Raw genomic sequence first — 72,089 nt, 5'->3', positions numbered from 1 at the left:
GTCTTTTAAATTATACTATGGGAAAAAATATTTACTAAAAACAATACATACATACATACTGCCTTTTATATATACCTCAGTAGTTACAGCTACTAGTCTCTTTATTTCTCCATATGGATTGGAGTTGTTATGAAGTGTAATTTCACCCTAAAGGATTTCTTGTAGTATTTCCTGTTTGTTAAAATCAAGTTTTTAGGTTTTGTTTGTTTGTTTGCTTGTTTTTGTTTTGTTTGTGGTTGATTTTTCTTATCTGGGAATTCCTTCGTTCTTCATTTTTAAAGCATGTTTTGCTGGATATGTCTTGGTTAATAGTCTTTATTGTTTATTACTTTAAATATACTATCCCACTGCCTTCTGGCCTCTAATTTCTGATGGCTGTAGATATTTTTGAAAGGTTTTTTTTTTCTTTTTTTTATTGGTTGTTCAAAATATTACAAATCTCTTGACATATCATATTTCATACATTAGATTCAAGTGGATTATGAACTCCCATTTTTACCCCAAATACAGATTGCAGAATCACATCGGTTACACATCCACATTTTTACATAATGCCCTATTAGTAACTGTTGTATTCTGCTACCTTTCCTATTCTCTACTATCCCCCCTCCCCTCCCCTCCCATCTTCTCTCTCTACCCCATCTACTGTAATTCATTTCCCTCCTCGTTTATTTTCCCCTTCCCCTCATAACCTCTTATATGTAATTTTGTATAACATTGAGGGTCTCCCTCCATTTCCATGCAATTTGCCTTTTCTCTCCCTTTCCCTCCCACCTCATGTCTCTGTTTAATGTTAATCTTTTCTTCCTGCTCTTTCTCCCTGCTCTGTTCTTAGTTGCTCTCCTTATATCAAAGAAGACATTTGGCATTTATTTTTTTAGGGATTGGCTAGCTTCACTTAGCATAATCTGCTCTAATGCCATCCATTTCCCTGCAGATTCCATGATTTTGTCATTTTTTAGTGCTGCGTAATACTCCATGGTGTATAAATGCCACATTTTTTTTATCCATTCATCTATTGAAGGGCATCCGGATTGGTTCCACAGTCTAGCAATTGTGAATTGTGCTGCTATGAACATCGATGTGGCAGTATCTCTGTAGTACGCTCTTTTAAGGTCTTCAGGGAATAGTCCGAGAAGGGCAATGGCTGGGTCAAATGGTGGTTCCATTCCCAGCTTTCCCAGGAATCTCCATACCGCTTTCCAAATTGGCCGCACCAATTTGCAGTCCCACCAACAATGTACAAGAGTACCCTTTTCCCCACATCTTCGCCAGCACTTGTTTTTATTTGACTTCAGAATGGCTGCCAATCTTACTGGATTGAGATGGTATCTTAGGGTGGTTTTGATTTGCATTTCTCTGACTGCTAGAGATGGTGAGCATTTTTTCATGTACTTGTTGATTGATTGTATGTCCTCCTCTGAGAAGTGTCTGTTCAAGTCCTTGGCCCAATTGTTGATTGGGTTATTTGTTATCTTATTGTCTAATTTTTTGAGTTCTTTGTATATTCTGGATATTAGGGCTCTATCTGAAGTGTGAGGAGTAAATATTTGTTCCCAGGATGTAGGCTCCCTATTTACCTCTCTTATTGTTTCTCTTGCTGAGAAAAAACTTTTCAGTTTAAGTAAGTCCCATTTGTTGATTCTTGTTATTAACTCTTGTGCTATGGGTGTCCTATTAAGGAATTTGGAGCCTTACCCCACAATATGTAGATCAGAGCCAACTTTTTCTTCTAACAGACTCAGAGTCTCTGATTTGATATCTAGCTCCTTGATCCACTTTGAGTTAACTTTTGTGCATGGCGAGAGGAGGGGATTCAGTTTCATTTTGTTGCATATGGATTTCCAGTTTTCCCAACACCATTTGTTGAAGATGCTATTCTTCCTCCACTGCATGATTTTAGCTCCTTTATCAAATATAAGATCGTTGCAGCTTTGTGGATTAGTCTCTGTGTCCTCTATTCTGTACCATTGGTCCACCCACCTGTTTTGGTACCAGTACCATGCTGTTTTTATTACTATTGCTCTGTAATATAGTTTGAAATCTGGTATCGCTATACCACCTGATTCACATTTCCTGCTTAGAATTGCTTTTGCTATTCTGGGTCTTTTATTTTTCCATATGAATTTCATGATTGCTTTATCTATTTCTACAAGAAATGCCTTTGGGATTTTGATTGGCATTGCATTAAACCTATAGAGAGCTTTTGGTAATATCGCCATTTTGATGATGTTAGTTCTGCCTATCCATGAACAGGGTATATTTCTGCATCTTCTAAGATCTTCTTCTACTTCTCTTTTTAGGGTTCTGCAGTTTTCATTGTATAAATCTTTCACCTCTTTTGTTAGGTTGATTCCCAAGTATTTTATTTTTTTTTGAGGATATTGTGAATGGAGTGTTTTTCCTCATTTCCGTTTCAGAAGTTTTGTCGCTGATATACAGGAATGCCTTTGATTTATGCGTGTTGATTTTATATCCTGCCACTTTGCTGAATTCATTTATTAGTTCTAGTAGTTTTTTTGTAGACCCTTTTGGGTCTTCTAGGTATAGAATCATGTCATCCGCAAACAGTGATAATTTGAGTTCTTCTTTTCCTATTTTTATGCCTTTAATTTCTTTCGTCTGTCTAATTGCTCTGGCCAGTGTTTCGAGAACTATATTGAATAGAAGTGGAGATAGAGGGCATCCCTGTCTTGTTCCAGATTTTAGAGGGAATGCCTTCAATTTTTCTCCATTCAGAATGATGCTAGCCTGAGGCTTAGCATAGATAGCTTTTACAATGTCGAGGAAAGTTCCTGTTATCCCTAGTTTTTCTAATGTTTTGAACATAAAGGGATGCTGTACTTTGTTGAATGCTTTTTCTGCGTCTATTGAGATGATCATATGGTTCTTATCTTTAAGTCTATTTATGTGGTGAATAACATTTATTGACTTCCGTATATTGAACCATCCTTGCATCCCAGGGATGAATCCTACTTGATCATGGTGCACAATTTTTTTTTGATGTGCCTTTGTATCCGATTCACCAGAATTTTATTGAGGATTTTTGCATTTAAGTTCATCAGAGATATTGGTGTGTAGTTTTCTTTCTTTGAAGTGTCTTTGTCTGGTTTTGGAATCAGGGTGATGTTGGCTTCATAGAATGAATTTGGCAGAGCTCCCTCTTTTTCTATTTCCTGAAATAACTTGAAAAGTATTGGTATTAATTCTTCTTTAAGGGTTTTGTAAAACTCCGCTGTATACCCATCCGGTCCTGGGCTTTTCTTGGTTGGTAGTCTTTTGATTTCTTCTTCTATTTCATCCATTGAAATTAGTCTGTTCAAATTGTGTGAATCCTCCTGACTCAGTCTGGGCAAATCATGTGACTTAAGAAATTTATCGATGTCTTCACTATCTTCTATTTTATTGGAATATAGTTTTTCAAAATAATTTCTAATTGTCTTCTGTATTTCTATAGCATCTGTTGTGATATTGCCTTTTTCATCCCGTATGTTAGTAATTTGAGTTCTCTCTCTTCTTCTCTTCGTTAGCATGGCTAAGGGTCTGTCAATCTTATTTATTTTTTTGAAGAACCAACTTTTAGTTTTGTTAATTTTTTCGATGGTTTCTTTTGTTTCAATATTGTTAATTTCCGCTCTGATTTTAATTATTTCTTGCCTTCTGCTACATTTGCTATTGTTTTGCTCTTCCTTTTCTAGGGCTATGAGATGAAGTGTGAGCTCATTTATTTGTTGGTTTTTCCTTTTTTTGAGGAATGACCTCCAGGCGATGAATTTCCCTCTTAAAACTGCTTTCATTGTGTCCCATAGATTCCTATATGTTGTGTCTGTATTTTCATTTATCTCTAAGATTTTTTTTTATTTCCTCCTTTATGTCTTCTGTAACCCATTGATCATTCAGTAACATATTGTTCATTTTCCATGTGATGTAGGATTTTTCCTTCCTTCTTTTATCATTGATTTCCAGTTTCATTCCATTATGATCTGATAAAATGCATGGTATTATCTCCACCCCTTTATATTTACTGAGGGTTGCCCTATGGCATAATATATGGTCTATTTTTGAGAAAAATCCATGTGCTGCTGAGAAAAAAGTATATCCACTTGATGATTGTTGATATATTCTATATATGTCAGTTAAGTCTAGGTTATTGATTGTGATATTGAGTTCTATAGTTTCTTTATTCAACTTTTGTTTGGAGGATCTGTCCAATGGTGAGAGAGGTGTGTTGAAGTCACCCATAATTATTGTGTTGTGGTCTATTTGATTCTTGCACTTGAGGAGAATTTGTTTTATGAACGTCGCAGCACCATTATTTGGTGCATAATATTGATAATTGTTATGTCGTGTTGGTGAATGGTTCCTTTTAACAGTATATAATGTCCTTCCTTATCCCTTTGTATTAACTTAGTCTTGAAGTCGATTTTATTTGATATGAGGATGGCCACCCCTGCTTGCTTCCGAGGACTGAGTACGTGGTATATTTTTTCCCACCCTTTCACCTTCAGCCTGTGTATGTCTTTTCCAATCAGATGTGTCTCCTGGAGGCAACATATTGTTGGATTTGTTTTTTAAATCCATGTTACCAGCCTATGTCGCTTTATTGGAGAGTTTAAGCCATTAACGTTTAGAGTTACTATTAATATATGGTTTGTACTGTCAGCCATGTTTGATTATTTATCCTTTTTTTTTTAATTTAGTTTGTTTCTCCATGATTAGCTTTCCCCCCTGCCCTCTGTCTTTACTGAGGCACTTCCCACTGATGGTTTTGGTTGTTGTTTTTCATTTCTTCCTCGTGTAGGGCTTTGCTCAAGATGCTTTGCAATGCTGGTTTTCTGGCTGCAAATTCTTTTAGCGTTTGTTTATCATGAAAGATTTTTATTTCATTGTCGTACCTGAAGCTTAATTTTGCTGGATACAGAATTCTTGGTTGGCATCCATTGTCTTTCAGTGTTTGAAATACGTTATTCCGGGATCTTCTCGCTTTCAGCGTCTGTGATGAAAAATCCGTTGTTAACCTTATTGGTTTACCCCTGAATGTAATCTGCCTCCTTTCTCTTGTAGTTTTTAATATTTTCTCTTTGTTCTGTATATTGGCTATCTTCATAACAATGTGTCTTGGCATTGGTCTACTGTGATTTTGTGTGCTCGGTGTTGTGTATGCATCTACAATTTGTATATCCTTTTCCTTTTTGATTTCTGGAAAGTTTTCTGTAATTATTTCATTCAGAAGGTTACTCATTCCCTTGGTTCGAATCTCTGTACCTTCCTCTATCCCGATGACTCGTAGGTTTGGTTTTTTTAAGTTGTCCCATATCTCTTGGATGTTTTTCTCGTGATTTTTTACCAGCCTTTCTGAGTTGGCTAGACTCTTTTCAAGATGATATATTTTGTCTTCATTGTCTGACGTTCAGGCTTCTACTTGCTCCACTCTGTTAGTGATACTCTCAATTGAGTTTTTAATTTGGTTTATCGTTTCCTTCATCTCTAGAATTATTGTTTGATTTTTTTATAATCTCTATCTCCTGATAAAGATGCTTTACTTCTTCTTTTATCTGTTTATGTAATTCATTTTCAATATGTTCTTTCACTGTTTGGATTTGCTGTCTCGTATCCTCTTTAAGGTTCCATTCCATCTGTCTAAGGTGTTCCTTGAGTTCTTTATATGACCATTTTTCTGGTGACTCTAGGTCCTCCTGCATATTTAGGCTGTCCTTCATTGTTTGTACTCCCTTTCTTCCTTGCTTTTTTATGCTGCTCATGTTACTTCTTGTTCTGTTTGATTGCTGGGTTACTGTTTACTCTTTTAAATTTATTTGATGCTTGGGAGGAAAGATATTAGAAGGGAAGGGAAGAAGTCACTAAAGAGAATGAGGGTAGGCAGGTAGAATTCAAGGAATGGGGAATAAGAAAAATGAAAAGACAAAAGAAAAAAAATAAAAAATAAGGGAAGAAAGAAAAAATTTTAAAAAAAGAAAATAATGATAATAAAAAATGAAAATTAAAAATTTTTTTAAAGAAAATAATAAGAATAAAATAAAAAATTAAAAACATTTAAAAAAGTTAAAGAACAATAACAACAAAAAAATGAAAATGAAAGGAAAAAAAAAATTAAAAATAATAATAACAATAGTAATAATAAATGCAGTCATAGAGATTGATTAACTTCTCTTCCAGTAGGTGGAGCTGTGCCCAATGGATCAAGCTTCTCCTCTCAATAGGTGGGAACCAGTCACTGTGCAGCAGCTCTTCCTCCCAGACTGGGCAGGTCTCCAATCCTGAGTGTCTAGGGCCTTCTCTTGTGTTTCCTTGAGCCAGGCCCAGCTCCCCTGTGAGGCTCACCACAATACTGGCTACACGCCAGGTCTGCTGGTCCTGGGAGCCCTGTTTTCATTAGCGCCTGGGCACACTCTCCCTGTTTGCCTCCCTCAGACCCTAAGTTTGTAGAGCTTGGGGCTGAGAACCCCAGCGAATTTGCTTACCTTCCGGTAGCCACGCCCCCGGTATCTGGTGCAAGAGACCTCAGTTGTCAGCACTGGTGGGAGCGGTAGCCGGGAGTTCCGCGCCACGAGTCCCAAGCCACTCCTGATTCCCGCGGTCTGGCTATCGCGCTCACGGGAGAGCTGGGAGGGGCCCTTAAGGTTTCCCCGCTGTGTGGAGAGGGATGGCTAGGGGATTACACACCTGTCGTCGCTGGTTTCAGTGAAGTTCTCTCCTCCGCCCATGACGTCAGTTCTCTGCCATGGTGGTATCCCATGTAAATGGTGACCGTTCGTTCCCTTTGCCAGGTGACACTCAGGGTGGGTCCTGAGTGTCTCTCTCCCAAGCCCCGTTTCAATCCTGTGGCCACTGCCTATGAAGGCTCGGTTGGCTTTTACCTCTGTTCTATAGCTGAAAGAGCTTCGATCAGTCGAAAACAGGGATGGTGACATCAGCTCTCCAAGATGGTGGCCGCTGGCTTCCTCTGTGGTCTGACCGGTGTGGAGAACCGAATTAGACCACTTCCTTCCCCCGTCTTAAACCCAGAATTCAGCTCTGAGTACAGTAAATGCACAGCTGGCAGGAGCCCGCAGAATCAGCAGCGCTGTATCTTTGCGTTGCTATCTCCTCGTTTCCCAGCGAGCGCTGGAGTCTCTAGCCGTGGGGCGATTTGCTGAATAAGCAGCGTGACCCTCTGTGCGGACAAATCTCTCGCGTTTGAGCCCCAGTAGCTGATCCTCATGCGATGGAAATCCTTCCTCTAGGTTTCAGAGCACCCCAACAAGCTAGCTTTTAGCCATTCTATCTCATCAATCTCCTGCTCAGTGATGCAGTACACCGGAATGATGCACTCCCTTCGCCGCCATCTTCCCTCTTTTTGAAAGGTCTTAAGTATAATCTGTACATGGTGAGCTGCACAGATCTCTGAGTATAAGGTATGGTGAGTTTTGATCTATGTGTATATCCATGTAACCTCCAACCAGATTGAAATGTATAAACTTTACATCCCTCCATAAAGTTCACTCATTCTTTTTTAAAAAAATATTTTTTAGATGTTGATAAATCTTTATTTTATTTGTTTATTTATATATGGTGCTGAGATTGAACCCAGTGCCCCCCACATGCTGGGCAAGCACTCAGCCACTGAGCCACAACCCCAGCCCTCACTCATTCTTTCTGTAAATGATGCTGCTCTTATCCCTGGGACAATTACTATTCTGATTTCTATCACTGTAAAGTACTTTTTTCCACTCCTGAAATCTATGAAGGTGGAATTACACATTATGAACTTTTACATATTTGATTTTTTTTTTGCTTAGCATGTTTTTAATATTTATTCACATTGTGGCATGTATTAATAACATGTTCTTTTTGGTTGCCAAGAAGTGTTTCACTGTAAGAATATCTCACAAACCATTTATCCATTTTCCTCTTTGTCCATTTGGATTCTTTCCATATTGGGGCTATTATGAATAGGATGTATGCAAATTCTTGTATAATGATTTTTGTGTGTGGATATATTTTTTGTTTTTCTTGGGTACGTATCTGGGAGTAGAATTGAAAGATCATTGAGATATCATGTGTTTAACTTCATGAGACAGTTTTACAAACTAGCTGTACTATTTTTTGCTTCTATTAACAATGGAATGAGAGTTTCCATTGTTTTACATCTTGCATTTAATGCCTGAAATGTGGCATTATATTGTAATTCTAATTTTAATTTTCTTGATATGCTTTTGTGAATACACACACATATACACATATATTATTTAATGGAATATCTGTTTAAGTCCTTAGCCCATTTTAAAAATTGTTGTTTGCTAAGAGCCACAGCCAATTAATATGATGCATGGCATTTTTGATTGAAAGGTGATGCCAGCTAGCCATTGAGATGATATGATTATGTTAAAAATTACATTCATATGGATACCGGACTCCTGCTGTTTACCTCGGCCTGCTGCGGGACTCCTGGAGAGTTCCCATTGGTTGGGAAAGTGCAGTAGGAGGGAATTCCGGGGGAGGAACTTGCTCTGGGGTTCCAGGAGGAGACCGGTGGAACGGTGTGGGTGGATCGGGAATCTTCCCGGGCGCGTACGTGGTATTGGCGGTTATTTCAAAAATAAAGTTTGTTCCTGTTTGAGTGGCTCGTGATCTTGTACCCAGCCAGACTGCAGCAGTTGTTATTGTTATTATTCTTGTTGTTGTTGTTCTTTGGTACTAGGATTTTAACCCACGGTGTTTTAGCGCTTAGCAATATTCTCAGCCCATTTTAATTTTAATTTTGAGAAAGGGTCTTACTAAACTGTTTAGGTTATTTCTAAGTTGTTGAAGCTGGCCTTGAACTTTTGCTCCTACTGACTCAGCCTCCTGTGTTGCTGGAATTGCAGGTGTGCATCACCATACCTGACTGGTTTTTGTTTGCTTGCTTTGTTTTTAAAATTGGGTTGAAGGAGCTTATATATTCCAAGTACAAAAACTTTTTTAATCAGATGTATCACAAATGTTTCTTTCCCAGTCTGTAGTTTTACCTATTTGTATTCTTAATGATTTATTTTAATGTGTAGAAACTGCAAATTTTACTATTATTATTACTATTAGGGTTTTTTTTTTGTATTGTGCTCTCATGCAAGAATTTTTTTTCCTAACCCATGGCTGCAAATGTACTCTCCCATTTTTTCACTCTAGAAATGATATGAATTAACTACTTAGGTCTATGATCCACAATGAATTACTTTTGTGTATTATGTTTCGGTGCATCAGGAGTCAAGGTTGACTTTTATTTAATGGTTCATGGAGTATCATTTTTTGAAAACACTGCTTTCTCTGTAGGATTGCATCAGTTACTTTATTGAAAATCAATCAGAACATAAGTGTGGGCTGAATCCTGGATTCTCTATTATGTTCCATTACTCAATTTGTCCTTCCATATACTAATAGCACCACTTAATAACTTTCCCAGTCCACTTTATTTTTTATTTTGAGACAGGGTCTCACTAAATCGTTTAGGGTCTTGCTAAGTTGCTGAAGCTGGCCTTGAACTTCTGATCCTACTGTCTCAGCCTCCTGTGTTGCTGAGATTATAGGTGTACATCACCATATCTGACTGTTTTTTGTTTGTTTGTTTTGTTTATAAAATTGGGTTGAAGGAGCTGATTATCACAGCTCTATAGGATGTTTTAAAATTACATAATATAAGTCTTCCAACTTTGTTCCTGTTTTTCAAGTTTATTTTGGTTCTTCTAGTTACTTTGTATTTCCCTACACAATTTAAAATCAGTTTGTTAATTCCTAATCTCCCTCCAAAAGAAGAAGAAGAAGAAGAAGAAGAAGAAGAAGAAGAAGAAGAAGAAGAAGAAGAAGAAGAAGAAGAAGAAGAAGAGAAGAAGAAGAAGAAGAAGAAGAAGAAGAAGAAGAAGAAGAAGAAGAAGAAGAAGAAGAAGAAGAAGAAAAATAAAAGAAGAAAGCCTGATGATTTTTTTTTATTGGCATTGCATTAGCTCTGTAAATCATTTTTAACTTATTTGAATAGATTTTCAAATTAATATGGCAGCTCCATTAGGCAAGTAAATGATTTGGTTAATTTCTTTATCAATGCTCAACTCTGCAATTCATGAACCAAATATATCCCTGAGTATATTAAGTCATATGCATTAGATTATTTACTTGTCAGCAAATTCATACTTCTGGAGATTTTTCTTGGTCTTCAAATTTTTATGTCAGCAAAGCAAAATATACAGCTGTCTTTGTAAATGTGAAATAATTATAGAATTAGTTAACACTTATTAAGATGGTCCCAATTTCAGACACTATGTTAAGGTTCCATAGGCATTTTCTGAATATTTTCAACAATCTCTAGAATGCAAATGCTATATTATTCCCATTAAATGGATGAGGAGACTGACTTTGAGAGGATCATATGGCTATTTAGGAGTGAATCAGAAGTCAGCCTAGCTCTTTCTAGAATCAAAATTTTTTCTTCCTTTTTTCTTTTCTTTTTTCCCCCCAAATTATCCTTGGCTAATGTCACAGGCCAAAAATTATCTTTATTTGTAATGGAGCAGGATGTCACATTATTTTAGATTCTCAAAATTAAATGCTTTGAATTCAATTCAGAGAAGTATGAAAAGTGGTAGAACATAGAGTTTGGATATGTTATTCTTTCATTTTTTCTTTCTCTCTCATTCACCAACATACACCCCCCACCACAAACACACACACACACACACACACACATCCTCTGCTATGCACACTGAGGTTGTTTTGTGTTTCACTTAGTTCAAGACTTTAAGCCATTGGATAAGCCAACAGCTTTTAAGAGTTGTTCATAGGTTATAATGTCTAAGTGGTGGTTGGAAGCATAATTTAATTCCCATTTCTGCTGCAACAAACTCATAGAATATCTTTTAATTTTTAATTTTTATTTTTATGTGGTACTGGGGATTGGACCCAGGGTTTCTATTCCATTGAGTTACATCCCCAGACCTTTTTATTATTTTTTCTTTTTTTTAATTAATTTATTTTTTAGTTATACATGGCAGTAGAAAGTACTTTGACATATCATACATACATGGAATTTAACTGCCCATTGTTGTGGTTGTACATGATGTGGAGTTACACTGATTGTGTACTGATATATGAACATAGGACAGCTATGTCTAATTCATTCTACTGTCTGTCCCACTTTTGCATTGACTCTGTATAGTGCTTTTGGTAGTATGGCCATTTTGACAATATTAATTCTGCCTATCCAAGAACATAGGAGAATTTCCCATCTTCTAAGGTCTTTTTCAGTTTCTCTCCTTAGTGTTCTGTAGTTTTCATTGTAGAGGTTTTTCATCTCTTTTGTTAGATTGATTCCCAAATGTTTTATTTTCCTTGAGGTGATTGTGAATGGGATAGTTTTCCTAATTTCTCCTTCTGTTGATTCATCATTGATGTATTAGAACACAATTAATTTCTGGATGTTAATTTTATATCCTGTTACTTTGCTAAATTCATTTATGGGTTCTAAAAGTTTTCTAGTGGAGTTCTTTGGGTCTTCTAAATATTGAATCATGTTGTCAGCAAATAGGGATAGTTTGAGTTTTTCTTCTCCTATATGTAGCCCTTTAATTTCTTTCTTCTATCTAATTGCTCTGTCTAGAAGACTATTTTGTATAGAAGTAGTAAAAGAGGGAATCCCTGTCTTACTCCAGTTTTTAGAAGGAATGCTTTCAATTTTCCTCCATTTAGAATGATGTTGCCTTGGGTTTAACAAATATAGCTTTTACAATATTAAGGTGTGTTCCTACCATCCCTAGTTTTTGCTAGTGTTTTGAACATGAATGGACGCTGTATTTTGCCAAATGCTTTTTCCACATCTATTGAGATAATAATGTGATTCTTGTCTTTAAGTCTATTGATTTGATGAATTATGTTTTTTGATTTCCATATGTTGAACCAACCCTGCATCCCTGGGATGAACATCACTTGATCATAGTGTAGTACTTTTTAAATATGTTTTTGTATGTGATTTGCCAGTATTTTATTAAGAATTTTTGTATCTATGTTCATCAAGGATATTGGTCTGAAATTTTCTTTCTTTGATGTGTCTTTGCCAGGTTTTAATATCAAAAGGGGATACTAGCTTTAGGAATGAGTTTGGAAGGGTTCTCTCCTTTTCTGTTTCATATAATAATTTCAAGAGGATTGGTGTTAATCGTTCTTTGAAGGTCTGGGAGAACTCAACTGAGAATCTGTCTAGTCCTGGGCTTTTTTTTTTCTTTTGGTAGGCTTTTGATGGCATCTTCAATTTCATAGCTTGAAATTGATCTGTTTAAATTTTCTATGTCCTCCTGTTTCAATCTGGTTAGGTCATAAAGTCTAGAAATTTGTCAATGTCTTCAAGATTTTCTATTTTATTAGAGTATAAATTTTCAAAATAGTTTCTGATTATTGTCTGTATTTCAGTAGTGTCCATTGTGATATTTTCTTGTGATATTTGATTGTGAATTTTAGTAATTTGAGTTTACTTCCTCTTTTTCTTTGTTAGTTTGACTAAGGGTTTATCAATTATATATATTTTTTCAAAGATCCAAATTTTTGTTTTGTCAAGTTTTTTGGATTGTTTCTTTTGTTTAAATTTCATTGATTTCAGCTCTGATTTTAATTATTTCCTGTCTTCTACTGCTTTTGATGTTACTTGTTCTTCATTTTATGGGGCTTTGAGATGTAATTTTAGGTTGCTCACTTGTTGACTTTCTGTTCTTTTAATGAATGAGCTCAATGTAATGAACTTTCCTCCTAGCACTGCCTTTATAGTGTCCCAGAGATTTTGATATGTTGTATCCCTATTCTCATTTACCTCTTAATATTATTTTTTTATTTTGCCCCTAATTTCTTCTACTATCCACTCATTACTTAATAACATATTATGTAGTCTCCAGGTGTAAGAGATAGCTTTATTTTGTTTTGTATCATTGATATCTAATTTCATTCTATTGTGATCTGATAAGATGCAGGATATTATCTCTATTCTTTTGTATTTGCTTCAAGTTGCTTTGTGCCCCAAGATATGGTCTATGTTAGAGAAGGATCCATATGCTGCTGAGAAGAAAGTGTATTCAGTCATTGATGGATGAATATATATATATATATATATATATATATATATATATATATATCTGTTAAGTCTAATTTATTAATTGTATTTTGGGGTTTTATAGCTTCTTTATTTAGTTTTTGTTTGAAGACTCTATCAAGTGGTGAGAGAGTTGTGTTAAAGTCACCCAGTATTATTGTGTTGTGGTGTATTTACTTCTTGAAGTTGAGAAGGGTTTGTTTGATGTACGTAGATGCTCTATTGTTTGGGGTGTAAATATTTTCAATTGTTATATCTTGTTGATGTGTAATTCCCTTAAGAAGTATGAAATGTCCTTCTTTGTCCCTTCTGATTAACTTTGGCTTGAAGTCCACTTTTTCTGATATGAAGCTGGAAATAATGTAAATAATGTTGTTTTTTTCCCCACTTTTGCTTTCAGTCTGTGGATATCTTTGTGTATGAGGTGAATCTCTTGGAAACATCATATTGTTTAGTCTTGTTTTTTTAATCCAATCTGCCAGGCTGTGTCTTTTGATTGATGAGTTTAGGCCATTTACATTCAATGTTTTTATTGAAATATGATTGATATGATTTTTATTTCCTGTCATTTTGGTTTATTCCTGGTTTTTAATTTGAACTAGTTTCTCCATTGATTGACTATTTCTCTAGTGTAGCTCTTCCCTTTGCTGTTTTTCACTTTTATTTTTCATTTCTTTTTAATGAAATATCTTATTAAATATGTTCTAGTAGTATAGGTTTTCTAGTTATAAATTATTTTAACTTTTGTTTATCATGGAAGATTTTTATTTCCTCACCAATTTTGAAGGTTAATTATTCTGGGTATAGTATTCTTAGCTGGCATTCGTTTTCACTCAGAGCTTGGTATATATTATTCCAAGACCTCCTAGCTTTGAGGGTCTGGGCTGAGAGATCAGCTGAGATCCAGATTTGTTTCCCTCTAAATGTTACCTGTTATTTTTTTTTTCTCTGGCAGCCTTTAAAATTCTATCCTCTGAAAAAGGCAATATCACAACAGATGCTACAGAAATACAGAAGACAATTAAAAATTGTTTTGAAAACCTATATTCCAATAAAATAGAAGATAGTGAAGACATCGATAAATTTCTTAAGACATATGATTTGCCCAGACTGAGTCAGGAGGATACACACAATTTGAACAGACCAATATCAATGGATGAAATTGAAGAAGCAATCAAAAGACTACCAACCAAGAAAAGCCCAGGACTGGAGGGCATACAGCAGAGTTCTACAAAACCTTTAAAGAAGAATTGAAACCAATACTTTTCAAGTTATTTCAGGAAATAGAAAAAGAGGGAGCTCTTCCAAATTCATTCTATGAGGCCAACATCACGTTGATTCCGAAACCAGACAAAGACACCTCAAAGAAAGAAAACTACAGGCCAATATCCCTGATGAACCTAGATGCAAAAATCCTCAATAAAACTCTGGCGAATCAGATACAAAGGCACATCAAAAAAATTGTGCACCATGATCAAGTAGGATTCATCCCTGGGATGCAAGGTTGGTTCAATATACGGAAATCAATAAATGTTTTTCACCACATCAATAGACTTAAAGATAAGAACCATATGATCATCTCAATAGATGCAGAAAAAGCATTTGACAAAATACAGCATCCCTTTATGTTCAAAACATTAGAAAAACTAGGGATAACAGGAAATTACCTTGACATTGTAAAAGCTATCTATGCTAAGCCTCAGGCTACCATAATTCTGAATGGAGAAAAATTGAAGGCATTCCCTCTAAAATCTGGAACAAGACAGGGATGCCCTCTATCTCCACTTCTATTCAATATAGTTCTCGAAACACTGGCCAGAGCAATTAGACAGATGAAAGAAATTAAAGGCATAAAAATTGGAAAAGATGAACTTAAATTATCACTATTTGCAGATGACATGATTCTACACCTAGAAGACCCAAAAGGGTCTACAAAAAAACTACTAGAACTAATAAATAAATTCAGCAAAGTGGCAGGATATAAAATCAACACGCATAAATCAAAGGCATTCCTGTATATCAGCGACAAAACTTCTGAAACGGAAATGAGGAAAAACACTCCATTCACAATATCCTCAAAAAAAGTAAAATACTTGGGAATCAACCTAATAAAAGAGGTGAAAGATTTATACAATGAAAACTACAGAACCCTAAAGAGAGAAGTAGAAGAAGATCTTAGAAGATGGAAAAATATACCCTGTTCATGGATAGGCAGAACTAACATCATCAAAATGGCGATATTACCAAAAGTTCTCAATAGGTTTAATGCAATGCCAATCAAAATCCCAAAGGCATTACTTGTAGAAATAGATAAAGCAATCATGAAATTCATATGGAAAAATAAAAGACCCAGAATAGCAAAAGCAATTCTAAACAGGAAGTGTGAATCAGGCGGTATAGCGATACCAGATTTCAAACTACATTACAGAGCAATAGTAACAAAAACAGCATGGTACTGGTACCAAAACAGGCGGGTGGACCAATAGTACAGAATAGAGGACACAGAGACCAATCCACAAAGTTACAACTATCTTATATTTGATAAAGGGGCTAAAAGCATACAATGGAGGAAGGATAGCATCTTCAACAAATGGTGTTGGGAAAACTGGAAATCCATATGCAACAAAATGAAACTGAACCCCCTCCTCTCACCATGCACAAAAGTTAACTCAAAATGGATCAAGGACCTTGATATCAAATCAGAGACTCTGCGTCTGATAGAAGAAAAAGTTGGCTCCGATCTACATATTGTGGGGTCAGGCTCCAAATTCCTTAATAGGACACCCATAGCACAAGAGTTAATAGCAAGAATCAACAAATGGGACTTATTTAATTTAAACTAAAAAGTTTTTTCACAGCAAGAGAAACAATAAGAGAGGTAAATAGGGAGCCTACATCATGGGAACAAATATTTACTCCTCTCACTTCAGATAGAGCCCTAATATCCAGAATATACAAAGAACTCAAAAAATTAGACAATAAGATAACAAATAACCCAATCAACAAATGGGCCAAGGACCTGAACAGAAACTTCTCAGAGGAGGACATACAATCAATCAACAAGTACATGAAAAAATGCTCACCATCTCTAGCAGTCAGAGAAATGCAAATCAAAACCACCCTAAGATACCATCTCACTCCAGTAAGATTGGCAGCCATTATGAAGTCAAACAACAAGTGCTGGCGAGGATGTGGGGAAAAGGGTACTCTTGTACATTGCTGGTGGGACTGCAAACTGGTGCGGCCAATTTGGAAAGCAGTATGGAGATTCCTGGGAAAGCTGGGAATGGAACCACCATTTGACCCAGTCATTGCCCTTCTCGGACTATTCCCTGAAGACCTTAAAAGAGCGTATTACAGGGATACTGCCACATTGATGTTCATAGCAGCACAATTCACAATAGCTAGACTGTGGAACCAACCCAGATGCCCTTCAATGGATGAATGGATTAAAAAAATGTGGAATCTATACACCATGGAGTATTACGCAGCACTAAAAATGACAAAATCATGGAATTTGCAGGGAAATGGATGGCACTAGAGCAGATTATGCTTAGTGAAGCTAGCCAATCCCTAAAAAACAAATACCAAATGTCTTCTTTGATATAATGAGAGCAACTAAGAATAGAGCAGGGAGGATGAGTAGGAAGAAAAGATTAACATTAAACAGAGACATGAGGTGGGAGAGAAAGGGAGAGAAAAGGGGAATTGCATGAAAACGGAGGGAGACCCTCATTGTTATACAAAATTACATATAAGAGGTTATGAGGGGAAGGGGAAAATAAACGAGGAGGGAAATGAATTACAGTAGATGGGGTAGAGAGAGAAGATGGGAGGGGAGGGGAGGGGAGATAGTAGAGGATAGGAAAGGTAGCAGAATACAACAGTTACTAGTATGGCATTATGTAAAAATGTGGATGTGTAACCCATGTGATTCTGCAATCTGTATTTGGGGTAAAAATGGGAGTTCATAACTCACTTGAAGCTAATGTATGCTAATGTATGAAATATGATATGTCAAGAGCTTTGTAAGGTTTTGAACAACCAATAAAAAAAAATTTAAAAAAAAATTCTATCCTCATTCTGTATGTTAGGCATTTTCATAATAATGTGCCTTGGTATGGGTCTGTTATAACTTTGTATATTTGAGGTCCTATATGCCTCCTGTATTTAATTTTCCATTTCATTCTTTAAGTTTGGGAAACTTTTTGACACTATTTCATTTAAAAGATTGTCCATTCATTTGGTTTATATCTCTGAGCCTTCATCTATACTGATAAGTCTTAAATTTGGTCTTTTCAGGTTATCTAATATTTCTTGGAAGTTCTATTCATGGGCTCTTAAAATCTTTTCTCCACAATCAACTTTGTTTTCAAGATTATATATTTTATCCTCATTGCCTGAAACTCTCTGTTGGTGATGCTTCCAATTGAATTTTTAATTTGGTTTATAGATTCCTTCATTTTGAGGAATTATGCTCATTTTCCCCCTGGAGTCTTTATTTCTCCATTAAAGTGGTCTTTGGCTTCCTGTATTTGCTCTCTTATATCATCCTTTACTTTGCAGATCAATTTAACTATGTATATTCTAAACTCCTTCTCTGACATTTCTTTCACTGTGGTGTAGATGGATTCTGTTACTGGAATATCTTGGTTTGTTTGGGCAATTTTTCTCTTGCTTTTTCACGTTGTTTGTGTATCTATTCATCTAACGCATGAATCTGAAGCAGTAGAGTTTCTACCTTGTGGGCTTATCATGTCCCTGAGGGTTTCTAGTACATGACTTGATGAGAAGCTGCCTCTTTACTTTCTTGGTTTCATACCACGGAACAGCCAGGAAAGCAACCTCCTCTATTTCCACCATCTTTATTATAAAATATAGAGTCAGATTTCTTGAGCAGTAGCTGCACAATCCTCAAAGATGAGCCCTTGGACTCCCTTATGGTCTCATGAAAAGATCATTAGTTCCACCCTTGGCTCCAGGCTGAGAGTTCTGGGATGGGCAAAGCATAGTCTTCTCTTCTTCATAATCCACAGAGGTGGTTTTTTTTGGGGGGGGGTATGACTGTATTGTCTACAGATCAGAATCCTTTTCTCAGAACACCAGAAATCAGCCAACTGATAAAATTGCCCTCTTGCTAGAGGTAATTTCCTTTGTGTAAAGGTGAGGCCTGGAGTTACGGTTCCATTTTTATGGTAGCCCTTATTTCTAAAAGTCTGAAGTCTTTGGGTAAGAATGAATGAATAAATATCAAATAGCCACTGCCAATACAGATTATAGTTACTTAGGAATTTCTAGGTTTCCACTTACCTTAATCAGCCACAGTGTCTCCCACAGGATAGAATGTGTGTTTAACATTTAGATTTTTTTTCACAGTGTATGTCAGCTTTTAAAGTATAGAGCTTTATGGAGTGTGAATTTTCATTGATGTAAAATAAATATTGAATATATTTCCCACAATTTCAAATAAATTCTGGGTTTCCTCCTTGCTTAAACATAATTTCATTCCTGGAAGATAGATAATAGACAAATGTATTTTCCTTTTTGTAAAAAATGAAAATATTTTACAAGAGTCTTATACAATACTCTGAAATAAAATGAAGGTATAAAACTATGATAAAGTATTGCTGCATGATGCAGTAAATCACCTGTTTTCAACTTCTATAGAATCCACATTGTTAGGCACCAGAGGTAAAAATCAGTCTCCCAGCTAGAGAGGAAACAGGAGAAGAAAAGTGGGGGCTTCTCATGAAAATCAAAGGGAGACCAGTAGAGTAGAGGAAAGGGACCTCAGGAAGAAAGGTAGAGGAAATACTGGGGAAAGGTATTGGCCAAATTATATTCTTATGTTGTATGCATGTATGAATATATAACAATGAATACCATTATAATGCATAATTATAATGCAGCAATAAAAATATGGAAAAATTAGTGTCCCAGGAAATGTACACCATGAGTGGATATTTGATGATATTAAAAAATATTGGTAATTAAATTTATATGTGATAATGGTATTATGGTTATTTTTTAAAAGAATCTTTATCTCTTAGAGATGCATATTAAATGCTCATGGACAAAATGATATCCTGTCTGGGGTTTGCTTTAAAAAATGAAACCAACCAGGGGGAGTAGTGAGAAGTGAGGGGTATAAATGAAGCAACACTGGCCACAAGTTTGCAGCTGTGGAAGCTGGATGGCAGTATGTGGGACATTATTATACTATTCTCTCATAATTGTAGGTTTCTTAAATCTTCCATAATAAAGAAGTTAAGTTCTTCTCAGCAAAGAAGACAATTAGCAACATGAGGAGAGAGCCTACAGATTGGAAGAAAATCTTTATCACAGGTACCTCTGATAAAGCATTAATTTCTAGGATATATAAAGAACTCAAAAAACTTAACACCAAAAAACCAAATAATCCAATCAATAAATGGCCTAAGGAACTGAACATACACTTCACAGAAGAAGAAATACAATCGATCAACAAATATATAAAAAAATATTTACCATCTCTAGCAATTAGAGAAATGCAAATCAAAACTACTCTAAGATTCCATCTTACTTCTGTCGAAATGGCAATCGTCAAGAATACAGGCAACAATAAATGTTGGCGAGGATGTGGTGAAAAAGTTACACTCATACATTACTGGTGGGACTGCAAATTGGTGCAACCATTATGAAAAACAGTATGGACATTCCTCAGAAATTTGAGAATAGAACCATCTTTGACCCAGCTACAAAACCAAAGGCCGTTGTCTAATATGCAATTGCTAATTCACAATTAGACAGGGGGCACTAGGGTAGAATAGCGTTACATTAGATAGGTAGAGGGAAGTGATGGGAGGGGAGGAGAGGGGATGTGGGAATATGAAAGATAGTAGAATGAAATAGAACTTGTTACTCTATGTATATATGTGACTACATGACCAATACGATTCTGCAACTTGTACAGAAAAATGAGAAATTGTATTCCATCTATGTATATCAAAGTGCATAAATGCATTCTATTGTCATGTATAACTAATGAAAACAAATTAAAAAATTAAGGTAACCTTGCTAATTTCTGTTAAAGATGGAGAAATAAAGCTGAACCCTTAGGTACTTGAAAGATAGTTCTTAAAATATACATGCAACCAAGAATGGCTAAATTATGTAGAGTTGGGGAAGAGGTTAAATTCTGATAACCTTATTCCATATTTTCAAATAGTGTATCATCACATTGAATCATACTGACAGGAGCAGCTTCCACCAAGCAGCAAGTCATGTTTGTCAATTACATACAAGACTGATGTCTGGGAGCTTCACACTGATTATCTCATTGTTATGTCTCTACACAATACATAAGTAAACTAAGGCTAATTAAGTTGACTACTGTCCTAGTAAGTAGAGGGCTATGGTTTAAAACCAGAGAGTGTGACTATTCCATTCACTCATTCAACAAATATTTAGTGAGAGTCTACCATGTTCTTAGCACTGGGGTAGCAAATTACAGAGAATAGAAGAAGGGACATTCTTACTAGCATGAGCCTCTGTTCCAATGGGAGAAAATGGATAAAGCCAGCAAGATATATTATAATAAGTATATTCCGGGAAGAGTAATAAGAGCTGTGAAGGAAAATAAAGCAAAGAGGATAGGGAGTAAGAAGTGGTTAGAAAGACCTGAATAACATGGTGACATTTTAATAGAGACCCAAAAGAGGTGATGTAGGGAAGTTTGAGCAACAGAAAGATCAAGGGCAAAAGCCCTGTGGCAGGGGCACGCCTGATGGTTCAAGTATCAGGACAGAGGACTCTGTGGCTGGGGCCAAGAGCATAGACATAGCAGTAGAGACCAGGCCTGGAAGGCCAGAGGATATGATGCTTCCAAGACCACATGAGGATTTACCTAAAGATCATGCAGGAAACCATATTGATTACAGGCTGCAAGAGTTAGAGCACAAGTCTGGACCATTAAAAAGCTCTTCTAAGACTCGGGGGAATGATGTTGGCTTAGACCAGGGCTGTGCTTGAGAGGAGATCAGATTTGGAAAATATTTTAAGGTAGAGCGGATGGGATTTTCCTTAACAGCTTATATTCTGAAACATTATGGCACTCAAAACGTTTCTTTGCATTTATAATTAAAACTTAAATAAAGATGTTCTCTTTTTCTGTAAGATGAATCAAGGCACACTGTATCTGCTGGAGGACCCCCTCTGCCTGATGGGGAGCCTCAGTCTGGGCAGACCCTAGTGGTGGGAAGTGTACCAGACTTAGGTCAGGATGTGGTTTAGCACTGAATGCTGCATTTCAGAAAACCCCCAAGTTTTGAGGAGTCTGGGACCCTTGACCATCTTACTCAGACATGTGGCTCATGTTTAATTATCATCACTCTCCACTCTTGAGCTTAGTACACATCATTCAATGCCTCAGAGCCTCAGTTTCCTCATCTCTAAATGGGTATGCTAATCTATTTGCTGGGCTGTTCTGACACTGTCAAGGTACTAGTCATAGACTTGCTTTATAAACTGTGAAACAGCACTCTGGGGCTTACAGTCCTTGGGCCCTGGCCTCCTGGGATCACCCTTCTTTCTGGGTGCTGGAAGATGAGGAGGAGGAGGAGGAGAGGAGAAGGAGGATGGGCCGTGCCACCCATGGCAGGGGCCTGGCCTTTACAGCACACCCCTTCATGTCCAGAACTCTCAAGGCTCTGGCACTTGAGGAGACCCGCCCCCCAGGGGAGGAGTTTTGAGCATTTTGAGGAGGAAGAGACTTGAGTGGGGCTGGCTCTGGGACATCAGAGGGCTCTAGACTAGGGAGGAAGTGGGAGGCAGCACCCACCGCCTTCTCTATTAGCTGTGATGCTTAGGGCCCACAATACTTTGTGTAGCACACAAAAGAGTTTTCAAAGTTTCTAAAATTATATGGAGAAAAAAGGAATATAATCCACTGTGTTACCAGTGCAGTCATAAAACATAATTTATTCTAATTGGTTCATTTATTCTTTCTTGTGGGTGAGGAGGCCCTCCAAAGCAAAAGGGCCTAAAGCCCAGGAAAACCACCGTGCAGGCCTGGAGGGAGACAGTGAAGCAGTGCTTAGACAACAGCATCTACACCCATTTGTGGCTGAATTCTCTCAGCTAATTCAGTTTATTTATTTGCATTTGCTTGGTATGGGACTTTCCCTCCATTAATCCAGAGACATTTCTCTTGGATAAGAGCCACTTCGTTTCAAGCAATGAGAAAGAAGTTGTGGCTTGGTTGACCACATGCTTATCATCATCATTTTTGCCCTCTACCTTTTTATTTTTATACAGTCTCATTCCACACAGCCTGACCAGGACCACTCCTACTTCTTGCCATGGGTTGTGATAAGTAAACTTTTTATCTTACAGAATTTAAACTCCCAGTTTGAGAATTAACATAGTACATCTATATGTGTGTGATGGTTAGTGGGTCGAGTAATTTTGTTTACCCTAATATGTTTACTAAGAAGTTTTTGGAAAATTATCTGAAATTGAACTAATATGACTGCTGTAATTTGGATCTGAAGTGTCCTGAAAGACCCCTATGCTAATGGCTTGGTCAATAGCCTGTGGCACAACTGGGAAGTGGTAGCACCTTTAGGAGGTGGGGCCTAGTGGAAGGAAGTTAGGTCATTGGGGGCATGCCCTTTGGGAAACAGGGACCTCAGCTCCTTTTTCTCTCTTTGCTTTCCAGTGCCAGGAGCTCTACTGCCACATGCTCCTGTGATCACATACTGTACTCCCACAGGCCCAAAGGCAAAGAGGTCAGTCATCCATGAACTGACACTTAGGAATCATGAAGCAAAATAAACCTTTCCTCCTTTATTTATCTCAGGTATTTTGCCAAAGTGATGGAAAGCTAACACAATGACCTTTAGTAGTTTTTATCCTTAAAAGTTTCATTAAAATGTTTAGCAACTTGTCCCAAATTTTATCAGTAGTTTTCAAATTTGAGACTGTGTTCTAAAGACTTCTCCTCCAACCCCAATACATGTGTACACACACGCACATGTGTACACACACACACACACACACAAACACACACACACACACAAGTTTCTCTTCAGAGATTCCTCTGGAGCCCACTGGGAGGTGTGTAAGAAGATATCATAAGCAGAAGGAAATTCCGGATCTGCCCTTTCTATATCTAGTAACTGCAGTTCACTTGTGGGTATGACACAAAGTCTGTCTGAACAATAGATTTTGTGACTAAATATTATTTATAAACCAGCCTCTGTAACTCAAAGTTATAAATCTTTTCTCATAATTCTTGAAAACTAACGTAACTTAAATTAAGGTGTGTGTGTGTGTGTGTAAGCAATTTAAAGGCAATCTTAATTTATATCTTAAGTACTGAACTTTAAAATATGACATTTAAAACTCTTCTTATCCTGTATCTTGTTGAATATCAACTTTGGATGTTGCTGGTTAGAAAAGTCCCATCCCCCGAGATGTGCTCTGAGATCTCAAATAGTTGGGAATCATAGAGAAATTCTATTTCTGACATTAAGATAAATATTTCTATGAAGTATTTCCATTGACAAGGAGGACAGAAGTGGGAGTTACAGTTCTAACTCCTAGAGGACCTATGAAAAATAGTTTGCTGGATCTATCTAGTTAATTTCTGGTACAGACGAGTCAACCTCATAAACATTTTCTTGGCAAAGACCCTCATAAAGGACAACCCACTTGTAAACTGGGGATGGGAGAGGATTTGAGTGTGAGCATCTGGAATAAGGAAACATTTTTCCATTAAAAAGAAAACAAAAAGGCTTCCTGGGGTGGATTTCCAATACTGTACATTTCCTCTTGGTAATGAGCACCTGCATGGTTCACACATTCCACAACCCATCTAAGAAACTCAGCTTCGGAGTTGCCTCTTTCTCTGAGAACTTCAGTCCACCTCAGAACCTGCCCCTGATTTGACTTCTCTGCTCCTGGCAGAACTTGAAGCCAGACATGGCATTTCGATCCTTCTCTGACTGCTCTCACTTTCCATGACTCCAGTGTTTCTCGGTTTCACCACTTCTGACATTTTGGGGCAGACCATTCTTTGTTGTAAGAGATGGTCCTTGCACTAGAAGATATTTGGCAGCATCTCTGGTCTCTAGCCACTAGATGCTATTAGCACTACATGCCCCCCGATAATCATAATTAGAAATGTCCCCAGACATTGTCAAATGTTCCCCTGGGAGGGAGAATCAAAACTGTCCCCAATTAGCCACTGTTCTAACTCATGGGGATCCCAAGACTCTGAGAATACCAGAGTGGCCACCACTGGACATGATTTTCAAAGAAATCTTAGACCCATCTGACTCAAGTTGATGCTCTCAACCCTTATTATATGTTAGAATCACTTGGGATATTGACAAAGAACCAAAGGGACAAACTTCCCAGGATATTTGATTTGTAGATAGGATAGACAACCTCTAAACCAGTATGTCTGTCAATTTTAATACTTGCATAAATAAAAAGAGAAACCCAACAACCACCCAATCATTTTATTTTAAATTGGGAATATCCAGGTAGCTTCAGAGCAAGAAAAAAAAAATTTTTTCACATGTCCATAGGTTGTAGAACACAGGCCATCAGAGACATTTTCCATTTGCCTTCTGTTGTTCTGCTAGCATCACAAAGCAGTTGGGAAGCTGGATGCCTCTGGAATCCTGGGCTTTTGACATTTGGACTGAAGGTGCATCCCAGTTCTCTTAGTGTTGTAACTCACAGAGACGCTCTGGTTGAAAGTACCATCAGTTAGGGAACTTCACAGGGAAGAGGTGGAGGAAGACGAAATTCCCTGAATGCCATGTGTGGGGCTGGCAGGGAAGGAAGAGCAAGACTTAGGGGGATTATGAAGGGAGGCCTTCTGATAGTGTTTTTAGCAGATGAAAGCTGTTCAGACTGCTACCTCTTTCCTTCACTTGTGCATCAGCAACACTGGGAACAAAACCAGACAAAGTGGGATCTTAAGATCTCATGCCCTAAGATTCAGGGCAGTTTAGCCATAAGATACATATATTCTGAAAGCTGCGGATCCCACTTCTGCCCAGTCAGGAAAGATTGGCAAGGATTCTCAACCAGTCATCCATCTTCTGAAAGGTGAGGAGATACATTAGACAATGTTCACCTTTCACAAAATCTTGGACAACTCACTCAACTTCCCTGAGATTTTCTCTATCTGAAAAGTGGGCATCATGGTATCTACCTCAGGCAGTCATTATTAGAATAAAACTAGATCACGTGTATGAAAACGTTTTGTGAACTGTAAAGCCCAACGAGGCAAGGTTATCTTTCCAGGGGCTTTCCACCTTGAACAGTCTGCTGGACCAGGAGCAGTGTGCTTTCTCAGGATTGGCTTCTGGAGCATGTGCGGTGTAATAGATGTGTGCAGCCATTGACTTAACTTGTCAAGCGTCTGTCCTCAAGCGGGCAATTAGGGAAATACATTTGCACTAAAAATGTAGAGCGATGTATTTTTCATGACTAAGCTTAGAATTGTATTTTAGGCTATTATATAGAAAAAACCAGGAAATTAATTGGTGCCCCTCTAAAACACAGAAGAGCAAGAGATTAATCTGATAAATGGTTTCCATTAAAAAAATTCCATTTGGTTTCCCAAATTTATCTTGTCTCCTGAGGTTTCTAAATGCCACAATGCCCTTCCCCTGTGCTTACTATGGGATTCTCCTGCTTCTAACATCCCTAGATTTGGAGAATATTAGTATTTATGCAAAGACAGAAATACAACTTAACTAGAAAACTAATCCTTTAACTCTCTAGTTCATGCATATTAACTGAAACCACTTTTGTCTTTCAGTGTAAGTTTTGGTTGATACTCAGAATGTAATATTTGTAGATACTGAAGGTAAGGCTTTTGGTGACGCCATTTCATACAAGTACCGCAGCTGAAACCATCCAAATCAGTCCATTGTCACGGTTCCGAGTTATTAGTGCTCACCTCGTAATAAGGAGTCCCCTCAAGGACACAGTAAACAGGCAGAGAGAAGACTGTTTCGGGGGAAGTCAGTGCTATTCTGGGGAGCGGACTGACTGGTAGAGAAGAAATCAGTGTTTCCAAACCTTCACTCAGATGTCTTTGCGATCATATGGCTAGCAGAGAAAATTGGGTGGATTTCACCCCAGTTTTAAAAAACCACACACACTTGGATGCCATTTTTCCTAAAGAACACACCAAACCAACAGCAAATCCGGAACCAAGCATGCCGTTACATTATAACACTAAGTTCATATTTCTCTTGTTTGTCCTCAGATTGTTTTGCCTTGAAGTCTGGCTCAGGATCTGGGTGGTGGATTTCAATGAGAAGAAAGTAGAGGAGACCTCCAATGACAGAACCAATCAGAGGGCCCACGACAGGAATCCACCAGAAGTTATTTCCAGCTCTGAAATCAAACAAGAAATGAGTGACATATTCTCAGCCTTCCTCTGATATTACCACCTAGTTATTCTCTAATCAGCTAGTGTTTCTCTTGCTCATAGATCTCTTTTAACGCAGCAAAAGTTCTTAAGAGTATTCACTGAGCTGGGGCTGGGGCTCAGCAGTAGCGTACTTGCCTGGCATGTGTGAGGCACTGGGTTTGATTCTCAGCACTGCATATAAATACATAAAATAAAGGTCTATCTATAACTAAAATAAGATAAAGAGTATTCACTGTAGCATGGAAACCATCATCCTATATTTCCCAGTATACCTGATTTTAGGCCATCTGGGAAAGTTCAGGTCAATTATTCAAGAATTTCCTTTCCCTGACCCTGGAATAATTAAATCTGGGAATTATGAATGGAAAGGGAATGCTCAGAATGTGGAGATTCCTGGGTAGCACTAGTCCATGACAGCAATCAAAATAAATAATAAATGAATGAATATTTCAGAAGTCTAAGGGTATGGTCATGCATGCCTGAAACCTTAGCTACTCAGGAGGCTGAGGCAGGAAGATTACAAGTTTGAGGCCAGTCTCAGCAATTTAGGAAGACACTCTTTCTCAAAAAACAACAATAAAATGAAAAGGGTTGGGATATAACTCAGTAGTAAAGTGCCCCTGGGATCAATTCCCAGAAACGAAAAATAATTTAAAGCCTATTTGTGAATTACCTATTGAATACCATTTAAATCAGTGCTATTTTTTTAATATTATAGTTCAGAGGTATGCTTTGACAGGTTTTTGTGCCATTACTCTCCTTTCCATCTAGAAATCCTCAGTATGCCTTGTGAAGTATGTACTTAGTAAAGGATGGGGAAAAGGTGGCCTTGAGAATTGTCATTACCTTTTTTGGAGAGAGAAAATCCATTTAAATGACTCCATAGAAAAGACCAAAAATGCTCAGAAGAAAAAAAAATAGTGCTATACTGTTAAGGACATATACATTTAAGATAAGACCATTCATTGTTTTCAAGCAAGAAAAATGATAAATATAAAAAATCAGAATAATGCCATGGAAGTGGCCAGGGAGCCAGAGGAGATTTCACCACGTTCTGGGTGGATCCCAACATCCTGATTTGAAATAATGGAGAGAATTTTGAATCTAAGACTAATAATCCCTATTTCCTAAATTTGGAGCTAAGAGGATTCATGGCTTTTCTTTTCATTTTTATATGATGCCCCATGTGACTTTTTGTTATAGCAAACCTTGATTAGAAAAAATTAAGGAAATAAGTAGAAAACATGAGTCCCATCCTAGACTCCAGATCTCATTCTAACCTCAGGACAGTCCAGAAAATCTTTGGGCAAGTCACTCCTCTGTCAACTCTGACGCCTTCATCTGCACACTCCCTTCCACCTGAAGCATCCAGGGAGAGTCAAACATCTTAATCACCAATGCAGGCTTGGGAAGAGCACTGAGACTGAGTAGGGCAGCCACCAGATGTCACTCTTGCTGCGTGGGAGAGAGGATGCTGCCCTGCCCACTCTCCAGGCGCCCTTTCCCACAGTCTCAAATCTGGATAGGCTTTTCTATGAGAGGTGTGGGGGGTGGCTGCTTCTCCCATTTGGCTTTAAAGAACTGGAAGCCTTCTCTGGAGGTCAGCATGTGAAGGGAGAGTAAGCTGCATGAGTTGGTGCATCATTTCCTATGTAGTGAATCTTTCCCTTTCATTTAGCAGACTAAGATCCAGGTATCTGCCAGGGTACAAATCCTATCACTGGCTGGACTCTCTTCCTTCTCTCAGGCTGGACACATTGTGCCAGGGGTACAAATCATAAATGGATGAGCTCAGATGTGATTTCTTGACCAGCCCTGTCTTATATACACTCAGGGAAGAGATTATTTGTACACTATGATTTGGTGGCTGCCAGGAACATGTCTGTGTTAACTGACTAAAGGAGCAACTTTAGAGACTCATTGCTTTTGGGTAAAACTGTTTTTAAAAATTAATAACAGTCAACAGATCCTTCACCCATTAAGTCATTAACATCCTGATTTGAAATAATGGAGTGAACTTTGATGGAAAACATTCCTAAGGTTAGAGTAGGAGTCAGCCAGGGTCTGCTGGCTCTTGCCCTAGTCTGTTCCTCTGGTTCCCACTCCCCTGCCTGTCCTCCACTGCTTGCCATGCAGGACAACTGAGAACCTGAGAGCCTGAGCACAAGGCAGTCCTGCCTGTATCTGAGACCATGGAGGTAGACCAGGCTATACTTACCTGATAGAGGACCCTGAAAGGATGGGACATGTTGGGGACGTGTGGGAAGCCTGTAGTCCCTCAAAGTTTTGGGGGAAACTTTTTTGGTTGAAGATCATCAGCCATTCCAGCTGTTTCCTAACAGATTTCTACTCCTGTAGTCTCCATTTTCAACTCATACAGTAATGCCAGGTTAAACTGACATTCTAAGCATATCTAAGCATATCAAGCATCTGCCTTAAATACTTTGCTGCTCCCTATAACCTACAGAATAGGAAAATTCAAAATTATTATTCAGGGAGTCCATATCCTCTATGATCTTATGATTTCCAACCTTTTTTATGTACCCTTTTTATGCCCCCTTCCTTCTATTCCAGGTTGCTTGTTATTTTAACATGCTGTGGTTAAAAACAGGGTCCTTTCCACCTGAGATATCCTCTTTGTTGCTTGTATAAATGTGCTCAAGTAGTGCAAAATGCTCCCACTTCCCCACCCCCATAATTCCTAAATTTGGAGTTATAAACCACCTCTCAACTCCTGGAATCAATCAGTCAGATCTCCTTAATGGCACTTGACAGCTTAACCTTGTATAAGAGCCTTATGTTATAACCTCTTACATAGAATATAAATAAATTGGTGAAGGACAGCGACTGGGTCTTATCATCTTAGCACAGGGCCTTGTAAGAGATCAGGTAGCTGAGCAAATGAATAAACAATGCACATGGGTTAAAGATGCCGATGCTAACGAGAAACACAGGGCTCAGGGTCTCCCACAGACCTGGGTTCTCCCAATGTACTTAACAAGGCAAAGTGAGACTGGGAAAGATCTCTGTTTTGAAACAATCATGATTCTTAGTACTTTGAATGAATCACTAAGGAGGGCTGAAAAGGGAAGGAGAGGTATGTGGTCTCTGGGATTAAGGTTCTGAAAGTGGGGTTAAAAGAAACTCATGAACAAATTCTGGGCTCTGGAAACCTTTAGGACACATGCTTGTTTGCTCCATTGGAAGAGCAAACAAGAGATCCTTCCTAGTTGGGGATGTTTTCATGTTCTAGAACAGACTTTCTCAATCACAGCACTATTAACATTGTGAGCTGAATAATTCTTTGTTGTGGGGTCTGTCCCATGTATTGTAGGATGCTTAGCAACATCCCTGGCCTTTAGCCACCAGTTATATGTGCCTATCCCACTCTCCAGCCCCAGGTGTGACAACTAAAAATATCTCCAGTCATTGTCAAATGTTCCTGGGGTAAAACTACCTACCTCAAGTTGAACACTATTGTTCTAGAAAATTCATTGCATTGTAAATTTCTTGAGGATAGGGGATAGTGCTCGATTCTCTTCATATCTTTCAACCCCTAAAAGACCTCTGGTACACAGCACTTATTCATCCAGGCACTGTGGATACAGCAGGAAGAGAGCTGATAAAATCTCCAGGATATTTATACTCTGAAAGCTCTTAACAGTATCTGTGGTAGAGATCTGAATAGGATCAGTTGTTTTACAGCTTGTTTTTCACACCTGTGAAAGGCAACTCAAACTCTCATTTAAATAAAGTTATGTCTAGCATCTGACTGGATGTACAGGTCAGCATTTAGAAACACTCAAGTCCTTTGTCCCCACAGTAAACATTACAGTGGGATTTGCTCACACATGTTTTATCTACTCCCCTCACTCCTTGTTAGAGCCCTGTTTCCTGGTGAGTCAAAGTGAGTTCCTTGCCCATACACAGCTGTCATAGTGGAAGGGATGGGCCCCTGTGACTTCATGAGGAGTAAGTGGGAAGGAGTTCATGGGCAAAGTTTGTCCTAGGAGACTGGCACGTTCTGGTACATTCTGAAGCAGAAAGCATGGGGTCTTGCTGTGTCTGGGGCACAGACTCTTTAAGTCCATTCTGTCAGGAATTTCTTATTCTTGTTTTAAGACCCAACTCAGCCCTTGCTTCATGGGTCATGTTTTTCCCTACGTCTTTGGAAGAGTTGATGGCTCCCTTCTCTGTGTTCCCTCTGCACTTTCAGGGAGTGCCAAAGCATCGACATTGTTCAGGGCAAGTGTCTTTTACTGATTTCAAAATTTTGTTGCCTAGTACAATAACTGCAGCATAGACAGGGTCCAAAAGGATCTGCTGAATGAATGACTCACAAGAAGGAGCCCATGAGAAGATGTAAAATCTAGTCTCAACTTCGCTACAAAGTTATATGGACAAGTTATACTACAAAAACGTTCACATAAAGCTATAGACAAATTTAGGGAATATTATTATTATATGGGACAGGCCTATCTGTATTGAATTTACCTAGACCCTGCCTCTCTCTCTGACTACCTCCCCCTCTCTCTTTCACATACGTACAGACACAGGGCCACAAGATACCAGTGCAGTGCCCCTGTTTATGACCGGAGCATGTACTTCACCTCTGCTCTCTGATCTGCACACCTCCGGATCTTCACGTCACAGCCTAGCCCTCCCCATGAGGCACTGCACTCACCCTTTTCTCTCTTCCCCATCCTCGTTACTTACGTGAAGACCTCAAACCCCCATCCTGCCAAAGCAGTGAAAAGTCTGGGACTCAGGTCTCGAGCTGGATTCATGGCACAGCCACTGTTCAGTCCCAAAGAAGAAGAAATGACAATGATCAGGAGTCCAATGACAATGGGCTCTAGGCCTTTAGGAACCCCGAAGTTTCTGGAGTCAAAAATGGCGAAGACAATCAAGAGGAGGAACATGGTGGCCACCACCTGGAGAGGGAGAAAAATACGCAGGAGTTTCAACCTGTATTTTGCACACTGGTTCACCCCTTCTCACCAAAAATAAACTAAGTAATAAGTAACACACACTGGGTGAGCATATGGGTTTTCTTTCCACAGCATTCTTAAATGTAGATGGCAATATAATTATTCTTTATAGAGGAGTTACCTGCGCCAGAGCGCACACTTGGTAAGCAGCTGGACACCCAGAGTGTCCAGCCCTAGAGAGTTAGCTACACTATCCTGGTAGTCTGTCAGCTGAAAGAAAAAGCCAGCTACAGTCTGGAAAAAAAGAGTGAAGAGGTTGTTCAAATTGGTGAGAAAAACAGTGCAAAGCAGCAATAGGTGAATGGGCAAAGAAAACGGACAGAAAAAATCATGAAATAAAAATTGAATTAGGCAACAAATGGGAAAATATGATTTGTAATAAAAGAAATGCAGACAATAGCAAATGTGTATGAAAAAAGACTGGTTCTTTCAGGGTTTTCTAGTGGAACTAAACACACATGCTTTTGAAAGGGAATTTAGCAATAACTTAACAAAATTCATTTAAAAACTATAAATTTATTCATATGATTTAATGTTATTGAATATTTGAGAATTATACCATAGAAATAATCTAAAACATGGAAAAGTTATAGAATGCATATTTACTTAAGCATTATTTATAGTATTAAAAACTGTAAGCCACTTAAGAACACATCTCTAAGGAAAGAGCTAACTCCACTTCACGGTCTACTATAAAAGTCACTAAAAACTGTAAACATGAACACTATGTAGTCACTTTTAAAATGCTTATGACATTAAGTGAAAAAATAAAATTATATGTATTATTTTATATTTAAAAGCCCACCTAAAAGAATAATCATAAGAGACCGTACAAAATGACAACAAATATTCTGTAGTTGTAGGTTATAGCTGGTGTTTCATCTTCTCTGTTTTCTAAACCTTCTAAACTATTATTTTGCTTTGACATCAAACCCATATATATTACTTACTGAACATTAATATGCTTTATATGAAGAACAGCTGGCACATTTTGAAATGAATGGCACATGTACTTTACCCATGGTACTTCACAGCTTTACTTATTAAAACTTCATCATAACACTGTAAGATAATTCTATTATTTTCCCAGTTTATAGATGAGAAAACTTGGGTAGAAAGATCTTAAGACACATGCTCAAGGGTACGAAGCTGCAAAAAACAAAGAATCAGAATGGGAAACCAGTAACTGATTTTAGAGTTTCAATTCTTCGCCATTGTTATAGTTTGGATGTGAAGTGTTCTCCAAAAGCTCACATGTGAGGCAATGTAAGAAGGTTCAGAGGAGAAATAATTGGGTTGTGAGAGTCTTAAGCCAATCAGTGAATTAATCCCATGATAGGGATTAACTGAGTGGTAATTGACATGGCAGGGTGTGACTGGAGGAGGTGGGAATTGGGGGCGTGGCTTTGGAGTACATATTTGTATCTGGCAAATATGTGGAGAACTCTCTTTCTGATTTCTGATCACCATGTCAGCTGCTCCTTCTGCCACACTCTTCCGCCATGATGTCTTGCCTCACCTTGAGCCCCAAGGAATGGAGCCTGTCTTCTATGGACTAAGACCTCTGAAACCATGAGCCCTCAAATAAACTAAACTGGTCAGATCCTTTAGTCACAACAGCAAAAAAGTTGACTAAAACAACTATTTAATCAGCTTTCCAAAATAAAATAATATTAAAATAATTTATATTCACAGAGATATGTCTCCTAAGAATAGCCTTCTCTAGAAAGACCTTTCTGACTCTGGAGAAGAGTAGAAGCTCCTGCTCCTGAGATTCTGCTGCATTCTTACTTTACTTCCACTACTACCCTAATCACCTTGCAATCACCCTGTTTATTTGTCAGATTGAGCATCTTGCCCTGAACTCCTTTAAGAAGGAATGTTTGGAACTATACCTGCCTAAACAGGAGCCCAATAAATATTTATTGGCTAAATGAATGATTATTCAATAAATTGTGAAAAATACTTGAATAGTATTTAGAGATAACTATAATATTGAGATAAGGTGGCCCAGATATACGGTAAACGTGGTCAACAGTTCTGCTGGGTGTTACCTGACTGGCAACTGGCATTCTCCTGAACTCCTTTTAAAGCCAAAGGAAGAACAGAGAAACTTCAGGGATTGCTAATGGTTAGAGTACTAGGTTTTTCTACTTTGTCTTATATAATAATTGGCTTAAAAATCATGATTCATAGAGGAACTGGCAACACAGTCTGAAACAAGGACAGAGAGAAGAAAGGTTAGGTGACAGTATATGAATAAACGTCAGTCAAGACATGATAACCATCAGTGAGGTTGGACCTCCACTCACCAGATACCAAGCAATTTCCTTGTAAACAAGACTCTTGGTGAAATATCTTAAGGAGAAGAATTGGGAGAAGATGTGAAATTCTAGAAGATTCCATCAGGAAAGCAAAAGAGAGAAGAAAGCAGAGAGGGAGGGAAAGAGGATTGGCCAAGGGTAGCAAAATGACTATTTGTTGACTGCCCAATATGTGCCAGGGATTTACTCTGTGATGCATCAGTCAGGTATTGTTGCTGCTCCTTATTGGAAGATGGGAATTGAGATGTCAGAAGTCTGATGCCAGAGAGTTAAGGGATCTCTGCCATCTTACCTTCAGTGAGCTCTTCCTTCTCCCTCCATTCTTCTCTCTTCATACCTTTTTCTGTGTTGCTGTCCTAAATTTATGAAAGAACTGCTCTCCTGACCATTTCCTTCAGATGGCTCCAATTTTCTCTAGTTGGAAAACTCCTATTTCCAAGCAGCTAACCATTCTCAGGGCTGGAAAGGATCTCAAAGGTGATGTATCCTACACTGTCCCCCATCCAGAGGCTTAATCTTCTGATTATTAATCCCTCTCATTTAGTCTCTACTCTAGCATCCAGAGGCTACCAGACTTGCCTCCAGCATCTCCAGTGGTTATTGTCCCTGAGAAACAGAGTTTGTATTTAGCTCAGGTGCAATTTCTGACAAGTTTTCCTCTTATGAGTGTGACTTTGTTTAACCATAATTTCATTCATTTATGAACTCACCCATTCATTAATAAATAATTTTTGAAGCTCAGCGATAGAGCACTTGTTTAACATGTATGAGGCCCAGGGTTCCATCCACAGCATTGCCAAAAAGGAAAAAAGGAGCACCTATTATATACCAGGCAATGTGCTCCCACCAAATCTCCTTGGGAGTAGGTGACTATACATATCAGAATAATCTTTTTTTTTCCTGCTTGACAGCCCTTCATGTCTTTGAAAGGTCCTATCATGTCCCATCACATCCATCCCTCTCCCATTCAAACCCACTCATTGCTTGTGTGTTATCATTATCTTTTTGTTTCCTCTTCTAGAATTATGGCATTTGGAGAAGAGTCTAATACTCTCAGTGTAGAGTAAGGTCAGACCCTTATTACTTCATTTGTGTGTCTATTATTGCAGCTTACACACTCTTTTTTTCTGGCAACCACCTCTCTTTCTCACTGAAACTTTTCCTATTGTTCTAGGTCTTTTAGACTTTCTGTTCCAGATGACTAATATGATCCCTATGGTCCAGTTCTCTATGTAATTGTATTTTATTTTACATTGTGCTCTTGTTCTTATGTGATCATTTTGTTCCTCAGCTAGATTCTAAATTCCTGGGCAGATACTGTTTCCAATGTCTTTTCCTCATATTTATTATTTTTATCCTTTGAAATAACCTGATGAGGGCTAATATTTATCCCCATTTTACAAGTGAAAAACTTGGAACTCAGAAAGTTTAGTAATTTCCTGAAGCCACCCAGGGAGATAGGGACAGAAATCTTATTTCAATTCAAGTACTGACTCTGAATCTTAAATCTTTACAATTCACAAGTCCTTCAAGCTCCATACACAGGACTGAGCACATAACTCATTTGCTGTTTGGTTTGTTGATCAAAGTAGAAAAGAAAAGAATGAGAACAAGAGGACACAGTTTTTCATCCATCCATGGAATGGAGGTGGCCATAGTTGGTAAACTGGAAGACCCTTTTATATACATGTTCATTCTGGTCTGCCCCACTGTACAAATTCTCCCTTTCTCCTTCCCTGTCCAAGATGACCAGCAACCTTCTTGGGGGAAGAGTCTGTTAGGCTGACCATGTTGGTTACACACAAACCAAACAAGATAGTGGTGTTATTGGCTACACAACAAATTCTCTGGTGCAAGCAGCCAGCATAATTGTCAATAAGGCAGAGAACATTTATCTATCTGAGCGTTTAGATAAATCTAGACTTATGGTGAAACAGAGAGGATAAATTATGCCCAGGCTCATGGACTGCACTGCATAGTCCTTGCATTGAGATAAACATGTCTTCTTTTGTAACCTCCATACTTGGACCATGAACACAACAGAGACAACAATCATAAAGTGAACCACATTTGCCTCTATAGGGGTTGAAATGTCCAGTCATCCATGGTTTTCTGGACATCAACTTAAGTGAAACAAGTGTGTACATTAAAGGCAACAGAATATTTTTTAGTGGTATCAACTTCTGCTAGGGCAAAACAATTAAGAAAGCTGGGGTTGTGCCCAGTGGCCTCTGACTTTAGAAATACAATCCTCCCTTTATGTTAGGCCCATAATGCTCCAACACATTTCCCTTTTTAGTTCATGTCTTTTCACCAAAGTTAGTCTTTGTTGAATCTACACTTACTTGGTCTGCAAATGCATTCCCCAGTGATAGATATGGAGCTGGGTATGTTGCAAAAATTTGCGCTGTTGCATTTTCTCCCACGATGAGCAATTTTCCACCAGCAAAGGACATAAGTCCATCTATGGAAGACAGAGCTCTGGCACATTAGTGTTCTCTAGGAGGGGTCAAGGGGAACCTATGCCAGGCCTCGTGCTAAACAACAGCAGTCAAACACTCAGGAATCACCTATTCTCTTGACTTCACAGTATGTTAGTCTTAGAGATGCCTGGGGGGAAATCCCAGGATGGTGGTCAAAGGTAGAAAGCCCTAGGTTGCCCTGATGGTCTACTCCAAAGTTGACCCAAATCCTTGGTCAGCGGGGTCCTGGAAACCAATACTCTTTGGGAGAAAATTCTTAGAATTTTCAAAATCAACCTAAAGCCAAAGTGGGGTTTGAACTTGCTCTAGGCAGAATTCTTAGTTCTTAGAGATATTCTCAGTAGTGCACTCCCGAACCTGAAGGTGTCGCAGTGTAGTGAAGAGATGGGGGATGGCCATTGGAGCCTTAGAACAAGGGGGATGGCAGCCACTGACACAGCCAGCACTGACCCCAGGCCTCTCTTGCCATAGCAGCTGGCTCTCTGCATTCCTGGTCTGCTCTTACATTCCCCTTTAGTCCTCATAGGCTTTAATTCCCAGAGAAACACTTGGTGGGGGAATGCCCTTTTCTACAACCTATTTCCTTAAGCCTTGGTTCATAATTTCAGTTCCTAAGGTCTTGTGTTTGCTAGTCACAATGGATGGAGGCTCACCTTGGATTAGATGGAAGTATTTTAGAAGTTGATTTCATGGAATCCCAATATTTCTTAGTTTGAAGGATTTTGAGAATCATTTAGTTCATTTTTCTCACTTTCCAGAAAAAGAAACTGAGGTCCATCAGTCAGATGACTTGTTTAAGTCACGCAGCTACTGATGGACAGTCAGAACTGAAGCCTGGTCTTGATGACCAGCTCTCTGTTTCCCCCTGAGGTCTACTGCAGAATGGAACATGGGCTATCTGAGAGGAGGGGGTCAAGTCTCCCCCACCCATCTTGTTTCTCTGCTGTGCTTTCTCCTTCAAAAACGTTTCCCAGACCCCATCTCTAAACACTTCTCAGAGTCTTTGCCATCACGGAGCTCCTCTTATCTCAGACAAATCAGAGAATGCAGAGGAGAAGCTGTGGACTACTGTGTACAGGTTGCAGGTTTGAGTATAAAGATAGGTTTCTCTAAGTTCTGGGACACTTAAGATGTCACCATTTTCATTAAGAAGCTTCATAAATTCACCCAAATGATGACTTTGGCCTCCCTATCTGAAATTTAGAATGTCCTATCAATTCTAGAGTGCTTCCTGTTCTCGCTTTATCGCACTTCTCCCTACCAGGAAATTCGGGCTTTCAGATGATGCCCAGCTCTTCATAACCTTTAAATGGAGGGATCCTACTCACCATAGTAAATGCCAAAAAGAGTTGCAGCCCCCACAAAGGCTCCCAAAAACTGGGCTCCCACATAAAACGGCAATTTAGACCATTTCATCCTTCCAAAGACACACATTGCGAAAGATACAGCTGGGTTAATGTGGCCACCTGCAAGGAAGAGAAGATGATTGGCATGTCAGAAAGCAAGCCTGGAGGGGAAATTTTATAAGAAAATCGTGTCCAGAGACCTCAGGAAGAATTCAAACTTCTAGAAGAATTCAAACAAATGTATGTGTAGAGAAAGAGGTGTGTGTGTGTGTGTGTGTGTGTGTGTGTGCGCGCGCGCGCACGTGTAAGAGAGACACAGAAAGAGACAGGGAGTTTGGGAGAAAGAAAGAGAAGACTAATAATCCTCATGGTATCATTAGGAATGTTCATTTTCATGAAAAGGCAGTCAGAAATAGAAACCCTGTTTTCACATTCTTTATTTTTATGGGGTTTTATCTATTGGTAAAGCAATAACTCTAAATAGATTGATAAAAAATATTAACATCAATGTATGTCTTAAGGTCAATATACTTAACACAATATATGTATTTAAATTTATACCTAGCCCTCCTCAGTCCATTCCCAGGGGCTCTAAAACCAATCACAATGCAAGGCACCTAGCCCTGAAAAGTGCTCTAAGGGGAAGTGTCCCCAGGTTGTTAGTTGTGAGTCTCCTTGAGGTTTGGGACTTCCTTTATTTTTAGGTGATTATATTGCCTGGGTGGGTTTTCCTTTGTTTTTCTGCATAAACAATGCATTTCTCTCACACAGAAATGTCGCAATACTTACGACACCTAACCCAAATTATAGTTGGAGAAATCAGCTTCCTTGCTTTCATCTATTCACAAAATCAAATAGAAGGTTTGCTCTTGGAAGGTCACTAATGTTCCCCACTGGTTTTGCTAGGAACAATGGCATTTATTGAACATTTGCCAGATACTATCTTGGAGGTATTATGTGCATTGGAACCTCTTAAGAACCCAATGAGATGGGTACTATTCCAGTTGACAGGTGAGGAAACTGAAGCCCAGAAGTAAAGTAACCGTCTTAGGCTATGTGATCAGTAAATGGTAGAACCAGGATTCATATCCAGCTTTATCCAAACTTCAGAGCCAATGTTCTATGTTACACCACTCTAAGTTCTTCTTCACCATAGTTATAAAGTGGTGGGCAGAACAAAATAAAGAATTTTAATAATCATTTTGAGCAAGTAGGCTCACTTTCCAGGAAAGAAAGATGTTCTTCTGAGGAACACAGATAGCATTTTGTGTGGAGGAAAGATGACTGTCAAGGTGACCGCATTGGAATGTGGACTTTCAGGTTGTAGATACAGGTGTAAACAAGAGAGATGATAACCACCATGGTGGTAACTAGGATGATGACGCCAGTCCTGCACTGTTTGGCTTTCCTCAGAAACATGGGAGGGCTGGCTGGCTAACACCCTCCCACCACAGAGTCTGCCATGCTTCTCCTGAGTCTTCAAGACCAAGTGGGCTTGCAGGAGTATTCTGACTGCGGGCTCAACCACAGGGGTCCTTTCTCCACTTGCCTCTGCAACTCAGGGACCCCTATGGGCATGAAAATGCCAAGATATCAAAGCAAAGATTACCCCGAAACCTTACAAACACTTCAATGGTTGTGTTTTACTTTTAAATCCAAGGGAGCCACCATTCTGGAGATGACAGAGGACTACTTACTAGGAAGACAGGAAACATGGGCATGCAGGGCCGTCGCCAAAGCCAGCCCTACTCCTCTTCTCCCACAGGCTGTGTGGAGAGCAGCTGCCACTCAGCCAACCTGGAGGGACCCATTGAAAAAGGACAATGGGGTTCTATGAAATAACCTTGAACCAAAAAAAAAAAAAAAAAAAGCTTCCCTCCAGATCAATCCACCAATGGGAGACTTCTTGAATGAGGTCCTCTTCCAAACAAAATTCCCCATAGGTAGGTTCACACTTTTTAGCCCCTCACAGTCATCCTGAGGTTGGAACCATTATTCACCTTGAAACTCTCACAATGCAAGACACTTAGCAGGTATTTGAGGTAAAATAGCAAGTATTCAATCAGAAGCATTAATTAGATAACTCAGACTACAGAGATCTCCAAAGAGGGAAAGTTGTCTGGGGGCTGGAGATGGTGTGTCTGGGTGGATACTTTACAAAGCAGCGAGGAAAAGGGTTCCAGAGGCGGTAGAAGGGTTCAGAAAGGGAGGGAATCAATGGCATCCTGCCCCCTTTGGCTGGGGGCCTAGTGGATAATTAAAATTTCTCCCTGCAGAGCTGAATGCTCACTCCCGGCTCATCACAAGGATGAGGCGGGGCAGCGTAGTTCAAAGAACATGAGCAGTAGAGTCAGAGAGTCCTGCAGTCATATACTGGCTCTGCCAAAGTTGTGATGATCAGATTATTCATAAGGAGCCCAGGGGCATGGATGGCACTCACGAAGCACAAAATGAAAGTCTTGGGTGAGCAGAGTGAACTTTCAAGTTTCTCTTTTAAGTAGATACCCTCACCCCATACCCTTAGACAATTCTGTGAAAGAAATACCTGTATTTCATTTATCATTAAACTTGGCTATTTTGCCAATTTATCTGACTTATAAAATTATCTCAAAAATTGCCATCAGGCAGCCTAAATACCTTGTGTGGGGTGCTACAACATTAGGAAGTTCTCAGTTCTGATTGGTTGGTTTTGATTGGCACGTCCGTGAGGGGGCCAGATGCTGTAACTTCTTTATAGAAAGAGGATATTTTGTATTTAAAAGCCAAATGTCAGCTGGCCTCACCAATCTGTGACCACAAAATGGAATCACATTTATACTTATGTTCAGTATATGCTGGTTATTTTTGGAATCCTCAAAGAGGGCCTACATGTGGCCACAAACCAACATGTTAGCCACAGCCATCATGAGATAGTCACCTCCCACTTTTCTTTTCCTATTCTTGCAGCTGCTAAAGCCAATGCTGATGCTATTGTCTGTATGGATATCATGGTGTGTCCCTGTTTCTGCTTGTCTCTAAGGCACCAGTCATCGGGGAACCTGAACCACACTAGATTCAAACAAAGATGGGGCTATAGGGGATATATTTTTCATCAGCCAGGCTCAGACCCTGCTCTATTTATATTTTGGGGTCTCAATTTCTCTCATAAATAATGTAGTCAGGTCCTGGGCCTCCCTTGAGAACAATCTTTAGTGAAAGCAGTACCATCGGTTCTGGCCCTCACCCCTCTACCCACAATGCTTAACTCCAGAGCAGGGGCCAGAGGAGAAGTTTCCATGCCATCCCCTCACTCTATCTACCTTCCTGTTGGTCCCTGTTGGTCCTTTCGCCTCCTATGGTGATTCCCATAGTCTCCAATTATAACAATAGATGTAGACAGATTAGTGCTTAGTAGTGACAGTGAAGTGTATTAACTACATAGGCAGTGTCTGGGTCTAATACTACTACTTGAAAATGTGCACTTCAGGGTATTATGCAAGCAAAATATTCCAACCCTTGTCCACCTAAAAGATTTCTGAAAATATGCCCTCATCTAAATGGTTTTCAGAAATCATTTATGTGAATGTACTGGGAGTTTGTGGGGAATAGAATAGAGCATGCTTATTTTAAGCTAAGAGTGTTTTTGTTGGTACAAGACCTGCACTCTAATCCAGCCTAGACAATTCAATGAAGTCCCCTGATTGTTCTTGTGCCCCACTTAAAGTTTGCTTTGAGGTAGGTATTATGGTTCTGGGATCACAGCAAAAGCTCAACAGGAGCTCGAAGGAAGACACTGCTCATGACAAAAAAAAAAAAAAAAAAAAAAAAAAAATCACACACACATAGGAAGCTATCACTGGACACCCCAGGATCTAAGCCTGGCTATAACATGGAAAGAGTGCCTGCTAATAAATGACCATTTCAGGGACCTTGTCCCAGGAGCTCCAGGAGTCTAGACAATCATTCTTCAGCACTCCAATGGCAGCATTTTTTACAAGGTCAGCCAGCATAACCGCAGGGTCCTCTGTCAGGCTCCTTTTGCTCATTTTAGACCATTAAAAATGTTACGTAAGAATATGAACTTCACTATCACCTGTACCTGGATCACATCTTTGTTCTGTCTTTGCCCCTATAGGCTGACTAGCATATTATTGAATTTCTCTGAGCCTCAATTTTCTCTCTAGGGTGAAGACAATAATACCCAACTCCAAGTGTAGTTATAAAAGAGAAAGGAGATTAGGAAGGCTTGGCACCCAGCACAGTGCTCAGTATGCAGTGATTTCTCAGTTCCCTTTCTTCTTGCCTCTTTGCCCAGTACCCACACCAGGAGTCTTGCCTCTTTGCCCAGTACCCACACCAGACTGCAGAAAGATAGAGTACCTTCCAGATTTGTTTCTTAAGTTCTCAACTGAGTTAAATATCATTCTTTCATTTTGCTTCTCAGAACCTCCCAAATGGTTTCTAATCAGCCTACCTCTTAGGGCAGAATTAGATGAAGATTTGCACCATCCATTTTGCAAGAGACCTAGACTCTCTGATTGTTTTTGATAAAGGTTCAGGGATTTGCCTCTGTTGGTGTGATCTTAATGGAGCTATTCATAGGTTTCTAAGTATAGGATAGAGCAAATAAAAGACACTTGCTGCTGAAGAATATGATACAGTAACCAGACTTAGGAGTGAATCAGTTGTGAATCCTGACTCTTGTCTTTTGTTAAATGTTGTCTTTGCATAAATCATTCAACATTTATTGGCCATTTTATCACCTACAAAAATGGGATTAAATACACATTCTTACAGGATTGTTGAAATAAAAATAAACTAAGATATGTGAAGCACCCACCACTGTGCTGGTACACTGGAATGGTTGATCTAATGGTGTCTTTTATTATTTCTACTGCTTACCAGAGACGCCTCCGGTTACATAAATGGCCATTACAACTGCCATTGCAAATCCAACATTGGTAGTGACGACTCCTCCAAAATTTCCTCTACTGAGGATAGTTTGGGCAACAGAGCCACATCCAAGAACCTGAAAGAAGAAGAAAGGAAGATTAATCAGTAAATGGGGATGGCCATGGTCAAAAGCAACTGAAACTCATAGTAACAAGACTTTTGTCAGCAAACTCATGGGCTGCCTCAGGCTTCATCCAAATCAAATCAATGTTCCAGCTACTATGCACAAATAGCAAAATGATGGATCCAGCCTGCATCTAGCTTACAGATAGATTGTTCTGGTATGTGCAATGTGAAAGTTGCCTGCATTTAGAAATCAGGCAATTTCACACAATGATCTAGGTTTCAATCTTTTTAAAATTGACCTTTTTATTTTGAGAAGATTTTAGATTCACATAAGATTGTAAGAAAGAAAAGAGAAACATCACATGTACCTCTGTGGGGAGCCACTTCAAATGCATGCACCTTTAAGTCCTGATGCACCCTGGGGATCTGAGAGATCCTGTGGTAGTGCCATGACTCTTTTCCCTCGATGGGATAACAAGGCTAACAAGGCCTAGGAGTAGGCGGCACCCGTAGTGGTTGAAGTACACTCACCTGTTCCCTTGTAATCCTATCCCTTGCCTCATTTGAATGGCTTCTTCCCAGTAAAAGGGTTCAGCACGTGCTTCTCTCTCTCTTTCCATAGACCCCTAAGGCCGGAGGAGCCATCACAGGACCCAAAGAAAAAGGTATTTCTCTGTCTCTGTGTGGTTATTTCGTGCAGTCCGGTTCACCTGGAGTGACCTTGAGTGTTTAGTTGTGGAACGTGACCTATCTCTTAACCTTTGGTTTCTTTTAATTAATCAGAAGATCCAGTAGCTCCTGGGAAAATAATCTTCTGGAGCAGAGTAACTATTGGCTGCTCCCTTTAAATAGAACTTGGACCTTCCTAACTGGCTCACCCCATCTCAATTTACTTGACTTCACTCATTTAGGTGGGCTTCCTGGCCCTTGTAGGTATTTGAGTTTGAGACCCCTGCTCTAGTTGCTCCATTATAAGCTGGATCAGGCACACAATCATATACACATCAAAACATGGGATGGGCATTTGTAGGATGTATTAGAAAGACTGATATGCAGGCAAACTGTAGGGGATAGATTTTTTTTAATATTTATTTTTTAGTTGTAATTGAACACAATATCTTTTATTTATTTATGTTTATGTGGTGCTGAGTTTTGAACCCAGGGCTCGCATGTGCGAGGCAGGCGCTGTACCGCTAAGCCACAAAAACCAGCCCAGGGGATAGATTTTGTAACTAGGCCCTCCTTATCTCTATGTCTTTTCCCCTAATGAGTCCACAGTGTCCTGGAGAGCTGAGGCTGCCAAACTCACTGCATCTTCTATTCACTATGGAATCAACACAGTGCTGTGCTCACAGCAAGCTCTCTGCAAACAGCTGAACAATGAAGTATGACAGAGAGTCTTCCACAATCTTCAGCTGGTAGAACATATTTTGGAGAATGGAATCAGTATTCATTAAAGTTTGAAATATTTACCTTTGATACATGATCAATTGACATAAAAGAGAGTGAGACTACGAGACAGCCATAAAAGAGAGTGAGGAAGAGCTGAATGAACCACAATGCAAAGATCCCAAGGGTATATTATTAAAGCTTCTTCTTTGTTTTTTTCTTTTAGAAGATGCTGCTAATTGTATTAAAATAGAATGTATGCATTCATTTCTATAAAAAATGGACTCTCCATGAATACACAAACACCAGGGATGGGGTTGGATATCATTGGTGAGGTGAAGGAGAATTATATGGTTGTGTACTGAAAGAACACTTTTCATTTTACACCTCTCTTTTTTTAACCACATATTTTCTAATATTTTAAAAAATGGGTTCTGCACATTCGTTAGATAATTGGCTAAGACTGTTTAATCGTAGATCATTAAAGAAACAGTGAAGGAGGGTTCTTGTGAAACATGGGATGATTGCAAACAAGTTTGATAATGAAAAAAACGATAGCAAATGACCATCAGCTGTCATCAGATTGCAGTGTATAAAGCTTCATGGTCCTGGAGATAAAAGTTTTGGTCTGTAGGAATCATTAGATGAGTTATTTTTATATGCCAAGTTGACCAAACTTTTTCTAAAATATGAAAAATATTTAAGTTTGGACTTCATAACCAAAGAAAAACTGCAATATTCTCCATTTTCTGCTTAAAACTGTGCATAATACCAAACTAGATAAATAGATAGATAGATATACACACATATATACATATGATATATATTCATGTATATATGAATTTTTTCTATACATGCATAGCTACTATAATTTTGATCTTAAATTTCCCCCAAATACTCATGTATTAAATGCTTAATTTCCAGGATAGTGCTATTGTGAAGTTGTGAAACTTTAAAAGATGGGGTCTGGTAAGAGGTCTTAGGTCATTGGGGGAATGCGAGATCTTAGTCCCTTCCTCTCTTTGCTCCCTGGCCATGAGGTAAGTGGTTTTCTTCTACCATGTGCCCCCATTGTGATGTTCTACTTTGCTATAGGCCCAAAACAATGATGTCAATTGATCATGAACTGAAACCTACAAAACTGTGACCCTAAATAAACATTATCCACTTTATAAATTGATTTGTCTCAGGTATTTATTTTATTCACAGAAAATCAACTAACATAATACTTATGATAAAATTTAATTTATAAATTTGGCATAATAAAAGATTCACAACAATAACTAATAATACAATTATAATATTTTAACAGTATACTTATAACAAAAGCTATATGAGAGTGGCCTCTCCCTCTCTCTCTCTCTCTCTCTATATATATATATATATATATATATTGCAGTAATATATATATTAGTGCATATATATATATATAATAGTGCAGTAATATATATATATATATATATATATATATATATATATATATATATATATATATATATATATATTACTGGAATAATTTGAAGGCCTGTGCATTCATGTATCTAGTGGTTGATGTCAGCTACCAACTGATACCTTGGTTGAGGCATTGGCCTAAACACCTACAATATATATATATATGCACTATTCTTACCCTTCTTCTGTTGTTTACAAGTAGCAAACTGTGGAAAGCCAAACTGTGAATAAAGGGAGACAATTGTAACTTGAAGGAGGGTTCAATATCAAGCAAGAAGTAGAAGACATTAGGTAAAGTTTCATAAACAAATGTATTTTAGGAAAAACAAGATTAAGAATGTGAAGACTGCTTATCAGACAAATAATAACCAGGTATGGTGTCTCTTCACCAAGGGATGAAAACAGAAGAGTCCCAAAGTGAAGTATGAAAAGTTGTACACAATTTTCTGATAGACATTAATTGATTCTAAATCACTCTCATGGGGGCTCATTTGTGACGTCCTTCACAGCAACAGAATTTATAAACAGATATAAAGAGATATTTAATACACATAGCATGATTTCCATTTACTCCTTTAGGAAAGCAGAGGATAGATGGCACATGGATGATCTTTGGATGTCTGGTGTGTTCCAGTGCTAAGCCACATCCACCTTGTATGTCTACTGCAGGCAGTAGGGAGAGGGAGGAGAGCTTGGCCTTGGAGAGAAGCCTTTGTTCCGCACCTCACACGCACATTGCAGACTCAGACTTCACTCAGTCTTGGCTCCACACCCTGGTACTGAACATTAGATGAAGTTGCAGCAGGAACTTGTTGTCATTCCCTTTGCAAAAAATCCTGAGTCCATTTCATATCCTACCAATTTCACATAGATCTGACATATTTTTTCCCTATAATCCCTATCTATTATAACAACTGTCAGAATTAAACCCAGATTGGCTTTTCATTTAAAGCCAATTAAATGTTCTGGGCACAACTTCCAAACTGACTAGCATTTTAATAGTATTTACAGAAAAGAGGAATAAAACAGTAATGACAGCTGAGATGACCCATCTAGACAACCAGGGATGAGAGGAGACACACCCAGAGCTGTCACTGCCTTCCCTTTTTCATGGCTCTGAGGCACATGTACTTGTGCTAGTCTAGAGGGAATATAAAAGCTTTAAATAGCTCAAGTGGACCTGGGAGGACCTCTGCCTGTTAAATTTCACTATGATTAATGTTCTCCTCTTTCACCCTACATGCTGAAATTGCTTTTTCTAGAGAAGATAATCAATGTTGTGGGCTGAAGGAAAGGAACAGGAGTAGAGATGAACAACATGGGGGCTTCAGTTATCCTCATGAGAATAACCACTCAGAAGATTGCAGCCTGGATTTGCAGCATTGGGTCTTAATTTTAAAATATAATTATTGTAGATTGAAAAGCAACAGATGAAGATAGGTACTGCCTAAAAGTGTCTTCCCTTGCCTGCTTCCTGTATTTCTATGCTTGTATTCCCGGCACCATGCAAAAAGATCTTGGATATTCTAGTGTATCATGGTCTGATTGTGGAGAAATGGCTGCCCATTCTGTTTGCCTTCTTTTTTGTGTTCAGTGTATTTTTCCCCCTCCAAAATTGAAAAAAACTATCCTGCATGGTATTGCGGATAACATTTTTCAACATGCTTTTCTGCTCTAACTTTAAGAATTACCACAGCTTTATACTTCATAAGCTTCATATAGAAAGAGACTGTTAGCAGTCTATCCTGTCTCTATTTTTCAGGTCTATCCTTCAGGAAAGCTTATCATCCATTCATATTCTTTTCACCAAATATGACCTCTCCTTTCTAAAATTCAATTATACTTTTTACTCTTTGCAGTCAGTACCTAGTTTTTTCCAAAGTGCCTGATCTGGTTTCCTAGCTAGAAAATAGTAATTAAAGTTTCCTTCTATACCAACAGTCAATAATATGCTAGTAGTCTCTGTTCATTGGGTCTTGTTTCCTGAATCTACTCCTCCTATCACATAGACCCCAAAGGTCTCTTCTACCTTCCTGACCTGCTTAATCTAGTTGCCTTCTCCAAAAGAGTTTGAAGAACCTCAAAACCATGCATAAAATGGTGAACATGACCAAGACACAGATCTAGTTTTCATGGTGTCCCCAAAACTCCTCACCCATCTTTTACTCATATTATCCAAATAGACTCATCAAGACTTCTCTTTTCTCATCAACCCAACCTACCTAATTGCCTTTCTGCAAATATAGCCACCTTCTACCAGATTCAGCATCTACTAATGGATTTGAAGATCAATGGTAATTCAAAATATTACATGAATTTGTGTTCCCTTTATCCAGTACTGTATAACTAACCACACCCAAGATTTAGCAACTTATAATAATCATGTTTATTTCACTTATAAATCTTTAGTTTGGGCAGAATTTGGCATGGCAAACTCTCATCTCTGCTCCATTTATATTCAAAGGTGCTGGTTCCAAGGTTAGAGAACTGGAATAATTTGAAGACCTGTGCATTCATGTATCTAGTGGTTGATGTCAGCTGCCAACTGATACCTTGGCTGAGGCATTGGCCTAAACACCTACAAATAGCATCTTCATGTGGCCCAGTTTCTTTACAACACATGACTGAGTTCCAAAGATGAGTATCATCTAGGTTCCAGAGTCTATTCAGGCCCATCCTTAGAATCACAGTCTCTTTCACATTCTAATAAGTGGAAGGAGCAGAGTGTTCTCCCCGAAATCTCTATTCTCCTGAATACCTGTTCTTCATCTCTGATCCCTGGGGTTGATCAGAATTCCAGAGAGTCTCACCTAGATAAGTTCTAGGTTATAGAAATGGACATCCCCTCCTATATGGTGCACTGCGTCATAATGCAGGAATTAACCTTATACCTTTGACTCATGGCTACTGATACAGCTGGTGGGACATTAGGCTACATGATGTAATTTAACATATTCACATATTTCACATATTTATTACTGACTTTTGCAATTAAAAAAATACTCCAGATTGTATATTAAATTTCTTTGTCTTTACTATAACACTTTCTGATATATTGGAGGTAATTAAATAATAAAATCCCATGCATTTTTACCATGCTTGTTGGTTGCATAAATGAATGTGTTTCTTCTTAGTTTCAGCTTGCTCCTCTTTTAAAGGGGAAAACAGTATCTGCCAGGCTTGCTTCATAGGAGTTTTCAAAAGGGTCAAAATGGGATAACATCAATGAAGGTACTAAATAGCAAGGGGCAATAATAAATGTAGGATAATGCTTTAAATGTAAACTCAAAAAAAAAAAAAAAAAAAAAGAAAAAGAAAAAGCCTCCAGTTCAGGGTGAATGAATTAAGACAGTTTCACCCATGAACTTAACCGCTAACTCACTTCCTGGCCATACAGACAAGGTAAAAAATACATCTATGACAGACATTAGAAATAGTTGCTGTTTCATTCCTAGTCATGGAATCAGATTTGGAGTAGAGAAGGGAAGTGTGAAGCGGACAAGCCCTTCGAGTTGTTTTGGTATTTGTGATTATTCTCCAAAGATGGGACATTTCATAGTTGGTGGGGTTTTAGTGCTCTGGGAGGAAAAGTAACAATAGAAAAATACTACTTTTATTATCAGGTTCTGTGCAAGGCAGAATTAACAGAAAGAATTTAAGTGGAAAAGCAAGAAAAACATTTGAAAGGAAGGATTGGGGTGTGATTAATTGGTGTGAGGTGCTTTCCACCATTCCTAATCACCAGGACAGTCTAGAATCATCTGGTATTCCTTCCCTTTCCCTCCCTTGAACACTCATAGCCAATGAGTGCCATATCTTGCTGAGCCTTCTTCTGTAGCCTCCGACTAGTGTCCCTACCTCCAACCTTTCACCACACATTCTCCCTGCTAGATGTCATAGCTACAGATATGCTGCAACCTCTCCACCGCTCAGTAAGTACCAACATAATCCTCCAGCTGGTATTAAGGGCACTCCATTGCCTTGTCTCAGGACTCCTATCATGAATCTTCAGTTCAGCCAGGCCGCAGGCCAGACACTCTGAGTTCTTTGAGCTGATGGCTGTCATTCCCACCTCTGCACATGTGCTCACACTGTACTGCACAGAAGGAATGTGCTTTCCCTGCATCTCCCCCACTAGAGACGATCTATTTTTAACTCTGAGCTAAAATCCTACCTCCTTCATGGCACTTTTTCTGACAAATTAAGCCTCAATTGACCCCGTCAATTATAGCCATACATCGTTCCTTCATTATATGCCACCTCGCTTTGTGATCCCCCACCAAGAGTACAGTATCTATCAGGGTAACTTATTCTTCTTTATAGTCCATGTTCAAACAACATTTGATGAAAGATAGAAAATATTTAAACATAAGCAGGAGAAAAAAGGTTTTTCTTACTGTCAAGAGAAAGCAGAAAAAGAGGAAAAAGTTAGTTTGAAGGTAAGTTGTGAAAAATGAGAGGTGCAATTTCTAAGGAATACTGTTTGGGAGTGCTGATAAGTTCCCAGTTGAGCCATGACTCCTGTCATGAGCTGTTTACTGGACACAATATGAAACCCAACATGATGAAGTGATTATCATGAACTGAATTGCTGGGGATGGGGAGAGGGAAGAATCAGCCCACAGGTTTTATTGTATTTGACCTTTCTTAAATCTCTTGCATATTTATTACTTCCTTTAAAGTGTAAAACGAGATGTTCCTAGCAGAACACATGGTGCATAACATACACTCAATAAATATTTGTTTGAAGAGTATGTAAAAACTGAGGCCTTTCAGAAAAGCAGTAGTCAATGAATTTTAGGAATTCCTTTGCAAAATGTGTGTGAGTGCACACAACCTGGGATTAGAGACCACCTAGGAAATTTGTAATTATTGCAAGAAGTCTATGATTCCTTGATGTGTGAGACACTGTCCAAAAATGAAAAAAATAATGTGCCTTTTGTAAATGTTTATATCTTGACTCGTCAGTCTAGGATAGTGTAAATAAGGGAATACAAATACCAGCTACCATCTATTTGATGCATTCTTTTGTGCTAGATTCCATGCTAAGCATACTATATTGCTCTATCATTACCCCATCATTAACTCCCAATCACTCTGAGAGGGAAGTATCACCACCTCCACTTGACAGCTGGGGAAATTGAGGCTGAGAAAGGCCAAGTGATTTGTATAATTTTGTACCATTGGAAGGGAACAGAACCAACATTTGATCACAGAACTCTCGACCATTACAATGGATGGAATAGGAGAACATCAGAAACAACATATATTCCCCCAAATTAGTGGAAATATTCAGGGAGGACACAATTTTCTATAGGATGCAGGAGAGATGCACCAGTTTTTCTATTTATCTGTTGAAAGCAAAGACTGTCCAGGAAAGCTAAGAACTTGGAGACCCCAGGAAGCAGCCATCTGTTATCGATTTATCCAGTAAAAATGGCTTCACTGTAAACCAGATACATCAGTTTAGGAGAAAAGAGTGAGGCTGAAGGTCATTTGGGAGCCTCGTTCCTAGTCAAGTGACTTTTCTGGTGACAATAAATGTGATCACCTTGGTTCAGAAAATAGCCAACCCATAAGCTTTTCCACTTAAACTTTCCAGTGACCTAGAGAGAAAACCCTTTCAGTTCCAATTCCTTTCTCAGAGATCAACAAGATAATGTTGATGGTTTTATACAACGTTTTATATTTATGCAAGATCTGTTTTCTTGCTTTTTATTTGCTTGGTTTCTAGCAACTTTCATTAGATGATCAAAGGCTCACTAGTGGAAAACTAGATAGTAGGGCAGAGTTAAACCCCCTTTTCTTTCTTGCACCTCTTCTGAGGCTCGTGGTCTTCTACACCTTAAGACTGATCAAACTTGCTAATACTGGAAGTGAGTGGCCTGGGTGGCTTCTGAGATAATGATGGAATGGACCTTTTCCACACTGATGAATCATATACACCAGCCACACAGATTGCTGTGGCACTGGCCAACACTGAAGGGACTTATCTAGAATTCATATCTATTTTCAATATGGAGTCAAACAATTTCCCCAACCCTGCCTGCCCTTTTAGAAACTTATAACCAAAGAAATAGAGCCAAAGCCTAAGAAGTAACTAAACCAGATCCAAAGAAGTAAGGTGGCTATTCTGAAATGCCCAGTACCTCCAGATCTCACTCAGTCAGTATTTCTTGATTATTTTTTCCTTTAAAGACTTTTCCTGTAAGCAAATATCCTCCTTTAATTCAATAGGACCAGATTGGGGCATGTTTGCTATGCCACACGTAGGCAGCAGCACAGTAACCCAGTTACATGAATTATGTATCAGGATTTCACCTTTTATGCTGCCACAGACCTTCTTGAAAATAGGAAAGGAATATATGCTAAATTAAAAATGGCTTCAAGTAGATAACTTGTCGTCACATGATATCAATATTCATAATTCAGAAGTCAGCATTAAAAGAGCATATCTACAGTGACTCCTATTTTAAATCAACTGATTTCTTCTGCATGTAGAGAGATATGGCGAGATATTTACATATGTATATATACACATATTTGTATAATTTGGTTCTCATAATAACCCAAGTGGGAGAAAATCTCTCTTGTTCCCATCTAAAGAAACCTTGGGACAAAGAAATTAAGTAATTCAAATGATGACATACAGCTAGTGGAAAGAAATTCTGAACCTAAAGTTAACACATGTGTCTTTTGCTTACACTAAACTGCCCTCGACTGCACCTGTGCAAAACAAGTAGCATATCTGGATTTGTACTTCAGAGTTTGCCTTTAAAACATTCAAACTGTAGGAGATTTACTTAATTTACTCAGCTATTCTTTCCTTCATGTGTATGTGTGTATATGTGTGTGTGTGTGTGTGTGTGTGTGTGTGTGTGTGTGTGTGTGTATATATATATATATATATATATATATATATATATATATATATATATATATATATATATATATCTTCAGAGTGCCAATCATGCAATCATGGTGCCTGGTGGTAGCAAGGATGTTAAAAAAAAATCAGACACAGCTCCTCCAGGAGCTGTCAAACCTGTGGGAAAGGAAGATACACAACTGTAGAAAACCAAGAAGTAATGAGAATCACAAGGAAATTGTGGCTGAATTGTGGTACTGTTATTAGTATTATAAACTTCTTAATGAATGGCTTAAACATTTATGCCCAGAGAAAGTATAGATGAAACAATTTTATAATCTGGCCTTACTAAATAGATGGTGAATATTTTGAGATTTGTTTCCCCAAATTATTGAATTACTTGATCAATACCTTAAATTATTGAATCACTTCATATAATATTACTAAATCTAAGATTACATTAGTATAGGTATATAAGGTGCTATAAGATCAAATTTTCTCTTCTGATACTATCTGAAATAAAAATGGTTTGTACGTTATTGCCTCAGCCAATTTTGCCAAGTGGTAGGATGGGAGATTATTATGGATGGAAAAAGAATTTAGTAGGATGGGAAAAGAAAAAGATTGGTCTTGCATATGAGGAAATTCAGTTTCTAATAGCAGGCCTCTTGGGTATTAGTCCATTTTCTGTTAGTATACCTTGTATACAACCAGAGATATGAAAAATTGTGCTCTATATGTGTAATAAGAATTGTAATGCATTTCATTGTCATATATAAATAAGAAAAAATACCCTAGGTATGGTACTTTATAAATAAAAGAAGTTTATTTAGCTCACAGCATTCAAATCTTGAGGACATGTTTCCATAACTGGCTCAGCTGTGGTGAGTACATAATGGTGTATGGCATCACAATGATAAAAGCATCTGTAAGAGGGAGAAATCACATAGCAAGACAGGAGGCCAGGCTACCTAACTACCTTTCCCTGCCACCTCTCATATTGCCACACTGAGGACCAAGCCTCCAACACATTGGAGGATCAGTTGGAAGACAAAGCTCTCCAAACCACTGTATCCCCTAAAGAGATGATACCAAGAAGACTTCTACTTCCACAGTCTCTCCATTTGCCCTTTCCTGGAGAGACTATTTGTCTTTGTAGAATGTGATTAAGGATATCTTTAGAGCACAGTCACATACTGTCACCCTATAGTTGAAGGTGGCCTATGAGTGAGACTGACCCATTGATGTGCTTTATTTGGCCCACACAGTAATTTAAATTTTTTAAAAAAATTGTTGTTAATATTCAAAGAAAAAAATTACACATACAGCTCTGGATTTCTGACTACTCTTAAAAAGGTGGAGAATCTGGTAGCATTGTCTCTTTTCTGGCCACAGTGGAGAGGGTCTGGGTAGCAGATGTCCCCACTAAGACAGGGCACTTCCTCCCTATCTCCACCAGACCCATTTTACTCTTCTGTGTTACCTGCTTTGTCTCAATAAACTTTTGGGGGTACTGATACCTGTCTTAGGTCTGTGAAGGGAAACCCATTCAGCTTTCAGTGCCAGTGAGTTCCTGGCCCCACAAATGCCAGGGTGATAACAGACAAGGGATGAGATGCCCCAGAACCTCTCAGTGCCTGGAGGAAGGAACTGTGGCTACTTTACATGAAGGATTGACTGCAGGCAAAACTTTTATCCACAGCAGTGGTCACAGAGAGACCAAATCCACAATCCTCATCCTTGAGAAGGGAGTCAATGTGGGGACTCCCAGAGGTTTTCCTGCCTCTGTAATCATTTTGTTTTCTGGAATAAATGGCAACCTGTCAGCACGGCATTCTCTGAAAACCCTGTCCTTCCAGCCTATGTCATGGATGCCCTACACCCACACTACTTCACCTGCTTATATCTACCTACCTAGTTATGTGACTATATCCAAACATATAACGGTAATAGTAACAATCACCACAAACACACAGCTAGTGTGTCCTGAGTGCTTTTTTTTTTTTGGTGAAATAAACTCACTTTCCATACACTAGCCCATCCATTCTCACAATGACCTTTTGCATCTGGCAATCTTACTGTCTCCATTTTTCAAATAAGGAGATCCAAGCTTGGACAGGTTAAGACAACTTCTCACATTCACACAAGTACTCAGTTTTGGGTCCCAACTTTAACTGCATATCATTTTAACTGCTGGATGTGGAAAAGTATATTAAAGCATGTACACATACACACATTGGCCATGCATGCTCACATATACCACTTCTGTCATAACTCCCACCACTTCACTCCCATTTAAAAACTGAAAGACTGAATGACTTCAAAAAACTCATATTGCTCCTAAGTGGCAGCATGCCAATCTGGAGCGAGATTTTTCTGACTCCATACCCTGTGCTCCTCCTGTGACAAAACCACTGCCTCTGTGGGTCTGCTTGTTCCCTTTATAAGGACAGAATGCATATTTATGCACAACTTTCCAGACAGTTAGTCTTTCAATTGGAAAATAAAACTTCCTCAGTCATAACAAAAATAGTCACAAAGAACCAAGACTGAAATCTGGAAATTCTGGTTAAAAGTGTTTGGTGGCTTGAGAGAATGTCAAAATGAGATCAGCCACCCCTCGAGAACCAGCTGTACCTACATAATCTGAATATCATCAGATTCTTGACAAAAGTGCCAAGAACATGCGTTGAAGAAAGCACAGCCTCTTTATCAAATGGTACTGGGGAAACTGGGCTTCCATGTGGAAGACTGAAACTAGAATCAATTTATCATCTTGTGAAAAATCAAATCAAATGGATCTTAAATACAAGACCCAAAATTCTGAAACTACTAGAGCATGGGAAAAATCTTTCAAGATATTGACACAGGCAATAATTTCCTGAATAGGGCTCTAGTTTCTCAGGAAACGAAAACAAGAATTGACAAATGGGAATTTTGCAATCAACAGAGTAAAGAGGCAACTTATGGAATAGGAGAAAACTTTTGTTTATATTCATTTGACAGAGGATTAATACCCGGAGAATGTAAAGAACTAAAAACAAAACAAATGAATAACAGAAGACCAAGTAATCCAATCAGTAAGTGGGCAAATGATCTAAACAGAGAGTTTTCAAAAGAAGAAGTACGAATGACCAACAAGTATATGAAAGAGATGCTCAATGTTTTTAGCCACCAGGGAAATGCAAATCGAACTTCACTGAGATCCCATCTTACCCTAGTCAGGATGGATATTTTCAAAAAACCCCAAAATAACAAATGCTGGTGAGGTTGTGGAGAAAAAGAAACCCTTAAGTTCATACAACTACTATGAAAAGCACTATGGAGTTTCCTCAAAAAACTAAAAATTGAACTGCCAAGTGATCCAGCTCTCCATTCCCAAGTATATAACTGAAGGAAATGAAGTCAGCATATAGAAGAGACACCTGCTTGTCCAAATTTATTGCAGCACTATTCACAAAAAAACACCAAAATATGTAATCAGCCTAGGTGCCCATTAACAAATGAATGGTTAAAGAAAATATGGCACATATACACAAAGGAGAGTTATTCTGCTATAAAGAAAAACAAAGCATGTCATTTGCAGGGAAATGATGGTACTGCAAGTCATCATAATGTTAAACAAAATTAGCCAGATGCAGAATATTGTATATTTTCTCTCATAGGTGGAATTAAAAAAAAAGTTGACTTGAAAATAGAAAACAGACTATTAGGAAAGGGGAAGGGGACAGCGATCCAGGTAAGAAAGAGAGAAGGGAGTATAAGAATAGTGGGGGAGGTAGATACATTCAAAGGATGATATACACATATATGGAAATGTCACCATGGAAACCCATTAATTTGTACAATTACTATGATTGAATAATTGTAGTTTTAAAAATATGGAAAAAAAGACAACCAGCTGTACTTGAAGAGAGATGTTATTAGGGAAGGCTCATAAAAAGATAGGAATCTAAGACTTGGGAGTCAGGTGAGTAGGCAAATGGCCAATGTCAGTACTCTCCAAGTAGAAAAGAGTATCAAGAACCAACTCAGGCCTCAGAAACAAGAGACAATTAAACTCCATGATCTCTACTGGGCTGAAGAAACAATCCTTTTCCATTCTGATGCACCTTAGGCATTCACAACCCTCAACTCATTCCAGATGCTGACCTGGAAAGGAACTTGATCACAATCCCAAGGGTCAGAATAAGAAACTAATTACGCATTTATATTATTTATTATCCTCATTTTCATCTTATGGTACTAGTGGTTTTTCAGAACACTTTTGAGCAACTCCTTAAAACACTTGGAAGAGGTGTATTCCACTGGGTAAATTCTTTCATGGGGACCAAAAGGGTAAGGAAAATACACATAAACATGTACACATTTTCAAATTACAAAACGGTACACAATAGATATAAGAAATTGGTCTTTACCCCAGATTAAAAATTTTAATCTTCAAAGATAACTAATACCAATACTTTCTGGTATGTTCTGTCAAAAATGTGTGTGTGTGTGTGTGTGTGTGTGTGTGTGTGTGTGTGTGTATGCATGCATGCGTTTGTACAAGAAGGAGTATTTTACACATAATTTTTCCTGCCTGCTTTTTCATTTGGTCTTCCCAAATCAGCATGTAAACATTATCTTTAATGGCCATAGAGGAATCTTTGGCTTGAATCTAGTCCACTTCTTTAACCAATTATCTATTGATAGATCCATAAGTTTTGGGGGGAGGCTTTATTATAAGAAAGTCTCGATTTCTAGACCAAGTCTTAGTAGGTAAGCTAGTTCTGGGATGAGAGGAACTGGACCCTCAAGTCCGTATGTTCTCAACTGGCAATGCCAGGTCCATTTCTTAGCATGATTGGCCAACCTCACAAAGTCATATTTTCTCTTAAATCTTTTGCTTTGCTTTGTAGTAATCACACCCCAGACATAAAACTGGGTGCCCATTAGATGCATTGAGTAGGCTTCACTGCTGGACTGCTTCGGCAATATGAACAGCTCTAAAGGTTGTTATATCACCTTTATGAGACTTCTCTTCCTCACAGCTTTTTACTTTAAGTTGCATCTTCACAGGGTCAATGAGTAAAGAGGAGCCAATTTCTGCTCTTACTCTTGTGTTCCCCTTTCTTGTCAAGTAATGAGAACGTGATGCACTGAACTTTGTCACTAAAGAAAAACCAACAAAACCCACTTCTGGAAAGTAGAAAAAGAAATAGTTCTCCTTTGAAAGTCAATGAAAGGAACAGTTTTTCTGGGTTGAAACGAAAACTCAGGGATTAAAAGCAGTATATTCTTGGGCAGAATTGAGTTTGGCTCTGGAGTCTACAGTCCCTAGAGCAGTGACCCAGAACAGACTTTTCTCCCCCAGTTCTTTGGAACTGTGAGATTTCCCAGCTAAGTCTGGTCCTTTGTATTCATTGTTGATAAGGGGAAGACCACAGGGAAATTCCCCTTCAGCTGCTGACTCAAGGTCTAAGTACTTAAACAGGACCAGCCGTGTGGAGAAAGCATGGGGTCTTTGATTTACTCATGAGGAGAAAGGAAGTAGAGAGCTGTTCTTTTGGGAGATGCTCTTCAACAGGCACCTGCATCCATCAATCTTCTCTTTTCAAGTTTTCCACTTCATAACAATCTTCTCTGGCTGGTCTTATACCAGGGAAACCCAGCAGAAGCATGCGAATTTCTGCTCCAGAAAAATGACTATACAACTTTGGACCACATGGAATTCCCACAGAGAAACAAAAACCTCCCTGAAGAATTTACAAGGCAAGTTTACAAAAGACTGAGGAAGAGATACTTCACAAATGACAGCAGACAATAAACAGAATGATTAGCTCCAAAAAAACTGGATATGAATGAAGTTTCCTAAAATGACATAAATATATTAGAGTTGGTAAGTTAAAGAGATGAAAGACTAAGTATGTGAGAAAAGAAATTAAGAAAAAAAACAAACCCAAGAACTTACAGAAATAAAATATTTTACCAGAAATAAAGACTCAAGGAAGATGTTAAACAGAAGATTAGATACAATCAAATAGGAAATTGGTAGGAAGATATATTTGAGACAATAACTACACAAAATGCAGCATAGATTAAGAGAATAAGAGAGAAATATAAAATAATAATTAAGAGACATAAAGAAAAAAAGTGAGAGGGTCAAGCACATATAAAAATATAATAGGAACTCCAAAAAGAGAAAATAGACTACAGGAAAGGCAAGGTGAAGATGAGAATTTTCCAGAAGTAGCAAAAACTGAAGATGAACAATGAATCCTGAAGCCCTAGAAAAATTCATCCTTAGTCATATTATAGTGAAAAGTCAGAATAAAAAACAAAGAGAAACTTTCATTAATGGTCAGAGAAATGCTGATTCTTAAGGACTAAAATGAGACCAAAGACAGTTTTGCCAAGAGCAGTAACAGAGAGGTTTGGGTGACACCTGCCAATAAAAAAGGACTAAAACTTGATCTAAAACTTGCCAGCTGATTTATCATTCAGTGTTGCACATAAACCAAGTAACTACTCAGACAAAGACTAACATAATTTGTCCACACATACCCATCCTGAAAAATTCCTGAAGTACTCCACAAGGATCATCCCAGAAAGAAAGCAATATATACATGAAGACATTATTAGCAAACAATCTAGTAGATGATAGCTCATTTAAATTTAAATTTAAATAAGTATTCACTGTTAAAAGTTGACTACAAAAATAATAAGGAATTTAAATATTAGACAATAATGATACGTAAGATGGAGTGGTTATTGGAATTAGGATGTGAAAAAGTTTTGATGTTGTTCAGAAGAGATGTTGATTTACTTTTAACTTTAATACAAGAATACACTTCTTTAAAAATTTGAGGGCAAACACTTAAAAACAGAAGGAGCACGTTTATTGCAGTACCACTCACAACAACCAAGATACGGACCCAATCTAAATGTCCATCAATAGAGGAGTGGATTAAGAAAATATAGTATATACATAATAGAATACTAGTCAGCTTTAAAAAAAAAAAGAAGGGAATTCTGTCATTTGGGTCAGCAAGAATGAACCTAAAGGACATCACATTAAATGAAATAATGTAGGGTCCAAAAGACAAAATACCACATGGCTTCACTCATGTGAAGAATCTTAAAAAATGAAACTGACAGGAAGGAGAAAGTAAAATGGTGGTTTCCAAGGATTGGAGAGTACAGATTGTGGAGATGTTGGTCAAAGAGTACAAAATTCCAGCAAGACAGGAGGAATAAGTTCAAGAGATCTACTGTAGACTGTGGTGACTATAATTAATGACATTTTGCTGTCTACTGAAAAATGACTGAGACTGTATTTTAATCTAGAAAAACTATGGGGTGTAATTCATATGTTCATTAGCTCAATTTAGCCATTCTTTATTGTATATATATTTCAAACATCATGTTGTACACTGTAAATATAAATACTTTTTATTTGCCAATTTCAACAATTACTTATTTAAACACTCAAAAAGTTACCATTCATAATAGAACAAAAACTTTGGGGCATCTAGAAATATATGCAACAAAAGATATGTATTACTAACACAAAGCATATTATGAGACTTTTAATAGGAAGTATAGAATACAACCTATGGAAGAAGATCAATTTCCTATTCATGGATGAGAAAATTCACTATTCTAAAAGTGTCAAGTTTTACCTAAAATAACATGTAAATTTCATGAAATTTCAGCCAAATTTTCTACAGTGTCATTAAGGCACTTGATAAATAGATTCTATACTTCTTACGAAGAAATAAAATGTTAAAAATGGCTAAGACAACATTTTTACAAAATGACAAAAATACCAGAAAACAAAAGATATTTACTAAGTGATCATAACAAAAACCAGGTGACACAAGAGCACATTTGTACAAATAGATCCCTGAATAGTCTAGATATAAACACACTCATATGTGAACTGCTATACGATAGCCATGACATCACAATTGGTGGAGAGAGTCCGGCTCATGGTTTCAGAGGCTTCAGTCCACTGTTGCTCTCTTGGCTTTGAGTCTGTGGTGGAACAGTACATCCTGGTAGGGGGCACATGGAAGAGGAAGCTGCTTATCTCGTGGCAGCCGGAGAGCAGAGAGAGCAAGAGAGAAGGGGTTGCGTCCTCACATCCCTCCAAGGGCATATCCCAATGACCCAACTTCTTCCAAGTAGGCCCCACGAAAGGTTCTACCACCTCCCAGTAGCATCACAGGCTAGCAACAGAGCCTTGGACTCCTGAGACTCTGTGGGGACGTCTGAAATCCAAACTATAGCACCATCTGTGGCCAGAATCAGCCAGAGCACTGCTGACAGCAGAGGCTTCTGACTTACTAGCAGCTCCAGCTTTGTGTGACCTTCAGTCATGATCATCTCAAGCTTAGGCTGAGGGAGGGCTTTGCAAAGCAATGTGCTAGAAGAACCAAGCAAGGAGGAAACAGAAAAGGCAGGTGCTGATGAGCCATAAAGTAAGAGAGAGGCGTGATAGGGTCTCTAGAGGCCAGTTTCGCCATAGGTCCTTTGCTCTAAGCCAAAAAAAATGGTGTCCAGGAGGATCCAGAAAAAGGAAGCACCAGAGGAAAAACAGTGTAATGCAAGGTCAGCACATTCATCAAAGCCACGAAGTATGGTTGACCCACTTCAGAACCCTGGTGTCACAAGAGGTTCAAAATGTGTAGGCAGCAAAGAGATCTGGAAACTCTGAGAGCAAATCTTCCACATAATTTCCCTATTGTGATCATGTCTGCTCTGTGGAACCATCCTTTGACACCTCTAATACCTATTGTAGGCTATAAAAATTAGTTAAGGGCTGGGGATATAGCTTAGTTGGTAGAGTACTTGCTTTGCATCACAAGGCCCTGGGTTCAATCCCCAGCACCAAAAATAAAAAAATAAAAATCAAGTACTCCTGGGCTTTCCCATGAAAGGAGTTAATTTAATTCTCATTAAATGATGATATATTAGGAATGATTGGAGTCAGGATATCAAGTCCAACCCTTGCATTCAAGGGCTGGGTGATCTTGGGTTAGTCTCTTCATTACATTACACCTGTAACATCTGGGAAAATAGAATTGGTCATTTAAATGAAAATAGGACCTAGATGAGCACATTATCCTCCCTTGAGGAAAACCACAAAGGATACTCAAGAACCTAAGGCCGGGCAGCTGTTCTGGGCTGATTTACAGGGTACATGATCACATCAACCTGGGCCTCAGCTCTGCCATCAACAAAAAATGATCAATGCTGTATGCTCACCCCTACCTCAGGGCTATCCTACTAGTACCCGGGGATCATAAATAGCGTAGTAAACCAAAGCTGCCCTGAATTATTCCCTGGAAAGTTCGTGTCTCCTTTTATCTGGTTTATTTTTTAAAATTTCCTATTTATTTCTGAATGCTGATCATATATTCTTTTGTTTCAAAAGCTCCTTAATAAGGAAGACCTAGTCCAAGATTCAGAACACACTTTGGAATAATAATTTAAAGTCCTACAGCTTCTATAGCTAGCATATCTGACTGAGAGTCCTCCCAGAATGGAGCTCTGAACTCTGAACTCTGTGACCCCAGCAAGGATGAACCTTGGCCATGAAGTCACGGAGGAGGGCAGAAGCAGGAAGTAGGAAACACTTGTGGTGTCTGAAGTTTCTTAAGCACCACTGGCCTTCTGCTTCCTCCCTCCCTCCCTCTGCACTGCCCCCTCCTCTCCCCACTCCATATTCCGTGTTCCAAGTTGGCTCTTTTCTATTTTCCTCCATGGCACAGCAGATCAAGGTTACTATTTTTAACAGAAGTAGTTGCTTTCTTTTTTTTTTTTTTAACTCTTAAAGATGCCAAAAGTTATATCTCTAATGTGGAAGCTTGACAGGGTGAGAAAAGAATTTAGGGCCTCACCACTTCATGAGGAGATGTAACCTACTCATAACTCTAGCTCTGGAAGGATACCATCCTACTTCAGGAGGAAATATGGAAGCTTGCAGGTTGTTTGCCTCAGCATTTTCAATAAGATGAGCTTTGCATCAAAGAATACTGGAAAGTTTGAAGAGAGGAGGGCATATAGAATAACGAGGAGCAGACAAAGCCCCTGTGAGAAATGACTCTAAATGACTAGAGAGTCTAAGAAGTTCAGCCCACCAAAGAGATTTTTATGAGGCAGGAGGATCACAGGTTCAAAGCAAGTTTCTAAGCCACTTAGTGAGACCCTGTCTCAAAATAAAAATTAAAAAGGGTCTGGGGATGTGGCTCAATGGTTAAGCACCCCTCAGTTCATTCCCTAGCACCAAAATGAACAAATTGTAATATATGCACATTTATGGGGTCTCCTTTGTTTATGGGCCCAACTCCACCACAGAAGCTGGGAAAAGGTACCTTAAGATGCACAAGAAAAGACACAATGGCTGTTTCCAAACACAAGAAGTCCTCTCAAGTAGATGAGGGAAAGGCACTAGGAAGGGGAAAGAGAGATGGCCTCTGACAAGCATTTCCTGTTGGGAAATTTACATGTAATGTGTATTCAGTGTTCACAAAAACACTGGGGAGTGTTAGCTCCTTTTGAAGAGACTAAGACTCAAAGAAATTGAATCCATTGCTCAAGATCATAATGCAGTCAAGTAACAGAGCAGGAGGAGGCAGACAATGTGAATTCCCATGGGGGTCTCAGTGCTCATGCAGGGTCTGCTACTGGATGTCCCTAGGCCACAAGCAAGGTGCAGAGGCCTTGAGGGTCTCCTGCTCTGTCTTTACCTCACATCTGTCTATTCACTGTGAAGACACTGGCCCTGGGGTACGATGACTGATCTCACCAGCAAGCCCATCAGTTCAACTCCTCTGCTCACAAGCAAATAACAGCTACCACATGGCCCCCATCCACCTCAGAGGGAGTACAATTTATCAGGGATGTTTCCCAAGGGATTCCAGAAATGGGAAGTGGCTCAGAAAGTATAGCCTCTAGAATTAAAAAGAAATCAAGTTTGACGTTTTTATGATTTGGATCAGTTACTTTCTCTCCTTCAGTCCTTCTTTTTTTTTTTTCTGTTTATGGGGTGGTAATAAAGCGGCTAACTATTCATTGTTATTATTATTAATATAAAATTATTATAATTGAGTTCATTATAACTGAGACTCAATGCTTCTAAAATTTTTCTCTGTAGTAAAGAAGATGTATTGTAAACCTTTCCCTAACAATAGTAGAGATGAAAGGCCCATCTATCTGAATGTCTACAAGGCCAAATTAGAGCTAATTCTTTGTCTTATAACTGGACGGTTTTAATTGTAATTTACAAAGATTTTTTCATGGACTTTCTCCTCTCTTAATGCTACCACTAGGTCCTTATGTGTGTCATTTATACCATAATGTGAATGAGTTTGAGATGATTCCCCTAGGAGCAGATTTTGAGAAGGGGGAGAAAAATGACATCAGAATCCTAGGGTCTGGGAGAAAAACTATTCTATCAAATTTGAAGAATCGATAAATCTTGCATATCCTTTACCACCTTTTTAATGTTTCCTTCCCCCTGATTTGTCAACATGCAATTAATTTCACTAGAAAAACAAGGCAAAATACACATTTTCTAAAAAATCAAAAACAATCTGGCCAGGTACAGTGGTGCACGCTTATAATCCCAGTGGCTTGGGAGACTGAGGCAGGAGGATCACAAGTTCAAAGCCAGTCTCAGCAAAAGTGAGGTGCTAAGCAACTCTGAGATCCTGTCTCTAAATAAAATACAAAATAGGGCTGGGGATGTGGCTAAGTGGTTGAGTGCCCCTGAGTTCAATCTCCTGTAGTCCTCCTCCAAAAAAAATCGGAGTACTCTTTGATCAAAACCATGTAAACCCATTGGCTAAAAAAGTACCGAGATTATGCAGAAACTTGTTTACACATCTCCAGAGATCTCAACAAAATTGAAGATTATGCTTACAATTATAATCTATATCAGAGCACTTAAGGAAATAAGTATAACATAGAAATTAATCCTTTCACAAAATGATTGACTTTAGCCAAAAGATACGAGTGTAATTTTTCAACATACATTAAGATACAATTTCTTTAGCCCCCACCTTGAGTTCTGGGTATAGAAAAGATAGACTGTTTTTTTTTTTTTCTCGGCTCTCATAACACAACAATCCACACCCAACAATTTGTGACCCCCAAAGGTGTACAGACTTCTTCCTATCAGCAAGCAAGTAATTAGCTCTGAGGTGGACACTGGCCTCCAATTTGATTCTGACCCAGTCTACCTGGAGCTAGTATCAGATCTTGCAGGATGAGGGCTCAGTCCCCAATGGTCTTCCAGGACACACTCCCTCCCCCCAGTAGGTGGCATTCATAAGCCACAGGTTGTCTTATCTGTGCTTCTGACATACCAGCCATAATTTGGGGTTCCCATGACCCCTTTGGCTTGTGCAGCTCATAGAAGTCAGAGAAATATTTACTTAGGTTTACAGGTTTGTTACAAAGATGAAGATAGAGATGAAGAGATGCATTAGACATGTAGAAGTGGGGCTGAGCTTCCATGCCCTCTGCAGATGTACCCGCTCCAGGAACCTCATGTGTTTAGCTCTCCTTATAAATTTTTATGGAGAGGAGACTTGATTGCACAGATGTGATTAAAGTCTGGATCACCTTGTGAAAACATGATTGGACAAAGAGTATGACGTAATGCTATAAGACTGGTGGGGGGAGGGAAGAGGGGATAGTCAGGGATAGAGTGTGTGCTTGGCATGCACAAGGCCTTGGTTTTGATTCCTAGCATTAAAAACAAACAAAAACACTAGATGGGGAAACACAGCCCAGCCTTGTCTGTTCAGATTCTTCTCAGCCCCTCTAAGTAGCATTCCTTCCTCAAGGGTCTGGGGCAGGATCCCTTCTGAAATGGGGGTCTTATAACCTACTATCAGACAAGGTAAGTTAAAAAATCTCCTTATGGCTGGCTTGAAGATAGAAAGGCAGGGGTGATTAAGGTTTCTATGAACAACCTTGGGGAGGGAGTTATGAGACAGGAAGCATGAAAATCAAAAAAAATATATTATCATAATCTCACACTGAAAAGACATGCTTTGTGAGCAGAGCAGCGAACGGTTCAAAGCAACTTTCACCTTCTCTGCATCAAAAGATTGGAATTAGTGGGCTGGAGCTGGGGCTCAGTGGCAGAGTGCTTGTCTAGCATGTATGAGTTTAATTCTCAGCTCCACATATAAATAAGTAAAAAAAAATAAAGGTTCTTAAAATCTAAAAAGTATTTATAAAAAAAAGTCTGGAATCATAAAACAATTTGTGTGTGTGTGTGTGTGAAGAAATAGGAGACTTAACTTTGCAGGAAAAAAAAATGTTTAGTTCACTTCCTCCTTTTCACTTTCTTCAGAGGACTGAGCATGGTAACTGAATTTGCTTCATTTTTCAGAACCACAAGTAGGGCTGAAATCAGTCTGTGGTGACAACTGCTCTTTTCTTTGGGGCCCAATTGTCAAGAATTATGACACAAGAATCCCTGTCTTGCCTAGAGTGATTTTCCAATAAACAGTGACTAGAATGGAAAGAATCGTTGGCTTTTATTTTCTCCCCTTTCCTTCTAACTCCCCTTACCTAAATCCTGAGAATGAATATGGTCAGAGCAACCAGGGCTTCCTGCCAGGGGAAGGTGAAGAGTATAAGAAATTGTCTCCAACTCCCCTCAAATCCTTGTGTGAATGGAGTAGAAAGTCTCTCAGGGATCAGAAAATGTCCGATTCTCTCTTAATGTTACCCTAGTTCAAATTTCTGAGTTCATGTCCTTTCTCAATTTTGGCTTGCCTGACATATACAAGTTTATTTTCTAAATTATTATGTATTTTCTCCAAGCCAAGAACTTTCAATGTGCAAATTTTATGAGCAATTTTCTACAACCTTACGAAAAGTATAACATATAGAGAAATCTTTGAGTGGTTTTTTTTTTTTAACAAGTTGAACTCAGTAATAGCCAAATGCCAAGTGACAATAATTACTACTCACAAATGATCTGACTTCAGCTGAACATTCGGGATCCAGAGAATGTTAGAACATGCAGAGGACGAAAGCCTAGAGTCCATGCCACTGAAGCACACAGTACAGTAGCTGAGCACATCTCTCTGTGGACAAATCCTTAAAGTTTCTTAAAATCAGCCCCTAATTTATATCTAGAAGATTCTGGTAACTGTCCTTCTAAGAATCTTTATGAGATTTGTTTGAATTAGAGGGGGAAATGATACAGAACCAAAGCTGCACTACAGCATATACCCTGTTCCAACCTGGTGCAGATTCTAATTTATTAAAAGTCAAAGGATCTGACAACATACCCTTGCCAAGCACCTCTTCTGGTAAGCTGCTTCTTGTCTCCCATACATATTGACTAACGACACTATTCCAGGTGACCAAGTCACTTCAATGCTCTTAGGAAGCAATCTGGATACAAATCAATTATTTAATGGGGAAAAAAAAAAAAAAAAACTTGTAGCAACTGACTTTTCAATCACAGGGCCATTTTAGATTCTGTGTAAGAAAATCCCTGAAATGAAAACACTCCACTTCTCTTCCTCTGACCCATCAACTGCTATGAAGAATGTCCTGAGTAAATGAAAACTTAATATTACAGCCACTAGATAGCCTAACAGCCTGGAGGTAACTTGTTGCTTCTTGGAAGAGATGAATCTGATAATTTTTTTAAAGAAAACCAAACAAAGCAAAACTCAGTGCCAGTTGCATGGCAGCCAGGGAAACACTATGGGGTCAGAACTTAGGAAATCAGGAAATACTCACAATCATTATAAATGTGCCCAGGAACTCGGAAATCGTTTCCTTGGCTAAGCTGCTCTTCAAAGCCAGCCTCTGCTTGAAGCTCTTCCTCGTCTCTTCCTTCTCAGTCTGCATCTTGGGGCTTCTCCAAGGACCACTTTCCACCAGTTCCTGCTTGTTCTGGTCCTCACCTTCACCAGTACATGAAAATGGAGACTTAAGGCTACTCTTGGCAGATCTCTGGAGATTTCCGGTGAAGATTCGCTGGCTGTCCAAACACTGTCGTAGTTAGAAGTGTGACTTAATCTTCTTCTGGTGAAATGGTCATTCCCTATTGGCTGCTGATGCGTCTGAATTGGTGAGTTAGAACCTGAAATCCTCAGAAGGTTCCTTTTTGTGCCTGATAGATTAATGATTACCTGTATTCTCCAGGTATTTTTTTTTTCTTTGTTGGTTCTTTTTTTTTTCCCCCCTCAGCAGATGAGAAAAGAGATGTTGCACTGGTTGTGTTGCCAAACCACAGCGATGGGCCCTGGTCCAGAAGAGATTTACATGTTACACAATTGCTTCTGATTTTTTTTCCCCCTCCTATTCAGAAGTGGGTGGTTGGGGTGTAATTTGGTATTGTCAATGTCAAATCAGGTAGAGATAGAACCAGTATAAACATTATTTACTAAAGGAGGTTTTTCAAACAAACTACAGAATCTAAACAAATACAGGTTCATCATCCTACAAGATCAATCCTTCTCATTTTCTTCCAGGATTTTTTTCAGTGATTTTGGTAAGAACTGCCATGACCATTCTAGAGATGCAAAAATTAACATACAGAAAGACTCTTGCAAGCTTCACACTGGGAGTCTGTGGGACCGGATGGGGACACCTCCTCTGGACCAATCTCAACCCCATCTCTGGAGGCTATTTGGGATCCATGAATGAGAAAGATCCAGAAGGCAGCTTCTTGAGTTTCTTCTGGAGAAGCACTTCAGTTTGAAAACCAAGTTACTCCTTTTCATTGACCATGAGAGATTTAGACAAAATACATAGAAAATAAACAACAGTCGCTTGAGATTCTGTACTGCATGGAGATCTCCGAGCTGAAGAGGGATCAATCTGCATATATCTCATCCCAATTAAACACAAAAGGGGGTAAATGCCCCCAAACCAAGTCTTCTGGTTATTTAAATTTGATGAATTAACATCCTTGTAGGCAAAAAAAAAACTGTGCTTGGGTCGGGCTTCTTGTCTTGCCAATTATTCAAGCCTTGTTTTTCAAAGCTGGTTTGTCTGATGAAATAGAATAGTTTTTGAATACCAAGGCAGTCCACTGAATTAGTACCCACACCATGTGCTTCCTCCCAACTCTCCCACAGAGAAGGCGCTCCCCTACCTTTGCAGGAGGCCCTCAGTCATTTCCAGCTGAGAAGGCAGGCAGCAAGGAAGAAGAAGAGGACCTGGAGAAAAGAGCTGGGCACAGCCCAAGAGCAGGAGACACCTAATCTGTAGGTAAATTTTTAGAATTTAGACCTAAGAAACTTACAACTTTCTGAAGGCCACACCATTACAAAGCTAGGTCAAAACCCAGTATTTTGGCTGTAACTCCTGGTTCAGTGATCATGGACACCATTGTCTCCAAGTCACCTACGACTATACAGTTCCCAAGTCCCAGTGGATAGACCAGAGAAACAGGACTTTATTACTGTGATTTCAACTAAGAACACACAAGGGTGTTTCTGATCTCTTCATTCACTCATCTGACAAATATTTATGGCATACTCGTTGTGAGCCAAGCACGGCACTTAGCTAAAGCACACAAGATGCTTGGGCTTCACAGAGCCCAGAGTACAATGTACAAGCACAAGGCAAATAATCACACAGACACACACACACAAATGCCCAGTCACAACTTAGAAAATATGCTGTACAGAAAGGGGCCATATTCTTGAGAAAATAGAGCAAAGGGATTTCACCTTGTTGGAGAGGTCTCTGGTAGCGTCTCTAAGGAAATCACCTCTGAGGCAAGATCAGAAAGAAGTACAGGGGTTAATTACATGAAATGGGGAAGGAAGCCTATGAACAAAGGCTTTGAGGGGTGTGGTGAGGACAGCATGATACCTATTAAAGAAAAAGGAACGCCCACTGTGACTGGCCCCAGAGAGTGAAGGAGTATGGTGTGCAAAGCAGGCTGGAGCTGTGGGCGGGGTGGTGGGGGGCAGACCACAGGAGCCTTATAAATTGTGTTTAAGACTAGAAACACAAGCCATCAGGTAGATTAAGCAGAAATATGACACTATCATCTTTGAGTTTTGAGAAGATCATTCCAGCTGTGAGGTGGAGAGGGAATTGGAGGGAACCTGAAATGGGCATAGGTAGATCCATTCAGAAGGATTTCAGACGAGCAGGACTGGGTGACAGCTTTGACAGTGGGAAAGTGGAAGGATTCACGAGTTCTTTATATCCTAAAGTTGGAAGGATTTGGTGGATTAGATATGGAAGATGAGGAAAAAGGCACTCTTCAAGGTTGGCTCCTGGGTTACTGGCTGGCTAGTGAAGGTGGCACAAAGCCCCGGGAGTGGAAACCCAGGAAAAGGATTAGGATTGCAATAGAGGGTCATCCATTCTGCAAAAGTAAGCCTCAGGTGCTTCTGAGAGATGTCAACTATGAAGTGATATAAGTCCTGATATAGAAGTAGTGGGAATACCTGTGTGCATGAAGAGGTGATAATTGAAGCCAGGAATAAAGATGAGGTTTCCCTAGGGAGAGAGTGAAGAGAACAGAGACTGAGCCTGGCTGCTGATACTCCAAGCTCAGGTAGAGGAGGACAAAAATCTACTATTTCTTTTATTCTACTTTCAGGTGACAGTCATACTTTCCACCTTCATCACCCTGAACAAGTCATCATCAAACATAACTCACACTCCCCAGCCAGCCGCAAAAAAAAACAACAATAAAAACATCCAAAAGCATCCTAAGGTAAGCAATAAATAACATTCCACCCTTCCTCCATCTGGAAGGGGGTTTTGTAGAAGTACCCTCACCCTAACATTCTAACTGGGAGCATGGGGCTGCTTAATTACTTTCACATCCATTTATTCAGAAAAATTCTTCATTAAGTATTTGTCATGTGTCAAATAGCATTAAGCATCACGGATTAAAAAAATGGATAGATCTGTACTGTTGAAGAGTTCATAGTCAAAGATGTACAAATGAATAGCCCATGTAGTAAAATAGAGGAATATGCAAGGTTTTTGAATGAAAATTCTAGTTATTGCCCCTCAGCAATAGCAAGGCGCTAAGCAACTCAGTGAGACCCTGTCTCACTGACCAAACAGGGTTGGAGATGTGGCTCAGTGGTACCCCCCCACACACACACAAATCATAATCATAGGAGGAATATCACATCATATTCACAAATCCAGCTCATAGGGATGGACTATGGAAAGTTTATATACCAAGGATAGGAAACATGGGTATCATCCTAGAATTCTGCCTCCCACACTTATCCTGTCACATTCTGAGAAAAGTGCATTTAAACCTTCCACCACGATTATGATTTTGTAAAATTCTTCTTATTTTACTGGAAGGTTTTGCTCTTTACACGTCAATGCTATGTTTCTTGTGATGAGCTTGTAATATGTCAACTTGGCTAAGCTGATGAATTTCCCCCAATTCCCTTTTCTTTATATTTCTGGTTGAGGTGAGCCACAAGAGGGATTCTTGTGCAATATTCAGAGGACAGAACTGAAGCCCTGTCATTTAGTAGCACATGAAAGTCACTGCTTACCTGCTGGTTCACCTCTGTGGTATGAGGTTTCATCTGGACCTGCAGCTTCTCCACCTTTCCTGGATCCTCCTCCAGCTTCTCCAACTCCTACACAAGGTCTAGGCTCCCAAAGTTGTGTAAAGTCAAATCCTTGAAACAGATTCCTTTCTATATACATACGCTCAGATAGATGTATATGTATGCTATACTTATATATTATCTACACACAGAATATTTATGTGGTTCTACTTCTCTGATTGAACCCCATGTTGTTTTTGTATTAATTTTCATGACTATTACAAATTCCCAAGGTGCTACATCTTTTATTAAATAAATTGTTCTCTTTGAACATTAAAATTTTTGTCTTATATTTTATGTGCTACCAATCGTCATCCCTGATTTTGCATTTCTTTGCTGCATCTTTGGCCACTTCTCCATTTTCCATCTGTTTAATAAAACTTAAATCTACATTGTGTTTCACAGTTGACCTTTAGATTGATTTACTATTTATTTTACTAGTACAATGCCATTTTACATACAGATACTCTTAGTACATTCCTGACTCTAGGTTACTCTGTCTGAAAAGGGTAGAAGAAGGAAGAGGACTCTACATGGGACTATAAAGTAATGATCCTTTAATTGTCATAAACTGGGAGGTGGGTGTTCATTATACCACAAATTTTCATATTTTACATTTATTTTATTAATAAAGAAAAAATAAAACGTTATCAAACAGATAGGATAACTGAGCACCTTACCTCTCTTTACTGATTCACCTTGTAGGTTACTTTATTTGAGGGAGAAATCTTTAACAAACACCTTTTAGCAATATGTTCCCTTTTCTAAACCTCAGTGATTCTCCATTATCTAAATGGTGAAGTTCAAACTGCTTACACTGATATTTAAGGTCTTCCACTGCTATACTTTGAATACATCCCACAAAAGTCCATGAGTTGGGAACTTGGTCCCCAGCTCAGTAATGGTGAAAGATGGGAATCTTAGTTTGTGATTGCTCATGAGGACTCTTCCTTCCCTCCCAACCCAATGGATCAGTGAACTCATGGGTTATCATGGGAGTGGCTTTGTTATAAATGTGAGTTCTCTCTGGCACACTTGCTGTGTTTAATCATGTCATGCCTTCTTCTATGTGAAGATGAAGCAAGAAGACCCTCACCAGAAGCTGAGCAGATGTCAGCAC

The 72,089-nt window shown here is 38.8% G+C and overlaps 1 protein-coding gene across 2 annotated transcripts; it reads right to left on the bottom strand.

Moving 5' to 3' along the window:
* Positions 1–26,328: 26,328 nt before the first annotated feature.
* Aqp9 (aquaporin 9) lies at positions 26,329–67,265 on the bottom strand. 2 transcript variants are annotated; one of them, XM_076848602.2, is made up of 6 exons: positions 67,155–67,265; positions 42,566–42,692; positions 37,667–37,804; positions 36,201–36,319; positions 31,257–31,474; positions 26,329–26,503 (listed from the first exon to the last, which is right to left on the bottom strand). In XM_076848602.2, the coding sequence occupies exons 1-6, from the start codon at positions 67,263–67,265 to the stop codon at positions 26,329–26,331; spliced, it is 888 nt and encodes a 295-aa protein (XP_076704717.1). The 2 variants fall into 2 exon arrangements, with proteins under 2 accessions (XP_076704717.1, XP_076704718.1); XM_076848603.2 differs by lacking the exon at positions 31,257–31,474 and having other exon boundaries at positions 26,492–26,503.
* Positions 67,266–72,089: the final 4,824 nt, after the last annotated feature.

Source organism: Callospermophilus lateralis, chromosome 3, assembly GCF_048772815.1.
Source record: "Callospermophilus lateralis isolate mCalLat2 chromosome 3, mCalLat2.hap1, whole genome shotgun sequence".
Classification (NCBI taxonomy): Eukaryota; Metazoa; Chordata; class Mammalia; order Rodentia; family Sciuridae; genus Callospermophilus; species Callospermophilus lateralis.
Note: the sequence above shows the minus strand (reverse complement) of the source record. Positions and strands in the feature narration are given on the sequence as shown.

Bases quoted from the DNA above. Each gene is read 5' to 3' on its own strand.
- Aqp9 (XM_076848602.2), bottom strand. From the start codon at position 67,265: ATGCAGACTGAGAAGGAAGAGACGAGGAAGAGCTTCAAGCAGAGGCTG. The intron at 42,693-67,154 runs GTGAGTATTTCC...TTCTTCTTTCAG, and splicing joins TGGGCACATTTATAATGATT to GTTCTTGGATGTGGCTCTGT. The intron at 36,320-37,666 runs GTGAGTAGGATC...TGTCTTCCATAG, and splicing joins TCTTTTTGGCATTTACTATG to ATGGACTTATGTCCTTTGCT.